Consider the following 72,089-nt stretch of genomic DNA (forward strand, 5'->3'; position numbering starts at 1 on the left):
CTGTTTTAATCCACCTAGTGGTACAATGGTGGCTTTCTAGTATTACTCTTTACTGTCATAAATATTACTGTGAAATTGAGAAAAAAACATGAAATAGAAACAGGAAAGTTTGTTCAGGCGCAAACTAGCATAATCTTTAAATAAAAATGCTCTGTAGCTCCGGCACCGGAGGTCGGATCCGTAACATACTCAGGAATTTTATGTGGAGCCGTAAGACTTTTCATTTGAATCTAAGTTAGTGATTATCGGTTTAGCCATCTTGGAGAAAAGTGAGTGGATTCAGTTTTGCAGTTCTTGACCACTATTTCTTAGGGAACCGGATTTCTTGAACCGTATTTCAGAAGTCGGTTAGTAAGGTCAGTAACAAATATGGTTTTCAAATTGAAACAGTTTTGAGTCCAACAAAGAATTCATCCCTCTTTTGCATCGTCGCTCTTAACAAAGGCTTGAAAATTTGCACACCCTGCACCCTGTAATTCCGGAACTGGAACTCGGATCCGGATGAAATTCAGGAGTTTCGTGTGGTCGATTTGAAGTATCGGTGATGCAAAACAATCATGGTGTTCGAATGGGAAAGAAAAACAATTGACGCATGAAGTTTCTAGTTGGTAATAATTTCGCTTGTTTGCACGTTTATTTCAAATTTTGCTTTATTTATTTTCAGCATTTCAAGTCTCATGGAAGTTACACGGAGAAAATATTTAAAAAAACTCTATATATAAAATAAATATACATTTGGAAAACATACTGCAGTGTTGGTAGTGTGCTGTGCTGCAATATGCTGTGCGTCGACATTTCTGCTTCGATTATTTCGGTCTCCGATGACGCGCTTGCTTGACTTAAGAATAAGGGTAGCGTTTAGTCCATCAAGCGTGTAGATTTAATTTGTAGTGCATTGCTTGTACCATGGGAAGTTGCTTGGTTTGGACTATTTCGGGTAATACGAAAGCTTGGCAATGAATTTTACTTAGTTTTATGGTGATTTCTATTCGAGGAGACGTTCTCATCCTTAGTAATACTTCTTCTTCTCTGTGTGAAATTACAGGCGAATTCCTGGATTTGTGGCCGCCACGTAATTCAGTAGTTCTTCAGAATCCTCACACACGACTGGTTTCTCGTGATAACACGCAACATCATGCCATCCGATACCATCGTTGTACACGTTATTCAGGACCGACAGGCATGATTCGGTCGTCTGGTTGATGTCAAACTCGGCGTTGTCCGGTTGGGGTATCTTCTTGTGTCCCGATTTACTCCATGGGTTATAGCCCCAGCCGTTGGGGATTTTGTTGGTAGCTTGGATCTTTTCGCGGTTGTTGGACCAGAACCATCCGTAAATGTTCTTCGGTTCCAGATCCGGACGGTTTTCGCAGCCCTTGAAATCACACAATCGACCGGCCGTCCAGATGTACGGAATGTCGTTTTGCTGAATCAAACGGAAGATTAGATTGTTTTCTTCCTGGGTTTCCAGCGAAACCAGATCCATGCAATACTCGCGACAGATATTGCGACCGTCCAGCCAGTCAACTCGCTTATCGGCCAGGGCGGGTACGTGCCCACTGTAGAAGTAGTTGTGACCGCGATAATTGAATGCCTTGGGACCTGCAATGAAAAATAAGGAAAGTTATTTTAAACGAAGGTTTTTCATGTTCGAGGATGTTCCCTTTAGGTTTACATGAGGATTGTTGTTTGTAAGTAATAATTTACATGGTGATCGCTTTGGTCGTTATTGAGGTTATTTGAAAAATATTTTCACCGAATTTGAACACTGTCGAAGAAAAATGGCAATCGGCAAATTAACTTTCTTTGTAATCGCATCATTTCTGACTAGATGGACGTAGTTGTTTTTGTTTCAGTCTTTATATTAACCGGTTTTTTTCAACAATCAATAAACCGGTTTTTTTTTCAACAAACAATAGGGAAAATTTTTCGGGAAAAAGGAAAAAATTTAAAACGCTGATTCACGTGGCATCGAAACTAGGATTGAAATTTATCTTTAGCAATCATATAAAAAACAGTTTTTTTTCAATTCCATTCGATTTTAGTGGAAATAACAAAAAAATCTCGCTACTTTCATACGCAAAAGCATCTGAGTATATTCTGAGACTACGAAAATCCGTAAAAGATGTTCCAAGATCCAAAACCTACTTGGAATATTGTCCTTAGAGACTACACTGTGCCACAGCAAGAACTATAACGAATAATATCTAATTGTTGTTTGCTGTCTATTTTTAGAGCAAGTAAGCAATGACTTGTCTGTTTATAGCTGGTCCAGGTTTGTTCTCAGTAGTCCAAGAACTTCAGTGAAAACAGGTCTTAAGGTATTTACGAGCAAGCAATACGAGCTTATGAAAAACTTTTGAATGCTGTTCATAGTCGTGGAGCTACATACTGACTACTTATCTATTTTGACCTGATCCAGAAACGATCCCAGCAATCCAAGAACTTAAGTGAAAACAGATCTAAGGATCTACACGAGCAATCAGCAGCCTATGCATATTTTTTCAATGCTTCTTATAGTCATGGAGCTACATATTGCTAACTTGTCTATTCTGATCTGTTTCAGGAATATTTTCGGTTATCCAAGTTTTTTAATGCATTTTGTTATTTTGGTACATCTTACGGTCTGAACTGCAGGTAGTTTTTGGATGGCCTAGTTCATTCACAATAGGCCTATTAATGGCACGTGGTATCACGGAGTATGGGCCGATGACAAAAAGTTCATTAACGCCGTTCCTTGTGCTGGTAGATCTGAAAGCCTGAGCTACAGGTAGTTTTTTGGTGACCCAGAGCATCCTCAATAAATCTCTTAAGGGCTGAGGCTAGTGTGTTATAGGACGTTTTAGAGGGCTATTTTCACGCTTCTAATCTGATTTTCTCAGAAACGGTGACGAATATAAAAAACCCTACTGAATCTCTTAGAAAATTAATTTAGATTATTCTGTGAAAATTTCAGAATGATTCATTTACTTTAGCGGTAGGGAGAATCTTTTTTTCTGCAGGAAGAATTGCATAGCTGAAAACGGCAACTTTCAACTTGTTCATTGAATATCTCGCCTTCAAAAGCATGGATCAAAAATCTATCCTGACAATGTCTAGATAATTGATTTACATGCGATTAGTGCATAAAAACATAGTTGTTGTCGCGATAAAAATGAACTGATTGTTATTTTTGTGAAGATAAGTCGATTTCTATAACGGCGCAATTTTTTTCTGCTCCAGTCTCCTGGTAACGTATCGAAAAATGAGAGAGAGAGATAAAATCACAAAAATAACATTCACAGTAAGGTAAGTCGATTTCTATGGCGGCGCCATTTTTTTCTGAGAGAGAAATGAAATCGGCTCAGAAAGAATGCCAAACAAGCGGTAGCTTTATTGGATTTTAAGTGATGTTGTCAAACTTGTAACCGAAAATATCAAAACTTTCTTGGCCACCCGGCGAGAGAGCATGGAGAGAAATGTAATACGCACAGCAAGCCACGAAGGTTTTGGATGGACATGGACTTCCACTGACATTGCCATAGTATGTCAATTTACGGAATATAGTACTACGAGAACATACTGTACTCAAAAGTTATGCCACCAGTCACACGTTCATATACTGATTTCTACTTTCCAGAGAATTCTTGGATGCCCGATCATAACTAAATTCTATGAAACCAAATAATTTCGTATTGTAAAAGTCTTGGCATTACATTCCTTTCGTGGAATTTGGCCTTTCTGTTTCAACAGACTTCGCAGCTGATTCTTAATGTACAGAATCATTGCATGGCTAATACTATGGCTCCTACTGACACTACGAATCCTTCCAGGTCGGGGCTTGAACATACGACAACTGGCTTGTAAGACCAGCGTCCTATGCAGGCGCCGTTTCAAAATTCATCCTGTACAAGAATGGGTAGAACTTAATCACGAATATTTCTTGTTGTATTTAGGGCAGCGACATAATTTTTCTCCATTTCGTCGAACATTTGCAACATTTATCGATTCGACTCAACGAACTGAGCAAATGTCCGTGTGTGTGTCTGTATGTATGTTGGCAACAAAGTGGTCGAGATCTCAGAGATGGCTGGACCGATTTTTATCAAACTAGTCGCAAATGAAAGGTCTCCCCGCTATTGAATGGTTTCGAGATCAAATGTTCACTTTTTGAGTTATACGCAGTTTTATGTCCAAATTTTCAGTTTTTTTACAATAGCTGTCACAATTGACCTTGAAAACATTATTATTATTTTAGACTTAGACTCCGCACGGTAGTAGCTATCCAACAAGCCATGGATTGTTATAATCAGTCCATTTTTAACGGAGATATCGATATTATTGTGTAAGCGACTTTTCGCCTTATTCTAGTAGTAAGAGGTTTTTTTTATACAATTGATTCTAAGTACCAAAAAGACTGTGTACAGCATACTTTTTCATGAAATTTTGCCTCGGACCGATTCTAGCACGGTTCGTTTTCGACAACATAATCGTTCGAATATGGCATATGTAAACTAGATGATGGCAGCATTTTCGAGTTGAAAGATCAGCAAATGCGTGTATGACAAATAATTTCACTCAATTTTTTTCGGAGATGATTCAACTGTTTTCTACAAACTCAGATTCATATGAAAAGTCGTATGCTCCCAAACAAGGTTCCTGAATAATGTTTTGTTCCGATCTCTGGTTCCGGAACTACAGGATGATATGTGAAACGGAATTAAAATTGTGTAACTCATTTTTTTCGTAGATGGCTGAACTGATCTAAGATTCATGTGAAATCTAAGAATCATCTAAGATTCAAATGAAAAGTTTCAAGATTCTATAAAACATCTTGCTTTTTAGCCAGATCCAACTTACGGCTTAGGTGTTAAAGGGTGATTAGTATGTCGTTTTCTCAAAAAAAGCCACTTGAGAAACAAAAATTCAAATTAAAATATATTTATAGTCTCATTCAAAATAAATTAATTTTATCCAATTCTGACTTCCGATTCTGGAATTACAGGATGATGAATTTTTTAAATTCAAACTGATATAGAAGATGAGAATCCCAAAAAGCTTTAAAGTTGGACTCAAAACTATTGCAATTTATTCGTCATATTGCCATACGAATCGGTTAGGGTTATGATGGTTCCTGAATACCGGCTCTGGAAGTACCTTAAATAACCGTAAACTCTAAAGTGGAACTTTCTTCGACATCTCATGGAAAGTTCAATCGATTGTCACAATTTTAGATTCAAATTTGATCCGATTTGCAGTTTCGACATTACAGAGTAATGAGTGATTAATATCTCAAATTGCCGCTTAAAACGACGGTCATTAAAATAATGTCATGAAAACTGAAACAAAGAAGAATATTCATGCAAAAACATATCGGATTGATAAAAAAAAGGTATCACTGCTAGGTGTATTCAGCGCGTTTAAACATGTTATACGACGGTCGTCATTTCTCTTATAGTATCATGAAAAATGCAATTATTTCCAATTTTTTGTAAGATTCAACATTCGGCTATTATTTTTGTTTACCTTTTTATAATAAATAGGAATAGAATTCGTACAAAATAAAGAAAAATGTCAGTTTTATTCGTGTTTACGTCTTCCAGTTAATACTCTGACATTACCTACCTGTATTTTATTTTCGTTTAAAAGACACCGGAAGAAATATCAGTTTGGATAAGGAAATGTTTTTGTTATAAAAGCTTGTATCACACGGTTGATAGGGAACATAATTGCCTATTTCGGAGAGAAAATTTTTTTCAATCCAGAAATAGTGTTATTTAGTAAATCGCCCAGTTTTTTAAATAGATATTTTTCAGTGTGGGACTCAATCAGGAATTGTTTGAATATTTTTATTGAAAAATTTGACTAATTTTGTTAGCATCACACTATTTTGTAGGATTCGTAATTTTCCGACTAGAGTTTTTCAGTCCATCAAGTTCATCAAGAAAGTTTCTTTAAAATCTAAGCGTTAAGAGTGATTTTCACCCTGGACAGGAAGAATTAACTTTGGAGCTTTATCAGAGCACAATGTAGCAAAACAGATTTAGAAATGGATGTGAAATTTTCAGGTTTGCCACCATCAAGGAAAAAGTTTAAGTTGGGTAGCTAAATCATAACTTGCGCGAGCTCCACTGAGCATCGGAGCCCAGAAGAATGATCGTGAGCGATTAGGAGAGTGATTAATGAGAAACATACTAACATTGCAATAACCACCGGAGTGGCGCGGCAAATGAACTAAAAGGGTTATAAATGTGGGAACGGACGGCGTGCTGAAAAGAATATACTGTAAGTATACAGTTGTGCAATTGCTTTGAACAGAATACTACCCGAGCAGCACAACTTGTGATGGATTAACAATAAAGATTGTTCGTTTGCCGTTTGCTTGTGAAGTTGAGCGAAATACGATCTGTGAGACAGATTGTATTGCGTCGGTTTCTGTGACGGTTTTTTTTTGCCGGCAAGCAGTTTGAGTAATTTTTTGATGTTTTCGGAGGGGCTAGAATATATATTTTTTTAGATTGTATCACGACTTATGTTGTCGAGCTGCTTGTAATAAGTCATTACTTATCACCTTTATTTTGTGTGATTCGACGCATTGATGATGACAGACAATGACAAATGTTCTTTTTGATATTACTCCAATTTAACAGCGTCTTACTAATGAAGAAAAGTTATGCAATTACTCTGGAAATCGACTTTTGAACTGAAATCGTCGAGTGTTATATATAGTTCAACTCAGTTCATTGAGATTGCAAAATATCTGTATGTGTAAATGACAAAAATATGCACTAATTTTTTTTTCGAAGATTGAAATGTTGATGAGAAAGGCATCATTACACCACAAGGTGGATTAATACAGATTTTTAAATAGAGACATCACATTAACAAGATATTCAGCTCTCACATTTCCCGAATAAATCATTGGGAACATCCTTTTTTGTGAGCGTGGCGCCCTCAGGCAAGGTCGCATCGAATCTCGTACATAGAAGTAGGGGAGAGAAATGTTAAATTCATGTACGCCAAAATAGCAGCACTGCGTACCCATACATTTGACATGATATGTTGAATGTGATGCCGTGCGATGGCGTTGCTGAACTGAAGATTGGTTTCGCCCTAAGCTCTGCATTAAGGCAACTGTTCTGTCGAGCCAGAAAAATTTTCAGAACTTATGTGATTGAGATTAGAACCCAAAAAGGCTGCGTGAATCACGTTACACTCGTCTCAAACACAATATTATATTTATATGCAACTTAAATTAAATTATTATTTATACGTAACTTAAATTAAAAAATGTGTATCTAGACGTGAATCCATGTTGAAATTCACTTGAAGAGTTTATTTGACAAAATTTTGCATTTTGATAAGTGGAAAAAGAGGATCAAACTATTTTTAAGATTTACCATATAGTCAGATTACTTTTCACAAGAAAGGATCATAGCTAGTTTTGAAATTACTCTAGAGTATGCTTTGAAATATTTTTCAGGCTACATCTCCATTTAGTGAGTCTCACTTGGTTGTTGCTTTTGTTATAAAGATCTGCTTCCACTTCTGGATAGGTAACATCATAAATCAAATAAATATTTTCTTTATGGTAACATGTAGTCTAGAACAATTCTCAATTTTATCCTGAATAAGTTGAAGACGGAATGCAAATAAAAAAATTATATTTTTGAACCTATCCAATTAACCAAAAATTCGGATAATAGGGACTGATTTGGCTTAAGAAGAATCTAAAGTTTATCAATAGCATTTTAAGCAGCCAATTTTTAAAGTAATTTTCCACACTTGATAGCTCGCGCGACGCAACCGAACGAACTTCTAAGGTGCTTCTAGAATCTTCTATGCAGCGAGAAAGTTCACACGGAACTTGTTATGTACTTTCAAGTTGCCAAAAGTACCACGCGTACTCTTAAGCAGCGAGAAAGTTCACCCGGAATTTGTTTTGTACTTCGAAATGTCAAAAATTGCCACGTGCTTTCTTAAGCTTAAAAGTTCTCAAAAGTTCCAAAAGTAAATAAACAAATAAATTAAATTATAAAGCTTATAAAGGGTGTTTTTTATTACTGGTATCTGGTTATTACTGGTAATCTTGCACATGGGCCATCTATTGCGAAGCATCGGTAAACATTTGCATTAAATCATCTTCAAACATTAAATTATATTAATCGTTCTATCGATTCCAATCAAGATTTCATCAATTTTCTCAATTTTTTTGTTTTTTTAAGTCACTAAAACTTTATTATTACCGTTTTACTATAAAACTAACGGTACAACACGAATTGGTTTGTTATTGAATTCTATTGTGCTATAATTGTACATGAACATTATCCAATCGAAATTTTAGAAGAGTTTTGTTAATAGTTGGAGCTGCATTGGTGTCAAATAAGATATACTTGATGTCATCACATCGTTAATAAAATAAACTTGTAATATCGAAATCGTTATACACGGTAGACAATATACATTTTTTCGGTGTATAGAAATTGTAAACTAAGGAAGTGAGGAAATATATTCCATCAGGTATGTTGAGAGAACGTTGATTTAGCATATCCGTGGTGTCGGGAATCGGGGCTCGGTATTTTTTATCACCATCTTGTCTCAACAAAATGTATATATGGTTACAAAATCGCAACAATTAAGCTGAAGTTATTTTTATTGTAATACTATAATTGTGTACACTTTGAAAGTACTACAATTATTATTTATTAAAACAGCATACACGATAATTCTGGATCCATAATGTACATACAGACGACACCGTCAAAACAACTAGTGAAAGGTCGCCGCCTTTGGCTGTAGAGTTAAAAATAGCTCATTTTGATGCAACAACTATTCCACAGTAAGTGTCGGTAGCTGTTGATGCCACAAAAGAGCACTGATCTCATGACCTTTCAACTACTTAAATTTGTAGTGGAAGAAAAACCTCCAACTTAACTGTACAATGTGCACTCGGATTGCAATAGGCAATAGTGTAACCAGACTGAAGACTCCTTTCTGCTCACGTGTCGTGGCCATTGGATGACGCTGATTCGATCAGTTTCGCTCGGTGAATACCGGTTAGTTTGCTTTCGAGATCTTCGCAAAAATAGCAGCTGAGGAGCACAGGAGATCTACAACATTTGCGCGAACAAGAAATTAAAAGCACCATCCTTTCACCCTTGGCTCCAGTAACCCGTTATTGGCCCGATCTATCCAACTAGATTCGATTGTATCTTGCGGTCATCTGGGTCAGTTCAATTATGACCTCCAACGCCATAAAGATAGGGTGTGCACTGGGTCCCAGCCGTTGTAGATGCACTTGCTTCTTTTCTATTCCTATTCAATAGACTAAAAGGATTGAATAAGTTAAGTGACGAGCATTCTATACTGCAGCATTATACTTAACATGGAATAACCGTGTCGCTGTCACGTCAAGATCATTGACAATTGTATGATCTGCTGTGTATAATTCATCATTGTTCCATCGATAATGCCAATCTACTTCGATATAACTTTACTAAGTCGATTCGGTTAGTTTTAATTGAAATATTTTCTCATTCCAGTAACAGCATATATTTTGATAAACTTACTTGTGTGTTTAACAGTAAATTTAATTCTAAAAATTAGTTTCAAATGAACGAACTTTAGATAGAGTTAATAACTGTGGCACTTGAAATTAGAGGCAAGGCTGGGAAAATCAAGATAAAAAAAATCGTCAAATCGAGATCACTGCCGAAGAAAATCGCTTGTAATCTTTCTCAATAAAGATCACTACTGATCTGATCTTTTTAGGATCAGTTGATCAGTGATATTTAAATCACATTGATCAAAATCGGTGCTGATCTTCCGTCACACAAAATTGGTAGTGACTTTGAGCTAAAATGATTCTTGATTCATCAGATTTGATCATTGTGAAAGAAAATCATATGTGATCAACACAGATAAAAATATTTTGTGAATTTACATCTATTTTCATGCACATATTTGGAGCAGGTAATTAAACATAAAATTACTTTGCAATTCTGTACGTTTCAATATAATTTAATCGCAAAATAAGCGTTAATTGAAAGATACAGTTATACTGATTGAAAATTCAATGCAATTCAATTTAGTTTTGCATCGATGAAGGTTTTCAATCAAAATTTCGATTCAACCCATGTCTATTCCATGTTACTATTGATTTACATCTCGTGTAAATTTCATTATTTCTTTCTGTGAAGATCAGACATGAGTAGCGATTGATTTACGTCTAAAATCGTTGATACCCTGATGAGGGCTAGTGAAATAAGTGACAACAGTAATCCTACAAGAATTCAAAAAGGATAACGCGTGAAAGTCAATAAGACTGGAATATTGTCAATTTTGTATCTTTGTGGAATGATATTCTAACACTCCTTATGACCATACTTGGGAAAAATACCGGTTTCGGTACGATACGGTTTACGTAGTTTCAACATATGTTTTCGTTTGATGCATCCCGTGTTCGATTTCGCAACCGGTTGTTTGATTCGCAATAAAATTAATACTACACTCTTAGAAAAAATGAAATTTACGCTTGACGTATATTCAAGCATGCCGTAATTTCTTCGGTGATGGTATAATATTAACAGTTCGGCTGAAAAGTTCGTATCGTTTAATAGAAACACACATTTTTTGCCAAAATTCGTTTTTATTATTCAACATAATTGCCATCAGAGGCGATACAGCGATTATAGCGATCTTCCAACTTTTCGATACCATTTTTGTAGTACGATTTGTCCTTTGCCTCAAAATAGGCCTCAGTTTCAGCGATTACCTCTTCATTGCTTCTAAATTTTTTCGTGAATACGACTTACTTTACTATGGGGTGCCTTTTCAAAATTTAGCCTCTGAGAGAGTGATAAGTTTTTGATCGTGAATATCTCTTGTTGTATCTAACGAATCAACATAATGTTTGCTACATGTCATCGGAAATATGATCACAATTTTATGATAAAATGTTCAGTTGTGTGACATAATCTCAAATAGTTCAAAATTAAACTTTTCTGAAATGTTTGGTATAAACGAGTGTCAAAGTGAATAATTCATAAGGCGCATTTGCCTTTCTCGTATTTTGAAAGCTCATAGCTCAGTGATCTGTAGAAGGATTTATATAATCTAACTACCAATAAAATCGAAATTTTTCAATTTAAGCGTGTATAGAAAAAGCATTGAAGTATTTCAATAGTACACTATTGAAAAACCTGTCTCATTTGACCCATGTTAACACCAGCCAATCAGAACGCGTTCTGAGGAAGAGAACAAAATATCTGCTGCTGTACAACAAATCGTTCGAGAAAATGTTCCGAAAAGTGTTTTATATCGTAGTGAGTTCCACAATTTGGTCCTTCTGAAAGGCAGTAATGAATCCAGTACAGCATCCGGATAGTTTCTTTCAATGAAATGCAAATCCGAAATGAAATAATTGAAATTAAAATTCTATACGCTGCTATTTTTATAGCCGTTAGGACCGCCCATTAGTGAAAAAGCTACAAACGAAATCAGGTAAAAACAAACCTCTCAACAAAAATTGGATCAGTTTGGATTCTATCGCCACTGCGAGAAGATGTATTTTGTGTCGTTTGCAAAGCTAGTTTCGTTTCCGACAAGAGCGATTACGTCACAGCTGCCAATCATTTGCATTGGTGAAAAAGCAATAGTGGAGAGCATTACACAAAATCAGCCTGGCTCAAAAGTTTTCCAAAGAACTATTAGGATTTGTTGTTCGTAAATCGAAGGTAAATATCCTCAGTTTAGTGCAAATCTAGAACAGCTTGGTTAGATTTGTGCATTTTTCGCTGTGTGAAATTTACAGTAATCGAGATCAAGTGAAGCCTTCTTTGTTTTTGCGAAAAATGTTCCAGAGTTTAATTTCGTAGAGAATTACGCAATTTGACCTTTCTGAAGCGTATTGATAGTTTCGTTCAATAAATTAGGCCCATTGTATCATTGATCAACCCAGCGAATTAATGTTTTCTTTATTGGAAGATTATAATCGATTTTAAACGCTACACCTACACCAACCATATCATTATCGCACCCACGTACAACAGTTCAGTCTGGAATTAGATGACGAAAGTCAGCGGTATAAATCGGAATTCGAATTCAACTTATCACTCCAAAACACAAACGCTTTCATAAAAGGTTCTTTTCAGAGCCACCATTATTTTATTATAAAGAACTATACTGGTTATTTCATAATGTTAAATACATACAATTTCATACAATTGATCAACTAATTGATATGCCAGTAGTTTTCGTATTCACGACATCCAGTTATGTCTCTGACATTACCCACCCGCCTTTTTTACCAGCGAGCATTCTCTTGAGGTCTGAGAACAGGAAAAAGTCACTGGGGGCCAAATCTGGAGAATACGGTGGATGAGGGAGCAATTCGAAGCCAAATTCGTTCAATTTCAGCAGGGTTTTCATCGACTTGTGACACGGTGCATTGTCTTGATGAAACAATACTTTTTTCTTCTTCTTATAATGAGGCCGTTTTTTTGAAATTTCGTCCTTCAAACGCTCTAATAACGTTATATAATAGTCACTGTCGATGGTTTTTCCCTTTTCAAGGTAGTCGATGAAAATTATACCATGCGAATCCCAAAATACAGACGCCATAACCTTACCGGCCGATTGTTAAGTCTTTCCACGCTTTGGGTTCGGTTCATAGCGTGCAGTCCACTCAGCTGACTGTCGATTGGACTCCGGAGTGAAATGATGGAGCCATGTTTCGTCCATTGTTATATATCGACGAAAAAAATCGGTTTTATTTCGATATAACAGCTCCAAACACTGCTCAGAATCATCAATTCGTTGTTGTTTTTGATCGATTGTGAGCTCACGCGGCACCCATTTTGCACAAAGCTTTCTCATATCCAAATATTCGTGAATAATATGTCCAACACGTTCCTTTGATATCTTTAGGGTGTCAGCTATCTCGATCAACTTCACTTTACGGTCATTGAAAATCATTTTGTGGATTTTTTTCACGTTTTCATCGGTAACAGCCTCTTTTGGACGTCCACTGCGTCCATCGTCTTCGGTGCTCATATGACCAGTACGAAATTTTGCAAACCACTTACGAATTGTTGCTTCGCCCGGTGCAGAGTCTGGATAACACTCATCAAGCCATTTTTTGGTATCGGCGGCACTTTTTTTCATCAAAAAGTAGTGTTTCATCAACACACGAAATTCCTTTTTTTCCATTTTTTCACAATAACAAAAGTAGCTTCACTCAAAATACAATATCTCACAAACTAATAATCAGACACCTGTCAAATTTATACACGTATCTTTTGAAGGTTGGTACTAACTGAAAATGGTATGGATTTAATTCTAGTGGCGCCCTCTCATAGAAACGATACGAACTTTTCAGCCGATCTGTTACATCTAATAACATGTAAAATTAAATTTTGCGTCTTTATTGATGTAAGCTTAAGCTAAAGTAACTGTGAAGTTAATGATATGACTTATCTTTACATGCTTTGAATTGTGAATGTACGTAAATCGCGACGCTCCTTTTATGTGCATCTATTAATTCTAACTGTGTAGATTGAGAGAAATTAATGTTAGATGAAGGATTTAGGAAAATAGTAAGTTTGGGTTGGGTTCACTACGCAATAGCAAAATGCAATGCAAAATTAGTAAAAAATATTTCACACCACATAGTGATTATAGGGACAAAAGGCTTTGTTTTATTTCCAGCTGGTTGATGCTAATGATGATGTTCATCCACTATTTTGGTTAAACTTAATAAAACGCAGTTTGATATGAATTTGATTTTTAGAAGTAACAGGAGCGCAGAATTTGTCAGTTTCAAGCACACAGCAGGCGCAGCATTTTATTGGCGCATCTGAATTGACGTAGCAATACCCTGTACTCCTCTTATTTCTGTTTATGATATTCAAGCTAAATAGGGTAAATTAATCAGTTGCATAGCATGCTTTGTGATTTAACATGTTTTTCTTATCATTAAAATTATTATTGATCACGTTATCGCTGAATTAATTTCAAATACATCACGAAGCAAGGAATTCTGGTGCGGTGAAATTCTTTCATTCTTTCTGCCATACTACTAGTAAAGTGGCTATGATTTTTCTCAATCGCTGTATGGAGTGCAATCAAAACCAAACACTGATAACAGACTTTCGTACCGGCACCATGATTCTGGTTTTTTCAACATCCATATCAGATATCAGATAAAATTTGTATTACCAGTGCTAAATTTCTACTTGTCTGCGATGAAATTCGTTTCATATTATTTTTATCCAATTATGTTACGACACCGAGCCGATAGCCAATACCAACGGATTTTCGTTAGAAAACGCTTTTCTCAATTTCTTCTTCTTCGTTCCCTTTATAGAGCTTCCGAAACTTTAACAGAGAGCTTAAAGTTCTCTGTACAGTACGAAGATTGAAGTAGCTTGTTCAAGAGTCTCATTTTGACTAGCTAAGAAAAACCAAGTGGCTAAGTACCCCATTAATAATCAATGAGATTTCCATCGTATGGTTGTGTAGCATGTTTCCACCATCAGTCACATAAATGAGATTCATTTAAAATGGCGCAAAAAACATAAACAAACAAAAGATTCGAAATAAAATAGCACCTTGCGGTCAGCCAGCAGATAATATCGGTGACGCAATGATGCGTGTAGCCAGCTATTTCTTAACTCAGCGTGCGTGAATCCCCTCGGTCATAATTTATGCACCGGTGCAACTTACGACGTCCATAACTGAACCATCGTTTAGCATCGATCATTGAGTTGGCAACGGATGGTGTAGGACATTGCCCTGCCTCATCATTGCGGTTCGAGACTCGAATGCGCCCGTTGCCCTTGCCACCAATTTTCGAAGGTTCATAATGCAGTAAACTGAGAGTTTTCATCAATTCGATTAGGTTATAGATGAGCGGGTGAAGAAAAGAGACAAGATTCGGTGGAAGTCACTGAAAAAACACATGATTTCTGCTTCTTTTTTCGAGTGGTGATGTACGGTGTCTGAAAATCTTTTCCTGCGGACTGCGAGTACTCATTTCAAAGTTCTCAACTGAATTCGTAAAAAGCCATATTCATATGTAACAATAGGAAAAAAAAATACTTTGGTGGCATTTGGAGTCACGCACTCAATTCGGTAGTGGTGTAGCATGATTGCTACTCGTGGGATATAAATGATCAGTTGAAAGAAAGGCCAAACTTGCTCACTTTATTCAGTAGGATCATGAAAGCATTGCACGACTTATTGTGCTTGAGCTTTTATGAAACTGAAAAATAAAGATGTGTAAAGATTGTGCTTATGTTTGGCAAAATTAATTCGTTATGCAATAGTTATTTGCATCATGGGTCATTTCATATGGATGTTAGTCGAGGAAAACGATTACTTATTCAGATTGACGACTATTGCTCCGAACTGCCTGAAGTGGGGTGGACTTTAAAGTTTCATTCAATTAACAGGTAGTTGAATTAGTTGCTCCGCTTGCCACCAGGACTTTGTTTCCGATCGAGAGTTAACCGATCCCGAAAGTGTTTTTAAACACTATTTATTATCGAGCGAAGAGTTTCGAAAAATTGTCATGACGTGACGTGAACGGGTTTTTCACACCTTTTTAAAAAAATTGCCACGCACTTGTTGTCCTTTCGCCTCTATTTTTAAAACAATGGTTTTGTGTCAGCAAACCGTATAAAGTGAAGGTTACATTTTTATATTGACAAATAAAAAATATGTGGCTTATAAACCATAGACTTGGTAAAGTTTAAATAGTCAGAAACTCACATCGACAGCAAATGGAGTAAAATATCGATGAATTTTTCGAATTCGGTGCACAGAGGTTGGTTGATTTATTTGAAAAATTAAAGATTTTTTCAAGTGTTTGTTGCTCTCAATCCATCCCTGGTTGGCGGTTCAATGCATGGGGCACTGCTCTCAATGAAGTCTAAAGTTTTCATGGTTTGTAGACTGAGACCGCTAAATATGTTTATATTTATTCTAAAATTTGAAACAACAACAGATATAAAAAACGATGCGTTATTTTTCGTTTTTTGAGTTATAACCTTTTGCATAATTTCAAGTCATGCATTTATCGACCATGTCCATTAAAAACTTGATTCGTTGAATCGATTTCTTCATTTTTTTGGTATATTATACAGAAAGCTCCGTACTCCCAGAAAATATCTGAAAATACATAATGATGTCTCATGTACCAATCAACTCAGTAAGTGATTATTCACTATCAGAGGAACGCCTCCAGGTTTTTACTAGTTTAACATGGCAAAACATCATTGAGCTTCGTGATATGCTGGTGTCAATGAGAAAGATTTAGTCGTATTTTTATTCAAATTGCGAACGAGAAGTTCTAATAAGGTAATATCATCAATCCTTGGATTGGAACGAGAGCAACAAGTATCAGAATATAGTAGCTTTGGAATAGAAGCTTTCGAAAAGGATTTTTTTTCAAGCAATTTTGGATTTAAAGCTTTATCACGAGATGACCTAATTAAGACACACAGAGCATAAAAAACTATTCGGGTCCGTAATAAGTTGTATCTCGTTTTTCAAAGCATACAAGTGTTAATCCAGCGCCGTTGCTGTGAGTGCGCTGTTGGCAATAGAATTGTTGATTACTGTTCACACGTGGCCGCCATTATTTACTACCTTTCCTTATGCTCAGTTTTCATCCAGAGAGGTGAGACCTCCGGAAATATATTTAAGAATGCTTAAATCAGAACAGCTAGCAACGACTATCAACAAAAGAAGTGACGATGATAAGTATAGAGAATAAACGAAAATAATCAGAAAGAAAATGTGTGCTTTTTTCAAATAGCAATGTATTTTTAAAACATTTTTTATCCCATTTCCTATTTAAATGAAGTATACAGTCAATAATTCTAAGAAGTCGATTCCAACCTTCTTCAATGGTCACTTCTGTTTGACACTAATATAAAAAAGAAAAATTCAATTCGCTGTTGTTTCAACTCGCTATGTATTTAGTGAAATGTACAGAGCTGGCAAAAAGGAAACCGCGTTGTACGAGACCCCACAGTGCAAATTTGACCATTTCATGAAACACTATCGAATTATCGAATTATATACAGTCACTTTTGAAACTGTAACGAAAAAATCTTTCTTTCATTATTCTTTCATTACGTCCATCAGCAACACGTAAAAAACTGACACCCGCTCTAGTTCTTGACTGCCGTAACCGAATTCCATATGTGTGATACTCGCGACGTTCATATATTACTACCATTCATATATGAACCACATACCAGTAATTTCTTGCTTCTTAGCTTTCTAGGTTGTACCCGAAGTATGATCGTGTATGTATTATGCAAAAGTTGAAACTCATTTCCTCCTTTTCGTTACTTTGATTTCTAAGCCCTGCGCTTGAGTTGCATAAACTACTAGAACAAAGCACCATGCCTTTTCTTTCTAACAGAACTTGATGGGAACGCATGATTGACTACTACTAGAAACTGCTAGAACAAAGCACCATGCGTTTCCTTTTCTTAGAATTGGATGGGGACGCATGGTTGACTGTTATTTATTGTTTTTTAAATCAAATATTTTGAACATTTAGAGGGTTTTTTGTTTCGTGCAAAAAAGCACATATTTTGTTTCAACTTTCTTTGCGTTTCGCCTTCGGCTCGTCAGTGCTTAAAGCAGTTCAAAGAGAACTGCCATCTCCGCCTAGCAGTCCAACTTGAACCGTTAAGCAGACGCAAAGTCCACACTACTTATGTGACCCTTTAAGGATATAACACTAGGCGCCATATCCTATCTGACGTCTCGGGCGTGAACGGTGCAGGAATTGGAAGAGGGCAAAAATATGTTTCAAAACATTCGGAGGAGCGGTTTCTTCAAAAATCAAATAAAATAAAAATCATTAGAACCACCCTAGCTCCGTCAATATGGCTGTTAAAGGGTTGAAACTGTGACAAAATTGTTTTCAATCTATGACCTTTCGAATGTGGTATAACAATATGAATTCCCTTTGGAAGCAGATTTTACATGTTTATCCTGCTATAGCCTTTAGCTACGACCTTAGGTTGCTGATCATTTATTCCCTTTTATAGTTTCGACTCCCTTTGGTAAATATAAAATAAACTGCTTTCAATAAATATGATTTCATGCAGTCCGACTTGAACAGAATATGCCTAACGAATAAAACAATACTTTCAAATAAATATACTGTTTATAATAATGTTTGAATATATGTTTATGATAATCAATTTTGCTATCATCAGTCGGTGTTGAACAGTCGTTCGCACCGCACGCGTATAGCTCTTGGCTCCTGGAATTTTTTTTTCTGGCTACCTAGAGTTTCATTGATTCAAGGCTTCAGTCTTTTTCAAGGCTACCTGAATCACTAACTAAGTGATACAAAGAGTGATATTAGAGTGACTAAGTGATACAAAGAGTGATATTAGAGTGACTAAGAAATTAATCAGCCTTTTTTAAGGCTAGCTAGGAGTCTAATCGAAGACTAATTTAGCCTAGTTAATTTAATTTAAAATTTCATTAATTTCAAAAATGCCTGCGTCCAACCGGAAAGGCAACAAGCCTAAGGCTAAAAATAATTCAATACGGAATAAATCACAATCCGTTATTCAACATTTTTCTAATAACATTCACGATCTTATAGAATCTGAATGTAAAAATAAAAGACAACGGACGGATTTCCCTTCCGTTGATCCTATGCCGTCTAACAATATTTACGAGATTCTTCCTGAATCCGATTGTAGCGACATAGAAGAAAATTCTTCAAAAATTCCCAAAATGGACGCTTGTCGTTCTGGGAAGAAACATCAATCTATGCCACCAGTGACGGTGATGATTTCCGACTTCAAAGCATTCCGTACTGAGCTTTCTACTTTTCTCCCGGAAGTAAAAGTCTCATTTCAAATCGGACGAAGAGGAGAATGTCGAGTCTTGGTGGATGGATTGGAAGATTACGAACGTCTTATTCGATATTTGTCCGAGAAACTTCATAAATTTTATTCATATGATATAAAATCAGACAGACCCTTCAAGGCTGTCTTGAAAGGATTATCAAATGATCAAAGTATTGATGAAATTAAAAATGAACTAAAAGAATTGCTTGGTTTTGCCCCTTCCCAAGTAATACTTATGAAAAAAAGAGCGAATGCACGGAGAACCCTTCGATCATAAAATTGCGATATCGCAGTTTTTGATTTTTGCGATAGTTGATTTAACTAATTTCTTTTTGATTCAACCAATATGGTTTTTGATTTGCATATATTCAAGTAGTTGAAAAATATGTTGTTTTGAATGCTGTCAAATGCCGGAGACAGTTGAAAGCAAAACAATAATCGCAATGCAAAATCAACAACTTTTTTAGTTGAAATCTGTTCGCGTCGCTTCAAAATGTCAATGAAAACAACATAGATGGTTAAAGCGTTTGGTGAAATTGTGTTTATTCGATTTGAGAAGTTTATGATAACAAGTGTTTATTTAACAGCGGTGTTTGTGATAAAGTTAACTTTGTTTTAGATGAAAAAGATTTGGTGACAAATTAGAAAATGTTAATGAATGATCATCTCGTAATCTTTCAGGTATGCGCAAAAATTTTATGCTTTAAATTCGATCATTGATTTACTTCCAGCTGTCTGATACTGACGATGATGTTCATGCATTAGCATGACATGAATTTAATTCATAAAAGTAACAGGAGCGAATGGTTTCAAACACACAGAACGCGCTGCGATTGAATGGCGCGTTTGAATTGCCGTCGCAAAATTCCAATTCCCAGCGGTTGATGCACCCAAGCTCATATAAATTGACTAAAATTATCAGTGCATAACTTTAGTTCAACTGTTTGAATTCATCATCTTTCTATACCCATTTTAGGTAAATTTAATAATTTCGCTAATTTACTCGCCCCTCCGATCAGTTCAGATCAGATCAGTTCTGATTTCGTAATGATAATTTATTCCTTGGTTAAGATCACTTGAAATCAGCAGTGATCGGTGGTTCACCCAGCCCTAATGGTATTACATGTCAATATAAAATACTATTTATATTTTAACAACGATATTTATTTCATGAATCTCAACATACCGAACTTATTTCAAATAGATCATGACGTGTATCAGTAAGTATATTTTGATTATTTTCGCAAATCAATAACATTGTTCGAGTTGATTCAACTATTTGCAATGTCTAAAACAAATAAAACCGATTTATTTTTCAACCAGCAGAATTTTGTTTCAATAACAACACCAGTTATTTCAACTAAAATATTTGTTGAAATTGAAAGGTATGTGTCCTCACTAATTGACAGCATTTTTTTTCAAACAGTTAAATTAGTTGTTTCAACCATCGTTTCTGCTAATCGAAAAACAAAAATGACAGTTTAGATAAAACAACAATCGATTAGTTGTACCAAATTTTAACCAATCGAATTCAGAAAATCAACTAATATTCTGGTTGAAAATGGATCGCGGGTGGTTCCGTGTGGTACTTCTAAACCACGCTCTGGAATTTCCCATGAACTTTACCTAATACACTTCAATCGAAGTGATGTAAACAATTTGAAAACTTTAGAAAAAGTACGTTTCATTTCCCACATTGAAATTCATTGGGAACATTATAAACGGCATAATCGTATTGCTAACTTAACGCAATGTCGTCGTTGCCAAGGCTTCGGTCATGGAACCAAAAAAACCATTGTGACAGAAACTTTTCTTAAACCAAATGTAAAATTGAAAAGTAATCCACATTATGTGGTTCATCGATTTGACAGGTTTACTGGAATTGGTGGTGGAGTTGCCATTTTTGTCCAACGGCAAATTAAACATCGAATTTTACCTTCTTTCAATACTAAAGTTATTGAAAGCTTGGGAATCGAAGTTGAAACCATTCATGGAATTTATTTCATCGCTGGAGCATATTTGCCATTCCAATGCACCGGCGAACAATTAAATTTCTTTAAAGGCGATTTGCAAAAACTTACAAGATATCGATCGAAATTTTTCGTAATAGGGGACTTAAATGCTCAGCATGTCCAGTGGAATTGTAGGCAAAATAACAGTAATGGTAAAATACTTCATAATCAACTCTCAGCTGGTTACTTTACAGTTCTTCATCCCAGTAATCCTACTTGTTTCTCTTCCGTGAAAAACCCGTCTACAATTGATCTGGTTCTAACAGATCAAAGTCACATTTGTAGTGAACCGATTACTCATGCTGATTTTGACTCAGATCATCTTCCTGTAACATTCAGACTTTCCAACGAAGCTATAATTAATCCAATTAGTTCTATTTTCAACTATCATAGAGCTAATTGGGTGGATTACAGATCTCACATTGAAAATCATGTGGATCATGAAACTATTTTAGAAAATTCTGCGGACATCGACACAGCAATTGATAATTTGAATCATTATATTATCGAAGCTAGAAATCTTTCAGTTCCCAAAGCTCAAACTAAATTAAATTCTCCTATCATCGATGACAATCTTCAACTGCTCATTCGGTTGAAGAATGTTCGTCGACGACAATATCAACGTTCTCGTGATCCTGCTATGAAAAACATAGTTAAGGATTTACAAAAAGAAATTAAACATAGATTTACTCTTTTGCGAAATGAAAATTTCGCTAAAGAAGTTGAACAAATTAAACCATATTCTAAACCTTTCTGGAAACTTTCTAAGGTTCTTAAGAAACCTCAGAAACCAATTCCTGCTCTCAAGAAAGGAAATCAAATACTTCTTACAAATGGTGAAAAAGCTCAAAAGCTAGCTCAGCAGTTCGAGAGTGTCCACAATTTTAATTTAAACGTTGTGAGTCCTATTGAAAATGAAGTCTCACTGAAGTATGATCATATTTCAACCCAAGTGTTATCACACGATGACATTATTGAGACGAATTTTGATGAAATTAAATCAATTATTAGGAAACTCAAAAACATGAAGGCTCCTGGTAATGATGGAATTTTTAATATTCTTATTAAAAATCTTCCCGATGTTGCCTTGAGACTCCTGGTTAAAATTTTCAACAAGTGTTTTTCATTAGCTTACTTCCCAAAAAGATGGAAAAACGCTAAAGTAATTCCTATCCTAAAACCTGATAAAAACCCAGCAGAAACATCAAGTTATCGCCCAATTAGCTTACTTTCTTCTATCAGTAAACTTTTTGAAAAAATTATCTTGTTAAGAATGATGACTCATATAAATGAGAATTCAATTTTTTTACCAGAGCAGTTTGGATTTCGTCATGAACATTCAACTACTCATCAACTTGTCAGAGTAACGAACATGATAAAAGCAAATAAATCTTCTGGGTTATCCACTGGAGTTGCTCTTCTAGACATAGAAAAAGCATTCGACAGTGTTTGGCACAAAGGTTTAATAGCAAAAATGTCTGATTTCCAGTTTCCTATTTATTTGATCAAAATGATTCAAAATTATTTAACTGATCGTACTCTTCAGGTTAGCTATCAGAATTGTAAATCTGAATTGCTACCCGTACGAGCCGGTGTTCCGCAGGGTTCGAGTGTAGCTCCAATCTTGTATAATATTTTCACTTCTGATCTTCCAAATCTACCCGTTGGTTGTCAGAAATCGCTATTCTGTGACGACACAAGTCTGTTAGCCACAGGTAGAAATCTAAGAGTGATCTACAGTCGCCTACAAAGAAGTTTAAATATTTTCAGTGATTATCTGTCAAAATGGAAAATTAAACCAAATGCAGCAAAAACGCAATTAATTATCTTTCCTCACAAGCCAAGAGCTTCTTTTCTAAAACCAAACAATAATCACATTCTCAAATTGAATGGCTTGGAATTGACATGGTCGGATCAAGCTAAATACTTAGGTTTAACGTATGACAAAAAACTCACTTTCAAGGATCACATTGAAGGAATCCAGGCAAAGTGTAATAAATATATTAAATGTTTATATCCTCTTATAAACAGAAATTCTAAGCTCTGTCTAAAAAACAAATTGTTAATTTATAAACAAATTTTCAGACCAGCCATGCTTTATGCGGTACCAATTTGGTCAAGCTGTTGTTCCACCAGGAAGAAAACGCTTCAAAGGATTCAGAATAAAATTCTGAAAATGATTCTGAAGCGTCCTCCCTGGTTTAGTACAAATGAGTTACACAGACTCACAAATATAGAACCATTAGATGTAATGTCACATAATATTATAAGCAAATTCCGACAAAAATCGATGCAATCTTCAATTGAATCGATTCGCTCTCTGTATTAATTAGTAAGTTAGTATATAAGTTCCTTTTCCCCATTACACAATACAAGTAGGTTTTGAATTTTCCCTACACAAAAATCTCAGAATTGCGGAAGCAAATGATGTCTTCATGGTAATAACCAAATCATATATATATATATATATATATATATATATATATATATATATATATATATATATATATATATATATATATATATATATATATATATATATATATATATATATATATATATATATATATATATATATATATATATATATATAACAGGGCTGAAAAGTCACCACTTGTGGCTGAACACCCAATTTAAATCTTAATAATTTAATTTTAACTCATATTCCAATAAATAGTTATTTAAAAAAAAAAAAAAAAAAAAAAATTTTGCTGTCAATATTCACCCTAAAATAAAAAGAAACGTTTTCGAAAATTTGAAGTCGATAGTTATATAGCATTCGACCATTTCTTATCAAGTTTAGTCGTTTACGAGCTCGATTGTTTTGGTTTCATAATGCCAAAACTTCTCGATAATCGAGTACTTCTTCGGGTGAACGATAATCGAGTTCGAATCGCGAATCATAATGCGGAACACGGTCGATTCGGTAAAATTTTAGTCGAATCGAGGTAAGGGAGAGTGTTCGGTTACCGGCACCCTTTTATTTTAAGCTCATAACTTCTGACTTAGTGCACATTATGCGGACATCTATACATCAATGGAAAGCTAAAGTCCCTAGCTAACAACTGATTAAGAAACTAAGCTGATTCATTTGATAAATTTTAAAGCGATAAATTTTGGCAATTTGAAAAAAGGTGTTCGGTTACCGGCACCACAAGAAATTTCAGTAAAAATGGAAAAAATATAAGTAAAGACTGCAGGTATTCAAATAAAAAACAGAATTTTTCTTTTTAGAAGCGTTTTGGACAAAAGTCTTCATTGTCCGATGGTGACTTCGCCTTGGCTTGGTCGATGATTTGGTGTTGATTTGGCCGGTCTCCCACGTTTTTTCTTAGCCGGTCCATTTGCTGTATGAGCGGCTAGGTGTTTGGCCAAATCTGTCTGCTTTCTGTCAAAGTTACGGTAAGGTGCCGGTAACCGAACACTGCCGGCAACCGAACATCTTCCCCTACATAATACCTCCCCTAGTCTTTAAAAACCAATATTATTTTGTCGGTAGCTCGACTTTCAATCCACGAATTATGATTAAATTGGACACAATATCTTTGCTTCGGCTCTAGGAAACAATACCGCAGAAAAAAAGTTCGAGATTGTTCAATACCGAGTTTAATCTATCGAACAGAGATATCTGATATCACTTTAATTAATTGTTTTCGTTAGTGTGAGTTGAGAATTAAAGGCCGTTTTTCAATTACAGCATCATTAACGTGCACAGCACGTTAATGATGCTGGGAGACCCGATGACGAGAAAGAAGCATTCTACGTGCAGCTGGAACAAGCCTATGACGGCTGCCCACGCAGAGACGTGAAAATTGTCATCGGTGACATGAATGCCCAGGTAGGAAGGGAGGCAATGTACCGACTGGTAATCGGACCGAACAGCCTGCATGCCGCATCGAATAACAACGGCCAACGATGTGTCAACTTTGCGGCCTCCCGAGGAATGGTAGTCGGAAGCACCTTCTTTCCCCGCAAGGATATCCACAAAGCTACCTGGAGATCACCTGACCAACAGACCGAAAACCAAATCGACCACGTTTTGATCGACGGAAAATTTTTCTCGGACATCAACAATGTTCGCACCTACCGCAGTGCGAATGTAGATTCGGATCACTACTTGGTTGGTGTATACATGCGCTCAGAACTTTCGACGGTGACTACCAAACGTCGAAACTGAACGTCGCGGTTTAACATCGCGCGGCTCCGGGAAACTGGAGTAGCTAAAGATTACGCGCAGCAGTTGGCAGCTTGGTGCAGCTACTCTTGAAGATGGCTGGAGAGACATCCGTTCTGCCATAGGTAGCACTGCATCAGCAACGCTAGGTACGGCGGCTCCGAACGTAAGGAACGACTGGTTCGACGACGAATCTGAACAGTTAGTGGAAAGAATGCAGCTTGGGCGAGCAAGCTGCAACACCGGACGAGAGCAAACGAAGAGCGATACAGACAGGCGCGGAACAGACTAAACTCGGTATCCCGTAGAAAAAAGCGCCAACAGGAAGACCGAGATCGCGAAGCGATGGAACAGCTGTTTCGTGCTAATGAAACAAGGAAGTTCTACGAGAAGGTGAACCGTTCGCGCATGGGCCATGTGCCACAGGCCGATATGTGCAAGGACACCAACGGGGATCTTCTCACGAACGACTGTGAGGTGATCGAGAGGTGGCGGCAGTATTTCGACGAGCACCGAAAGTGGCGGCGCGGTAACAAACTTAAGAACGCGTGCGGAGGACGATAGACTACCGGTGCCACACCTCCAAGAAGTCAAGCGGAGGTAAGCCGGTTGAAAATAAGGCCGCTGGTGTTGACCAATTACCAAGCGAGCTACTAAAACACGGTGGTAATGCACTAGTGAAAGCACTGCACTGGGTCGTTACCAAGATCTGGGAGGACGAGATTTTACCGGAGGAATGGATGGAAGGAATCGTGTGTCTCATCTACAAAAAGGGCGATAAGCTGGATTGCTTCAATTACCGCGCGATAACTCTGCTGAACGCCGCCTACAAGGTACTCTCCCAAATCTTATGCCGTCGACTTTCACCGATTGCAAACGAATTCGTGGAACAATATCGGGCAGGATTTATGGGCGAACGCGCTACCACGGACCAAGTGTTCGCCATCCGCCAGGTGTTGCAAAAATGTCGCGAATACAATGTGCCCACACATCACTTATTCATCGATTTCAAATCAGCCTACGACACAATCGATCGAGAACAGCTATGGAAAAGCATGCACGACTACGGATTCCCGGACAAACTGATATGATTGGTCAAGGCTACAATGGATCGAGTGATGTGCGTTGTTCGAGTATCAAGGATAAACTCGAGTCCCTTCGAAACCCGCAGAGGGCTACGGCAATGTGATGGCCTTTCATGTCTGCTTTGGAGGGTGTGATAAAAAGAGCGAGGATAGACACGAGCGGCACGATTTTCAGAAAGTCCGTCCAGCTACTTGGTTTTGCTGATGATATTGACATTATAGCACGCAACTTTGAGAGGATGGAAGATACGTACATCGTACTAAAAGCTGAGGCCAAGCGGATCGGATTTGACATCAATGTGTCAAAGACAAAGTACATGAAAGGCAGGGGCTCAGAGAAGATAATGTCAGCCACCCATTACGAGTTCTGATTGGCGTTGACGAAATCGAAATGGTCGACGAGTTCGTGTACTTGGGCTCACTGGTGACTGCCGATAATGACACCAGCAGAGAAATTCAGAGACGTATATTGTCAGGAAATCGTGCTTACTTTGGACTGCGCAGGACGCTTCGATCGAGCAAAATTCGCCGTCGTACGAAGTTAACTATCAACAAAACGCTGATTAGACCGATTATCCTCTACGGGCACGAGTCCTGGACAATGCTTGCGGAGGATCAACGCGCACTAGGTGTTTTTGAACGAAAGGTGTTGCGAACCATCTTCGGCGGAGTGCGGATGGAAGACGGTACGTGGAGAAGGCGAATGAACCATGAACTGCACCAGTTGCTGGGAGGACTAACCCTCGTCCAGACGGCCAAGGTCGGGCGGTTACGGTGAGCCAGGCATGTTGTTAGAATGTCGGAGAACAACCCGGTTAAAATGATCCGACCGGTATAAGAAGAAGAGGCGCGCAGCGGGCAAGATGTATCGATCAAATTGAGGACGACCTGCGGACCCTTCGCAGCTACCGAGGCTGGCGGCGATCAGCCATGAACCGAGTTGAATGGAGACGCCTCCTGTATACAGCAGAGACCCGCGTGGTCTACGACTGAAAGAGTAAGTGTGGGTAAGTTTTTAATGATTAGAGATGTCTGGAGACGTTACACTAACTTTATATATTTGAAAAAAAAATCATCATGAAACTGATTTTAGATTTACACACTCTATGTAATTACAATTTCATTCCGAATTCAAATAAAAACCAGCCCAAAAATGTACAAAATCGGAACTTTTTTCAATCAGTTTTGACAGATTTCTTAATTAATCGGTTAGAGGCATAAATTTATTCGGCATCGGTTGTTTTTGTTTTGGAACGTTATCGTGATGATTTTTATTTACATTCAAAATGAAATTTCCTTGTATAGAATGTGTAAATCTATAACTTTAAGTTTCAGGGATACTTAGAACTAGTTAATGTTCTTCTTCGAATTCCAACCCAAGTAACAATTTTTGTTACGCCAGCTTATTTCTAACTAGTTTGCAACCAGAAATTTAAGTTATTGTTACTAATATCTAACCACTTGCGTGACACAAAAAGCGCAGTTTCTACTAGTTGTTAAGTCGGCTAAAAATAAGTTGTCGTTACGTTGTAATACCATACTGAAATAACTTATCATTCCATAACTTGAAAATAACTTGTGTTCAAGTAAACTAGTTGAAACTTAGTCACCATCGACATTATAAACAATGAATGGATCCAGAGAACTTTTCTATCAGCAATAAATAGTTAGTAGAGTACTTGAAATCACAAACTTGATACAAGGTACAAATTTCACAACGATTTTAAAACTGTCGAGCGGAATTCAATTTCAATTAACTGTTTTTTATGCGCCTTCAATCTAAATTTGTTTATGATTTTTTTTTCCATAAATACGTTTATTTCTTAAGGCAGTTTACATAAGTTTTTCTTCGCCGTAGCATCACTTTTACATAATATTCTTATCCTAATTTAATTCTAACATAGTCACAACGTTTTGAATTTATTAAAACATATTCTCTTATAGCTTAAATATCATCTAAGGTAACTCGTCATTAATTATGAAATCTACTCGGAAATATTATTTGAACCAAACGATTAACTTCTATAAATTATAAAATAAGCTGTTATTTTCAGACATTTTGTTGATAATTTCATAAACTGTTTCGAGTTTGTTTGTATCATTACATAATTTTTATTCTAATTTAGCTATTGGTTGAACTCATGGACGCAGCTGGGATCAGAACTAAGTCTTAAAAGGGGCCTTTATTAAATTGAAACTCCAATTTTCTTTATGAAATGATAAATAAGTTTCATGTATGAAAGGTCACGACAAGCAAGAATGTCTCGAACTGGGATATTGGATAGTCTACCTTGGGTACGCAAAGAATTTATTAGTTGAGATCTGACATCACGATACTCCACGCATGTCCAAACGACATGATCAATATCCCGATAACCTTCTCCGCAAGCACAATGATTAGTCTCGGAGAGCCCAATTCGAAGGAGATGTGCATCTAACGTGTAGTGATTGGACATGAGTCTGGAAATCACACGAATGAAATCCCTACTCACATCCAGTCCCCTGAACCATGCCTTTGTCGATATTTTCGGAATAATTGAGTGCATCCACCGACCCAGATCATCTCTATCCCAAGATGCTTGCCAGCTGGCAAGTGTTCTTTGGCGAGACGAGCTATAGAATTCGTTGAAAGCAATCGGTCGCTCATAAATTTCACCCTCAATAGCACCACGTTTGGCTAAAATATCGGCTCTTTCATTGCCAGGAATGGAGCAATGAGCCGGGACCCAGACTATAGTGATTAGATAATTATTGTTCAATATGTCGTTCAGGCACTGTTTTATTTTGCCCAGGAAAAACGGTTCATTTTTGCCAGCAGCGTTTGAGCGAATGGCTTCAATTGCACTCAGACTATCTGTGAAGAGGAAATAATGGTTTGGAGATAATGTGACGATTACACTCAAACTATAATGAACTGCTGCTAGCTCTGCTATATAAACAGATGCAGGTTCTTGAAGCCTAAATGAGGCCGAAACATTATTGTTGAACATACCAAACCCTGTCGCTTCTTCAATTCGCGATCCGTCCGTATAAAACATTTTCTCAGAGTCAATATGCCTGAACTTACTTGAAAATATTTTTGGGATTTCCGTCGAGCGTAGATGATCCGGGATTCCACGCACTTCACGCTGCATGGATGTATCGAAAAATAAAGTTGAGTCAGGGGCACTTAGGATGCTGACACGGATAGGAATATATCTTGAAGGGTTGATTTCCTGTGACATATGGTTAAAATATACTGTCATAAATTTTGTTTGAGATCGAAGCTCGACTAGTCGTTCGAAATTATTAATTACCATGGGATTCAGCACCTCACATCTTATTAGCAGGCGTGATGAAAGCTCCCAAAATCGATCTTTTAATGGAAGAACTAAATTTGTTTATGATGGTATGAACAATAAACAACTAAAAAGCTCTTTGTTCAGAATGCTCAAAATTAATCCAAGTAGAGTGATTTCTCATTATTTTAAATTCATATATTGTAATATAACAATCGATGTTTAATCCATATATTGTTTTCTTCGTGTTTATGATAGTGCATAGAACAAAAATGACTATTCTGCCTTTTATTATTTTCCCCAAAAAGTAGTTTTGATAAAGGTAATATCCTGGTTTTATTTATGTTTTATACACTTCCTGCGACTCCATAGTGTGATCCCCATGTTCAAGCCAACAAAAGTTTTTTGGTTGTGTTTCCGTTATCATTACGTTGGGAAAACCTATCGATAGCTATCTGAATCTTACGTATTTATAATAGTTTCGCAACCTTTTTTCAACTAGTAGCTAAAACCATAGTTGTGATAAATGATATGTTAGAATCAGGTAACGATAACTTACAAATGATAGTTAGTTCAATGTTTATGTCATAAAGAAATACTATCGTCACCTTGTTTTAACCAGTATAACATAAAAAACATGTTGAGTCAAATGAACTTATTTTCAACTAGTAGCTAGAGGCATAGTTGTTGTTAAAGATATGTTTGGATTAGGTAACGATAGCTTATAATTCATAATTAATTCAATACGACAAAAAGATGTGGTGATTTGAAACCTAAATAACTATTTCGTAACTAGTTATGTTATGAAGAAACACTGTTGTCATCGTGTTTTGACCAATATAACTTAAAAACATATTCGTGCTCTTGCTACAACATAGTTTGGACTTAGTCGTATCAGAACTAGTTGCACATTGCTACTTGGGAACACAAGCTGTTGAAGTTTGCTGAAATCCAACATTAGCCTATCTTGGAGAGCACCGTCCATTCATCTAGCTGCAGTGTAATAAAATAGCGATACTTGTCTGACTTTTGCTCTAACACAGTAGGTCCACGTCTTTAATGGCGTTTTCACCCGAACCTAAACCTAACTCAGCTTCGACCCTCTGGATTTGACAGAATTGGTTCAGTTTTGGCTTTAAAAAAATGCCAGATCGTCAAATGGGTGAAAAGACTAAGTGCTCACAAATTCCTACCTTATGCTTCCACGTGTGTCTATGATGACATTTGGTCAATATAACGGTGTCAACTGGGTGCTATCGCCTTCTGCGTTAGTAACAGAATGAGAGGGTGCAAATGGGTTTGTATGGGGTAACTTTTTTGAAATTCGAAAAATTATTAAAAATCCTTCAATTAGTTCAAATACTTCGGCTTAAATTTTTCATACACACTATCTGTAATGTAGAACAACATTGAAGGAAAATATTTATACAGCAAAAATGATGAACAGAAGCGACCTAACATACTGATAATGGTAAAATAATAAACTCTGCAGAAAAGCATTCCAGGTAAATGATGTAACTAAAATTACATACATTATATTATTATATATTTCGCAAAATAATGGAAGCCGAGCTGCTATATGTCACTATCAACTAGCACGATTATTATATATTTCGCAAAATAATGGAAGCCGAGCTGCTATATGTCACTATTGGAAAGCTTATGTCACTGGACTGCTGCCAACCAGGTTCCACAAATCACCATATATTGAATGTCTGGGAGCCGATGTGATTGAATATTAATCAAACAGTATAAAACTTGAAATATATTCATTTACACCAATAAACTCCCAAGTCCGATGACTTTGTGTAAAGAACAATGAACTGTTATGTTTATGTTAGTATTCTCATTGATTTTTTTACTACAACAGGGAATAGAAGAAAGAGAGAGAAAATAAAAAAGTCTTTGACTGAGTATACTTCTACTTGGTCATAAAACTATCGAGCATCTCATTTGATAGTCACTTTCACAGTTACCAATTACGATGATTTTAGTCAGTCTGTCAAGGTCATTCGACGTGACAGACAAGTTGCAACTCTGAATGGGAGTAGGAGGGAGCCCAACAGAGGAACCTGAAGGAAACGATTTGGACAAGAAGGGTAGAGTCGCTTACTCATTGTTGCTAACATCTCGTGAAGTTTGGGCGGGCTTTTTTTACACCTATTAGTATTACCCACGATGAGTGACTTGTGTGATCATGTCATTAGAAGGAATACACATATCTCTAGTGTAAACGTAAACGATTCAGGGTTAGTCGGAAGTGCTTGAGCAAAGTGTGGAGGGAGGACGATCCAGTGCTATAAGTTTCAATATATGGAAGCCCTACATATCAGCATCATCATAAAAAATGACATAAGAGAGTCAAACCAAAATCTATGACATTTATAATGTCACTGCAATTAGGGTTGAGTGAGCACTCAAAATCGTATAATCGAGAGCTCATTACTCAGTATTGCTGGGAGAACAAACATCCAAAAAATTCAATTCCACGTCACGACCCATTTTCAGCTGGTTTCTTAACTTGTTTCTTAGCTTTTTTTCTAGATAAACGTTCAAATTCTGATCATGTTTTACCTCCCAACGTCTGGCTGACAACCTTGTGCTTCTATCGAAAACTAGTGACGATTATGTGTTTTACTGAATATTATAACAAGGTTTCTAATTAGCATCGAGCAAAAAGAAAACCGCATATCATGGAAATTAAATGATAGCTATACTGACATAAAACTGGCAGATTCAAAACGAGATGTTTTATTTATTTTCACGAAATCTTAACGAGTATTTGTATTCAAGCCTTCACCAGTTGTATAATTTCAATGGAACTGTTGAAAAACTAATGGCATCTGTTATTGTATGCATAACTGGTGGATCTAAACAAACAATTGTATAAAAACAAGTTTCTTTAGAAAAAAAATAGTTCGGCTGATCCTCCAATGTACATTTTCCATACAATATCCGTTTGTAATAAATCAGTTTTATGAAGTATTGATGAGCTCAGCAGTCACTCCACGAAAACGGATCTAACCGTACTTATCGGCAGTGGCATTCAACCTGTGTTAGCTAATAAGCCGACTGGTTTGCTTAAAGCACATCGTCATGCACGTGATTTTCCATACGGATCTCGTACATCCGGGATGGCCTTTGGAAGCATTCAATTTGTACCTCTCTTGAAAACGGGAAATTTCAAAGGTAATTCTTGCCATTTCACGGTAGCAATTTGAATTGCTGAAAAGATGGTGAATACCATGCAGAGGCAAGCTAAAGCTAATGGTACCAAGAGGTCTTCAGGACAAAGTGCTTGCAGTGATGACTATGGTTTAGTTTGAACGTGCATGGTTTGATGGCCTCAAAAATAAAAATGAACGCGGTTTGTTAGAATAACACATTTTCAGCAAACAATAGAGAATATCAATTACTAGCGATCATAATTCTTCTGCCCGGACTCAGGAGTTTAATATTTGTTTTGATCTATTCCATCTAACCGATATGTAACTGCCAAATCGTAAATGCTAATGAGTTTGCATGTGAACTTGAGCGCAGAAAAGTTAGCGAGTATCTCACAACGAAGATGGAGGTTCTCGGGTATCTTTTCGTATCGAATTAAAATTCAAGGTCTCCCGTAGTACTAGTTTATACACGGCATCGTAAAGATTTATATTTTAGACATCTCTGTATGTTTTCAGCCACGCTCCCTTCCCTGTCTGATCTTGTTGCACTGTTCGTGCGTTTCAACTGCAGCGTGACGAACGACGAGGCTGCTGGGAATCTGTTCATTGTGCGCGCAGAGTATGTTTTTTTCCCAACGACTTAACGGGCCCCAACGACTAAATAGACACAAAATGCGTCTAAAATTCAACGACGCGCATTGTAAATGGTTGGTAATATTCTTGGTAGTCAGTTTTCTACGGAGATCTAGGACGGATCCACTATAGTCACCTACTGGTGTAGTAACCAAGAAATGCTAGTGCCGCTTTCCAGCACCTTCTGTCGGCGATCTGGTCTCTTACGTGATTGTGGTTAATTTCGAAATCGGTGACCTACAGTAACCGGTACCGACTGATAGCGGAGCAAAAAGCTGGGTACAGTGACCGGGTATAGCCGAGACCCAGGGCGGCAGTGACGGAGTAAAGTAAAGCAATGGTAGGTATGTACTTACGTGACGCGCATTTATCCGGCACCGGCAGTGATAGGAATCGACCCGGCTTCTGCTGTGGCTGATTCGATTTGACTTCGTTGATGGCAGGCTTTGGTTCGGCTAGGCAGATGGCGATCAGTGACGCCAGCACTAATGCTAGTAACTTCATCTGGTGAAGAAATAAAGGGAAATGTTAAACATATCAAAAGAATTCTGATATACAAGGGACTTGATAGTTGCTTAGCTTGGAGAATTCGCAATTGTTCAAATCTTTTAGTTGATTCAAGTTTTTTCCAAACTTTTCTGAGAAGCATAACATGTTGGTATGAAATAATTTGGTCATCGGCTACAGATAGTTTCATACACTTGATCGGAAAATTTAGATCGTTGAGATAAAGTAATAATATAAAAGGTCTAAGGTGACTATCTTGAGGAACTCCAGAAGGAAACAGCGAATGGTAAGGTTATACAGTCTTCTATTTTCACTATCATTTCGCGAACAATGAGATATGAGTGAAGCTAATTCAGAAATGACCCGTTAAATCCTAGTTTATTTAACTTTGAGATTATTATGTGATGACTGATCTTGTCTAACGCAGTGGAGAAATCGGTGTAGATAGAATCTACATGTGATTGTCGTGATTGTAGCGAACGTATGATAAAGGAAATATAGAATACTTTGTTTGTAGACATCGAACGGTCAGGCATGAAACCATGTTGAGTCTCAGATATATAGTTAGAGCGATTATGTGTTATAAAATCCAGAACTATAATTTCAAACAGTTTCGAATACTGTACACTTGTTCCCTTTTTACCTTTTTTTATATATATAAAAAATAGGTATAGAATGCGCTCAAACTTTCGAAATTTTTTCCGAGGCCCGGAGGGCCGAATGACATATACCAATCGATTCAGCCCGACGAACTGAGCAAATGTCTGTGTGTGTGTGTGTATGTGTGTGTGTCTGTATGTGTGTTGTCAACTAAGAGGTCGAGATCTCAGAGATGGCTGGACCGATTTTGATCAAACTAGTCGCAAATGAAAGGTCTCCCCGTCACCCAAAACGCTATTGAATGGTTTTGAGATCGGATGTTTACTTTTTGAGTTATTCGAAGTTTTATGTCAAAATTTTCAGTTTTTTGACAGTATCTGTCACAATTGACCTTGAAAACAGAATATGTTTTCAGACTTAGATTTCGCACGATAATACCTATTTAACAAGCCATAGATTGTTAAAATCCGTCCATTTTTAACGGAGATATCGAAATTTTTGTGTAAACGACTTTTCCCCCTATTCCAGCAGTAGGAGTTTTGAGCGCTGTATGACAAAGCAATGCTTGGGAGCAACGGAAAACACGATTTTTTATTCTGTTACATACAATTGTTTCTAAGTACCAAAAAGACTGTGTACAGCATCCTTTTTCATGACAATTTGCCTCGGACCGATTTTAGCACGGCTCGTTTTTGGCAACATAATCGTTCGAATATGACATATATAAACCAGATGATGGCAAATTTTTTTTTAATTACATTGTTTTAAACTACTTACAGCAATAAATGCTGGAAGAACATAACATCCATATACAATTCGAATCAGTTCGTCGAGATCAGCAAATGCGTGTGGACAAATAATTTCACTCAATTTTCTCTGAAAATTTCTTTTCTACAAATTCAGATTCATACGAAAATTCGTATGCTCCCAAACAAGGTTCCTGAATTATGTTTGGTTCCGACCTCTGGTTCCGGAACTACAGGATGATATATGAAACGAAATCAAAATTGTGTAACTCATTCTTCTCGTAGATGGCTGAACCGATCTAAGATTCAAATGAAATCTAAGAATCATCTAAGATTCAAATGAAAAGTTTTAAGATTCTATAAAACATCTTGTTTTTTTAGAGTCAGATCCAACTTCCGGTTTCGGGGATACAGGATGATTAGTATAAAAATGTCTATTCCACATAAATTAATCAGGTTTATCGGGTTAGCAGATTTGGATAGTCGATAAAAAAAATTAACTTTTTTCAGTTTTATTGGTATTCAGTTCTCGATTCAGAAGGCACCTAAAAATTTAATTCGTGCTATGATTTCTTAAAGATGTCTTCACTGATCTTAAAATATTTTGAAACAAATGTAAACTATACAGCTATTCAGGTGAATTTATCTGACTTCGGCCATACCGATTTTAGAATTCCGGTTCCAGTTTAAAATCGTTTCTCAAAGCTCAATCGTTTTCTCAAAAAAGCCTAATCAAATTTCAGAAACAAAAATTCAAATTGAATTAAACTTATATACAAAATCAATTAGTTTTATACATACATACAAAAATTAATGAATTTTATCCAATTAAGCTTCGAAGTTGTACTCAAAACTGTAATTTATTCGTCATATGGCCATACGAATCGGTTTGGGTTATGCTGGTTCCTGAATACCGGCTCTAGAAGTACCTTAAATTACCGTAAACTCTAAAGTGGAACTTACATATCATGGCATGTTTAATCGATTATCACATTTCTAGATTTAAATTCGATTGTATTTGCTGTTTCGACATTACAGAGTAATGAGTGATTACAATCTCAAATTGTCGCTTAAAACGACGGTCATTAAAATAATGTAATGAAAACTTAAACACCGAAGAATATTCATGCAAAAAACACATGCGGATTGATAAAAAAGGTATCATCTCACTGCTAGGTGGATTAATCACGTTTTTATAAACTGGAAACACAGGATTTCTTCCATATTTCAGGAAAAGTTCCTGAACTTAAAAAGAGCGGTTGAATATTTCGGATAGTGAACCAATGGACTGTTAGAGCAGTTTTTTATTACCACTGATGGAGTTTCATCATGTCCAGCACTAGATGAACGTTTTAACTTGGCACATACTGAGCTCACAGTAGCAGTCGAGATAATAGGATGACATCCAATTGCAGAATGGAGACGGACATTATTAGCTGCCAGAGATATTTCTCGATCAGTTAGGTGCTCTTCACAGAAAGCACTTCTAAAATGTTTGCGAATGTTCATGTCGTCAAGTCTCATTGAGGTCGGTAATCCTGATTCTTTCCTCTGTTCCTGTTTCCTGTTGAATATCGCTTTTTCACTCGACCCGAATACAAAAAAATATTTTTTGTATAAATACCTGAAACCCAGACATATAGACTAAAATTTTACGTTTTTTTTGTAGTACACATGTTCCAGAGTAGCGTAGATGGTGGAGCATCTCCCTGGTAAGAAAAAGGGTGAGGGTTCGGGTGATACTTTTCCGCAAAATTTTCATTTTTTACTGTACCATTCATTTTCATCATCTCTCTCCGTCTGATGCTTTGCCCAAAAAGTGTCTTATTCTACAATGCGGGTTTGGTTTTCAATCCCATTAGGTTATCGTCACAGCAAATCTCATTTCTTGACAAGGACTGTTATAAAACAAAATCTTTGTAAGCTTCTTATTAATAACTATTTTTCACTATTTTCACTTTTTCTTATTAATTGTTTTACTACTAGCATCACTTTTTGGCAATTCAGCATATAATTAATATGCCTGAAATGCAACTTGGTTCTTCATAAGACAGGCAAAGCTTATAAAGACAGGATTAATGAGTTTTAGCGGATTAATCCGAGATCGTGAGATTGTGACCTCACGTTTAAATAAACCCAATGAAACAGTCAAGGATTAATCCAAATTCGTCTGTGACGTCACGATGGAAAACTTAATATATACTACTTACGATAGATATTGCTGTCATAATTTCGAACATATGTGACATGATGATGTAAAGCTATATATTATTTATATAACGATCGTACTCGAAAAAGATGCTACACTTTCTTTTGTACGTAACCTATTACAGCAAGAAAAAAATTGATAATATTTTGAATAAAACTAGTTTACAGTATAATGTATATGTGCAAAATTTCGTCACAATCTGTCAAGTAACCACATAACATCGGGATGGCTTCCAAACAAGAAGTGCTTCGAAAAGAAATTATGGGCGCAGTAGTGGAAAATCCAGGTCAGTCGCACAGGTGGATCGTGAAACAGTTGACCGTGCCTCGTGTGATAAATTGTTAGATTATCGCAACTAGAATTTACACCAATATGATATAACCTTACAAAATGAACAAATGAACGTCGTTTAACAGCTGTCAGTGGTTTGTTTAAATGTTCCTTTGCGATTTAAAACGTGAACTAGCTATCGATAGCTGTCAGACATGAACTTTTTCCGTCATATGCATATTCCACTAGGCCCGTGAATAAATTCAATTGATTCTGCAACATTTACTTCGGCAATTTCTGAATTGAAACGGTTCTCTTTATTCATGACAAATATATTCAACCGCACACAAAAGGCATCACATAACAAATATACAGACTCGAATAAAATTTTAAAAACCTGTGAAAATTTTAAATTTGCTATATTTTGGAAATAAGGAGGTCATTACTGTCACCTCTGAATGTTCACCTCGATCTTTCAAAGCGTCTCACTTCGTTCCGGAACGATAACAAAGTTTGCTTACCTCTGACCGAATTTTCCTAACTACAACGTTCGGAAAACTACTAATACGATTTCCACAAGTGTAAAACTCGCCTTCTAATCTATTGTGAAACAAAAATTTAGCGTGATACGAATGCAGCACCTAATATACGATCGATCACAGTGACATCTGCAAGTGTTCGCCAGGTTGCTCATTCACAATTTTATACACAGTTGTTATTAGAGTCTGTATAGTTTTTATCCGCGATAAGGCGGAACAAACGAGAGCGAAAAATTGCCCGACTACGGCCATTGCTACCCATTTTTGTACTGCGTAAATTTTGATAAAAACGTCCCATAGTGAAGTAATTGACGTTAAAAAAGTAGATAACTTGAACAATGAACATTGAATAAATCATAAGACAGTCTTAAAATTATTTCCGCAAATTCCTGTAATTTTCTATAAATCCTACAGTGCATATCGGAAGTTGATGGTTTTTGTTATTATCCTAAGTGAATAGCTAGAGAGAAGGATTACTGATTGTACCGTAATAATCGAAATGGGAAGTTAACAAAATCCAATTTGGTTCATCGTGATGTACACACTAAGATTTAATTCCTTTGGTAATATTTTTGACGAGAACTTTCGGTAATCAATAGAAATAACCGATATTTCGGTACATGAGTTTTATTTTACAATAGTTATGCAAATTTTTACCGGACGATCAGTTTTACGAAACTCTGTAAATAGATATACAATTCATACGGTAAATCTAAATAGTCGCCGAGTACGGTAAAAACCATACTGTCCGTATGGTAAAATTATCTTCCAATAACTGAACTTCTGTGAAATATGATTGTCGTGGAACTAACTGTCAAACAATTATAAAAATTTTCAGTAAGTGTCTTTTTATTAACCAAACGAAAAAACAAAAATTGTTCGAGGGTAATTTCTTGTGAACTGTGTTTTGAAAGTTTTTAATTTTTTCGTGGAATAGAACCATAGCTATAACAGGTTGGAATTTTCTTCATTCGTTTCTGTGAATAAAAAATTCGAATCCGAATAACCTAATCGTAAGTTGAAAATTTGTGTTGTTTTTTGACAACCAAAAATCTAGAATATTAACAAAAAAATACTGAACAATCCGTTAGATCTATTTGGTTTACAGTTTACGGTAGTTGTTTGACAGTTCAGCAATTACTGAACTGATTACCGAACGTTCAGCTGTTGAAAATGCGGTAAAAAATGACTGAATCCTGCAAATATTTTCTATGTGTGTAACAAATGAACTATCATTCATTCTTGATAGTTAAGCAATACTATTCTCATGGATTTTGCTTCATGTTATGCCGAGTTGTCGAAAGCCAAAGTGAGGTGCGTACCTTAAGGTAAAGTGTTATAATATGCCCCCCTTAACATTGAGATATTCCTAAATGTACTGCTATATTCTCTTCGAGGATGTAGGTATTTCTTTGCAATACACCTGAGATTTCAAAACGAACACATTCTCAGGTTTTTTGCTTTCCAGAGGCATCATGCTCCAGCAATCGTATAATATGCCTCACAACAAGAGACATTACGCCCCTCAACAATGATTCAATATGCCCCTTGAAATGTCGATATAGAAGAGAAGTAGATAAAAAAGATATTCTTCGCATTAGAAATTAATTGCATAATCAATTAATTACAATTGAAAACCTGCCACGGCGGTCGCTATCATCATTTTTTTTATTTCAATGAATTTCATGTCATGTAATTTTAGACACAATATTAAACGTTCTTGCACGTAAATTTGCGTGAATTGCGACGCTCCATTTATGTGCATCTAATAAGATATGAAATAACAGAGTTTTTTTTAAGTGTGTAATTAGGTTATACAAAATGACATCACAATTGAACAAAATTCATGTTTGACATGTAACGGTGGCTTGTTTACATTTTTAATTAGGTTTTCCACGGTAACGACACAAATGAACTGTCGATGAATCAAATTCATCTTTGACAGCTATCGGTGGCTTGTTTTCACTGGAATGACAAGGAACACAATGGAATGATATTAGGTTTTACACGAACAACCTCGCAAAATGAACAGAATGAAAATTTTTGAACTGCCGCCGGTAGTTTGTTTATTGTTTAAAAGTTCATCAGAGGTTTATCGTTCGAATTTAAAAATTACAAGTTCAGTGTGAGGCGACTTGCAATTTTTAAATTCAAATGATGAACCTCTGATGAACTTTTAAACTGCAAACAAATACACGGTGACTGTCAAAAAAAGTCCATTCTGTTCATTTTTGGTTATCAGGTTTTGCACGATGGCCACTCGAATGAACCACCAATGAACTGTCGATGAGTCAAGTTCATCTCTTGATAGATATCAGTGGTTTGTTTACATATCTATTAACACGTATTCAAATTAGAATGAACGCAATGAACACATAAACAAACTACTGATAGCTGTCAAAGTTGATTCATTTTGTTCATTTTTGTGAGGTTATGTTATGTTCGTGCAAAACCTAATTAGGTTTTACACGATGACTACTCGAATGAACTACCAATGAACAGATGAATCAAGTTCACCCTATTTGACAGCTATCAGTGGTTGTGTTATGTTCGTCCAAAACCTAATAACACGTATTCAAATTTAATGAACATGCAAACAAACCACCATCAGCTGTCAAATGATATAGTTATTATGCACTGACGAGTCTAAGGCGAAACGTAAAGATTAAGACCGATTAAGACCGATTTAGGTTATATGTCCCAAGCACAAAATAGGCGAACGGTCGTATACAACCTAATATTTATCACGAGTTCATGACGTCATATTGGGAAACATTGTTGTCAGTATAACCACAATTGTAACAGCAACTAGTTTCATTACAGATTTTAACCTGATCGATCATTCGCCGGCGAGGAGCACAACTACTACAATAGATTGATAGAATTAATACGAATGGGTTCGAGTAAGTACACCAACTAATAATAAATATCTTCATTAACTGTCTTGAACTATCATCTGTGAACTTTTCGTGTTATCAGTAGCTGTAGTTGGAGGCCTTGAAATTATCACTTGTTGGAAGAAAAAAGAAACCGTCATCATATATTAAGAAAGTCGTTGGCCTCGACACGTTGCCAAACTGGTTGCGATTTGGTCTTTCTGAGACACCTCTCGTATTTCAATCGATAAATTTGCATAATCACTTACACCAAATCCTGTTCGGCGAGGAAGAATGATAGCTCATCTCATGACATTTTTAATTCGCATATAACGTGGTTGTCGAGCGATAAACAGGTTCCTGCTGGCGGGTGGAAATGCAAACTCCGAAGCTTCTTAGCTCTACTGCCGTGAAATGTTTATAAGCTTTATTTTTTTGCATCGGTGGCTTGGGGGGTCTCATTAAAATCCCCAAGACACGAATAGACTACCGTTTCTATTTACAGAGGTGTAGTCCGTCCACCGTTGGAACTCTAATAACCACAAGAATGATGTTACAAGAATGACAGTTTTGATGAGTGCAAAATAAATTACAGAATAGTATTTTTTCCTTAGCCGTAGTGGGAAGTAATTATCACATTGGCTGTGCTGACAGACATCTTGCTCAAATTATATCCTCTAACCGGCTCACCACGTCACCGATACTTAAATAGCAACAATCATTAACTTAAGCTTCGTTGAACGCCGGCAACGACGACGACGACGACGACGGTGACGGGGACGGTGACGGCAGAACAATGACGGCGATGATGATCTAGTGTTCTGAAGTAAGCTTGTCCAGCACCATTCAGAATGCTGTAGGCACCTTCAGATGTTCAGATGTTCACTTGTCTGTGGACGATCTTTGACATGATCTTAGCTGGTGAAGATCACCGATTCTCGCGAGGGCGGCATCGGTATCGGGAACAATGCTGGCTCTGGTGTACGACGATGATCGATAAACGAGGTTTTGTGCATCTTCGTTACCGGTTCCAGTCAGCAGTTCTCGCTTGGAGAGGTAAAAAAAAATTGCTGCATTATAGCGAGCTTGATGCGGTGGCGGATCTCGATGAAGCGCTAGTGTAATTGAAAAATACTTTGATTGCTGATTGGATGGAACGAAGACTAGATGAGGAGGCTGATTCGAGCCGCTTACCGGGTAGTATCCAAACATGATCGTACTATGATCGAAGGTGAATTGAAAATTGACTGATGATTTAACATCTGTATTTTCGTATCTGATGACATTGCCATTGCCATTTCGAATAGCTCTTTTAATCAGTGAAATACTAAAAGCGGTGGGATTATTATTTCCAAAGCATAAAGATACATTTTACAGTGATATATATAAAATAGATGTTTGCTTGAATTCTGAGATGCAATTTTACTTTTACTTTTCATTTGAGATCTTTAGTTTATTTTTTCATTATTATAATCTATAAGCTGAAGTGAGGATTGAAGCCTTGGTTCATAGCAATGTTTTTATTACTTACTGACACTCGGTTCTTAAAGGTACAATCTTCGTACTCTTGTTCCATTCGATCAGTAGTAGTCTGACAGATTTCTCCGATTGCCCATTTTCTAAATCGAACTATCATCCTGCTGGCAATTTTGTGACGACTGAAAGACATACATCCAGCGTTAAAACTGACCAAGTATCAGAAAGTGTACGGTCCATTTCTTCACCGTAGTTTATCTAAGTTACGTGAAATGAACATTTCTCCTTCATACACAAAGTTACCCGTACAAACTAGCGTATGTTCATGTTGGCGCAAAACTGCAACAATCACGTTGAGTTGCTCACCTTTTCAAAGCACTCATCACGGGCGAGAAGCTTTTACCGGTGCCGGAATGCAGTGCATTGGAGAAGATATATTTTTAATACGTTTCATCAGATTGCGTGATTTGATACTTAAAAGTGACGCCGAAGGAAAACAAAAGAGCGGCTTAAAAGTATGACTTTTTTTTTCTTCTAAAGTGGAGACGTGATTTAGAAGCAGCTGATGGTTTTTGGTCCCCACTCTGGCAAACAACGGTTCAGGCATTGAACCATCAATGCTCTTCGATTACTCCATGCTCGGTGTTAGCCACATTTGTTATTTCATGGAACATTAGTGATCCTTACCACCGAATGTACAGACAGGCGAAGATTGATGGTTCACTTTCGATTTGGAAAGTGACAGTAGTCATCAAATTAATAGATTTGATAAAATTGAATCCGAAATATTGCACGACGTTGAGTGCTTCTTTGTTTATAGACTGTAGCTTAGTCGTGTCATTTGATTTTTTTCAATTCACCGAATACCTACACTAATATAATGGAAACTTTCCTGCACATGTCTCTTGAATCTTAGGATTATGATTGGTAAATGGAGCTTCTACTTCTCCTGTTTCAGAACAAATTGACTCAAGTGACACGTGTTATTCTGATAGTAAGCATTAATACCCAAATGCCAAATTTGGCGCAATAGTGTCGCAAAATAAAATATATTTCTTATCGATCTGATGAAATTGACGCTTCTCTTTTGTTGTTACTGTATTATTGATGAGTCTTTCAATTGTAGTCACGGATTCCTTAGTCTGACCAAAACTTCACAGGGATAAATGGTAGAATATATTTTATCAGGATCTTTTCCTTGTAGAGCTTCGAGTTTATAGACTCATGTATTTGTAAAAGGCCTTTCTTATCTGCAGCTGCAATTCGCTCAACAAATCCCAAATTATACATAAGAGATGAGTTTAAAATGTCTAATTGTCATATGGGTGACTAGTCTTGAAATATTCAAATTTGATAAGGAAATCGCATGCCAGTTCTTAAATGAACGACAGTTAGAAAAGGAAATATTACACAGTTAGTTCGACAAAATAGATTTTCGGATTCCATCTGTCACACCTTTCTTGTGGGTTCCCGATCAGATGTGATTATCGAGATTGTATCAAATTCTGATATTATATATAACACAAAACCTATCTGAATTTGATATAAATTCACTATGGATGGTTGTTGAAATATCAAGATTTTATATCAAACATTTGTATAGATTGTATCTGAGTATATCTAAAATTATTTTTTATGTAAAGTATTATTGTTGCATTTTAATTGATTTAAAATGGTATCTCGTAAATTGCGATTCGTTTGCTTTTACTTTCAGTATGATAATATGATATGATCAGAATACGATAATTTCACTATAATACTCAAGAAACCAAATTTTTTTTATCTTAAACCGTTTTAGAAAAAAAATGAAAGTGCTATTAAATTCTACTATGAAGACTTCATATCTTCATAGTAAAATTTAGCGGGAACTTTCATTTTTTTCAAAAACGGTATAGTTTTATTCCACTAAACGCTCAAACCACAAACATTTTTTGATTATATATAAAATAAATAACACAAATCAAATGTTGGTTCAATTTAAATAGAATTATCTATGGGCTGGAAAGCTGTACATCTTTCTTAGTATGAATATCAAAACGAGCTACAATTTTAATTTAATTTTGTTATGGTTTTCAGATCGAGTTCCGTTTGCCACAACTTACTGAAATTAATCAAAATTCGAAGAAACATTCACATTGAAAGGTAAGTTTCTCAAACAGTCGGCTGTCAAATGTACAATACACGTGTTGTTCAAAACAGGCGTGCCGCTGCGGTCTTGGTGGTAGAAATATTATACGACTATTGTGAAAAAATACGACTAATGTGAGATGAGCAAACATAAAAACAAATCGATCCGACATGCCGGTTGCACGACCGAAGGCAATTGTTATTGAATTCGGAAAGAACTGTAATGGGCCTTCGGTAAACGAAATTAAAGCATTGCTGATGGAAAATATGCACTCCAATGTACAAGAGCTGCAACTAAATAAAACTGGTAAGGCAATATACAAACAGTTTCTTCAGGAACACGAAGCGAGAGTAGAAAAATTCGCGGCGAAAAAACTCAAAGCATTGTGCACAACAATTTCATGTTCAACATAACCATGTCAGTGGATGAAATTCCATTGTTGCGCGCTTATTAAAAATCACGATAAGAAAGAGCCTTGACAGGAAAGGGCGGACGAAATGATATTCTAGTATTACGTTTGTGCTTTGAAAAGGATTATTCGTCCTTAGTTAGTTTTCGGTGACGAAGAAATCCAATTCAAAACGCTGATCACATACGAGAGTCATTAAGCCTCATACAAGTGGTGTCAAAAACCACCCTTAGCACTTGCGATACAAAACTTGACAAAAACTACTACGGCTAACACTGATATCTACACTTCATAAAATAATGAGGACAAAAATACTGCTTCCAACAACAACGACGAAAACACCAACAGCGATGACGATCAATAGACGAAACTGCGATTAGTGAGCCAATCGTCTCCCAAGCCGCGCGGGATGATAAAGAGACTGCCTCTCCTCCAAGCAGAGATGTCTATCTCCTCTGTGTGACGAAGAGCAAGCAAAATTTCTCCCCTCGCACTGACAACTTCAACGAGAGCTCTTCTCTTTCACATTTATACACCACTGTTGTGTAAAATAAAAGACATCATATTAACAAGATATCCAGCTCTCACATTTCCCGAACAAATCATTGGCAACATCCTGTTTTGCGAGCATGTCGCCCCCAGGCGAGCCCGCATCGAATCTTATACATAGAAGTAGGGGAGAAAAATGTCAAATTCGTGCGCGCCAAAATAGCAGGGTTGCGCACCCATACAATTGACATGATATGTTGAATGTGATGCCGTGCGATGGCGTTGCTGAACTGAAGATTGACTTCGCTCCAAGCTGACAGGGTCTGGTAAAGTGTACACGCATCATGAGTGCGTTTGTTTATTTCCTTTTACCTCTTCCAATGAATCGCACCAAAGTGCTAGAGCATTAGCTAATAAATTCTCTGAAGTAGATGCAGATACTTTCACAGAGGTGTACACGCCGGTGAGCACTCTGCTGTATGGTTTTCGTAGATGAAGCGTGGACACGCAAAATCAGCAAAATAAAACAATTTATGGTCAAATTTTCGGTTTTCCTTGCAAATTTTTCATAGCAAGGCCAGATCTACTCTCTATTAATTGAAGTTCACAGAAGTGTTCGCTCACCATCACGCGCCAGTGGTCACTTGGGTGTATTTAGACAAGAGCGCGTGTGAGCGATTCATGCGAAGAGAATGTGTTTCACTCGCGCCAGCTGCTTTAACCACAAGCACACACTCAAATGCTGTCTATTCGACACTGAGAAGAAGTGCGCTTTCCTCTTTGTGCGGTGCTTCGTTTTTTGCATCCTCGGTGTGGCAAAAATCTGACTCTAGCGTGTATAACTCTGGTGAAATGCCATCTCTGCCTCCAAGGAAAAAGGTATCAAAGAGACCCAGCACAAAATTAACAGTGACTTCATTTATATATTGAATTTATCAAATAAACCGGCACTATTCTGCAAAGCAAAGTCTTGGCATAGCATTCCTTTTGTGGAATATGTCCTTTCTGTTACAACAGACTTCGCAACTAATTCTTAGCGTACTGAATCATTGCATATTTAGTATTACGTTCCTACTGACACTATGAATCCTTCCATGTCGGAGCTCGAACATATGACAACTGGCTTGTAAGACTAGCGCCCATTGCATTCAACCGCCAACCCAGGCTAAGATTCTAAAATTCTGAGTCATGTAAAATAAATGAATTTAAATAACTCTTCTAGAACCGTTGGCTAGGAGCGTTATATAAAATTGTAGTGATTCAACAAAAAGGCATGTGGCTACCCAGTTTGGAATAAGGTCGTTTGGCATAAAACCATTTGGCATAATGGTTATTTGGAAAATGGCTATTTGGCATAATGGTCATTTGGCATAACAGTCATTTGACATAAATTTACAAATCTTTGGTACTGTGATGGTCGTTCGGTATAACAGCTTAAAACAATTTGTTCTAATTTATTGAGATTTTGAAAGGTCTAATGCGGCTACGCGCATTGTTTTTGACGACCTGCTGTCCAACCTCACTACCGCTCGTTAGGACTTAACTGAGGGATAGCCCCTAGCTTTGAGTAATCCGTGCAAACGCCCGTAACTAGATAGAGGCGATTTCTGCGAAAGCGCTTCCGACTCGACCTGAATCATCTATGACGAAATAAATATTTTGCGAGCACTGAGTGAGTTGTGAAATAATGCTTTTTCACCTAATATTGAAATATTTGAAACGATATAAATTTCACATATTTCATTTGAGTTTTTCTTGCAAAACATTACTCGATCGAAGCACAAACGAAATTTCACATTAGATCAAAATATTGCGAGTCCAATAATTATCATGACAAATGACATTATGTCAAATGATCATTATGCCAAATGACCATTATGCCAAATGACAATTATGCCAAATGACTGTATGCCAAAAGGCATTATGCCAAATGGTATTATGCCAAACGGTATTATGTCAAATGACCTTATACAAAAAGGGTTCATCCCAGTTGTAAATTACTGATCGGACGTGAAACTGAACTTAGCTCGAAATATAGTTCTTTGAAACAAAGATTGTGTTTGATTTCCACTACAACAATTATATATATATATATATATATATATATATATATATATATATATATATATATATATATATATATATATATATATATATATATATATATATATATATATATATATATATATATATATATATATATATATATAATTGTAAGTAGCCCATGATCACCAGGACTTGCTCTTTGCTGCTAATTTGGGATGTGAATTCATTAAAATGTATAAGTTCTTCACAGTTTCCATACTTTTCATACATCTACTTATTTTCTTATGGTTTTGTGTTTATAATTTTTTCAAAAATATTCCCTCATCCTCAATTCGTTTCCAATTTTTATTTCATTTTTCCATTCATATTTCTCATGTAAGACGATCATTCTCAAATATGGGTTGCATGGAAACAGTGTAATTTTGTTTTGATCTCAGCTTTTCTACTACAGGGTGATTTTTTAAGAGCTTGAGAACTTTTTTAAACAATAAAACGCATAAAATTTGCAAAATCTCATCGGTTCTTTATTTTAAACGTTAGATTGGTACATGACATTTACTTTTTGAAGATAATTTCATTTAAATGTTGACCGCGGCTGCGTCTTAGGTGGTCCATTCGGAAAGTCCGCTTTTTTATCGACAAATTTTGTTCAGCGATGAGGCTCATTTCTGGTTGAATGGCTACGTAAATAAGCAAAATTGCCGCATTTGGAGTGAAGAGCAACCAGAAGCCGTTCAACAACTGCCCATGCATCCCGAAAAATGCACTGTTTGGTGTGGTTTGTACGCTGGTGGAATCATTGGACCGTATTTTTTCAAAGATGCTGTTGGACGCAACGTTACAGTGAATGGCGATCGCTATCGTTCGATGCTAACAAACTTTTTGTTGCCAAAAATGGAAGAACTGAACTTGGTTGACATGTGGTTTCAACAAGATGGCGCTACATGCCACACAGCTCGCGATTCTATGGTCATTTTGAGGGAAAACTTCGGAGAACAATTCATCTCAAGAAATGGACCGGTAAGTTGGCCACCAAGATCATGCGATTTGACGCCTTTAGACTATTTTTTGTGGGGCTACGTCAAGTCTAAAGTCTACAGAAATAAGCCAGTAACTATTCCAGCTTTGGAAGACAACATTTCCGAAGAAATTCGGGCTATTCCGGCCGAAATGCTCGAAAAAGTTGCCCAAAATTGGACTTTCCGAATGGACCACCTAAGACGCAGCCGCGGTCAACATTTAAATGAAATTATCTTCAAAAAGTAAATGTCATGTACCAATCTAACGTTTAAAATAAAGAACCGATGAGATTTTGCAAATTTTATGCGTTTTATTGTTTAAAAAATTTCTCAAGCTCTTAAAAAATCACCCTGTATTAGTTTATTTGTTTGTAATCTCATAAAATCGCCATAAACTTAGTTTTAGTTTTTTCGAGACTCATTGAAACTAACAGAATGAAAAATAAATAATCGATGGAATAAAACTGAAATGAAAACATTATCTCAGAGACTGGACTCGAACTCGAAACCTTTCTTCTTTTTTTGGATGTGATGGTACACAAATAAGAAAGCAGCCCGATTGAACCGAATTTCGCAGGTTACACATCTCGAACATTCTAGAAGGTATTGTTTTCAGACATGGATATCAGTTCTTTGAAAAGGAATATTAAGTGATCCTAATCTGGATGCTACGGAAAAATTAAAAAACCTAATAATTATAGATTGGTTAGTGTTTTCCTATCGAACATTCATTAAAATTTGACATAGTGATGCTGTCTTATAATTTGATCATTTCTGTTTAAATTAAACGCTATGTTTCCATTCTACAAGTAAGCTTTTGTAGATATAACTCAAACTTACTCCTGCCACTATTGCACCCGAAAAAGAAACTAACTAACATACCTTCTGAGTTCTGTGAATATGAATTTCAATCACGTGACAAACGCCTTAAGTCCTTGAAATTCCATTCTCTAGTAACGTGGCAAGATGGACATCGCATGTGGGACTGCTTCTCGGAAAGTACACCAATCGAAGCGCCCATCAAACCGACCGTAAGCTTTACCTACGCAGCGATTGTCCCTCGAGCGTTTGTCTGTCGACGATGCGACGAATTTCGAATTCATGTCGACGCGTCGCGATCCCAGAGAACGGGGATCACCGCTGTCTTCGCAGTGAGTGACCGACTGGTTTGGAACGGACGGGCCCCACACCTTGAAATAAACCAGCTTCATGTTCGGTGTTTGATTTTCTATACCTGAACAGATCTTGACCGGACAGGTCAGTGCTCGAGACATAAGTTAAGAAGATAGGATTTACTCATTCGAGGGCTTAAATCGAATATTATAATGAGAAATAAATTTGTGTGTGGATACCGCGGGTAACGCAATTCAACCGTTTTTTTTTATTATTACACTAGATATCGAGCCATATGGTATTGATAATTTTAACTGATTTCGGTGTTTAGTAGTTGCATTGCTTTTTAGAATTCGGAATAAAATTATAGAAAATTAGTGTACAAGGTAAACGTGCAGGCATTATGTTGTGAAGTTTTGATCTTTGTAGTAATTCCATAAGCCTCATGAAACGTTATGATTTCATAACAGTCAGTAATAGATTAATAATGGAATCTACCCAAAGAATCCCCCCGCTTACCATTACGGGATAAATGAAAATCGTACTCAACGATTTTGCTTACCCAAGGAAGACTATCCAATGTCCCAGTTTTTGATATTTTTGCTTGTCGTGATCATTTCATCAATTTACTTTAATGACTACCCTTCTCAGTTTGAGACCTATCATTTTTCATAAGATCAGCCAACAGTTAGCGAATTGAATTTCCAATGATAGAGGTAAAAAGCAAACAAACCTGGACTCATTTCTGAGATAGTCAATAAGCTTGTTCGCGACAGAATCTGAACACCGCTAAATATGTAACATATATCCCGTCATCAACGCGTGAAATGTTCCACATACTGACGAACGTATGTCTGTTCATTGTGCAAAGCCATTTTTCGGAGATACAATAAGGTTTTTGCTCGAAGATGGTGTGCAAAAAGTAATTAGGTTTTGCCCGAACATGACATAACCTCACAAAATTCACTAAATTAACATCATTTGACATTTGCCTGCTAACGGTAGTTTGTTTATGTACTGATTCTAATTCTAGTTATTGCAAATGTAAATAAACCACCGGTACATGTCAAGCATGAACTTTATTCATTAATAATTCATGTGTGATGTCATCTTGAAAAACCTAATTAGTTTTTTTACCGTCACTGCTAACCTCAATCGGATGAACACATTTTGACAGTTCAGCGGTACTGTTTGTAAACAAACTTTTCTCTTGTTTGTTTGATGACCAACGGATCAGACCGTTTACAGTCCATATCGCCACAAAACATTCGTTAACGATTCGATACGATCCGTTTCAGGGATTTATTAAATAAAAATGGCTAGTTGTGAAGTGTAAAGATGATTGTTTGGGATGTGTTCCTTGTTTTTTTTTAAAGCTTATTTGTAAACAATACCGCTGAACTATCAAGAATGAATGCTTATTTATTTGTAACGTCACGATAAAAATATAATTAGATTTACATGAACATGACATAGCCTCACAAAATTCACTAAATGAACACACAGTTCACAGTGGTTTGTTCACGGGTTCATTCTAATTTGAATTAGGTTTTACACGATGACGACACAAATGAACTGCCGATGAATCAAGTTCATCTTTGACAGGTGCCGTGTGTTTCTTTTGTTTTCCCACTGCAAATTAAAAATTGAAAAATGACGAAAATTTTATGAAGTCGTTGAAGGTGATAGCTGTACCGAACCGTAATGATAAACAGAGTGATAATGGACGATGAAACTAATGCGCTGGTAGTCTTTGAGTAGCATCCCGGAATGTCTTTTCATACTGCCATGCAACGGAACGGCGTAGAAGAGCATTTCAGGACGAAGAAAAGTACAAGTGTCTTAAAAACTATTTAGTTTGGCAGGAAATATGCAGCTATGGTCGAGCAAGCCAAAGTTTCACCACTACCAGAACGAAAGACAAGAAAGTTCATCATGAAGAATGCCTACAAAGCGGCGATTATTACCATTCCTCCGCAACCATGACGCTTCCTTACTATTCTGAGTTGATTTGGCATCTTGTCACTAGGCCAAAGATACTGGAATAATATAAAGCAAATGGAGTTCACATTGTACCGAAAGAGATGAATCCACTTAACTGTCCGGATTTGCAAGCTATCGAGCGAAAAACGTATAGCGAAAGACTTTTCAAAACTTGAACTTTTTCTGTATTGAACAAAGTCACAAAAATTTTGGGAGGTCACTAGTATATTGATATTATACCAAATGAATTTAACCCCTTACACTTCAGCATTTTATTGAAATTTTAAAAATTTACAGTCTCACAGCAAAAATTTAAACCATTTACAGTTTGTTATGCTTTACAAACCCAATCTTTCAAACAGGTACGTGAGATTACATATCTAAACGTTGAAAATCATATCAGAATGCTTGATTCAAGTAATAAATCAACTGTAACAATATGTCATTTGTAACGCTCCAAAATGCCGGTCACAGAAGTTGTGAGTTCAGGTTTTTTTTATCTCAAGTGTGTTGTTACAGACTAATTACGTGGTAATCACGTTTCAAGTAAACCAATAGTTTTGGTACTGTGGCATTATCCTTTTGCGTTAATGATTTTATCTGTCTAAACATTGAACCTAGCGGCAAACATGGTCGTCCGAAGGTGAGATAACTCGTGTGTCTTTGATGACATTTTGTCAATAGAATGGCGTCGACTGAGTGCTATCGTCTTGTATGTAACTACTTGCCATTTGAAATACAAAAGTTATTAAAAATCCTTCCTTAAAATTCCTTCATTCTTCCTTTTTAAACTTGTTTGTATCAAAAATGTTTGTAACATTCCTCGCAATATGTATGGATTGCCATTTTTTTATCATACTTGAAGATTTCGACATATAAAACTAAATACGGCCTATGAGTAAAATAATTGTTTGGGTATAAATAATCTTTCTCTTCTTATTATTAGTGAAGGATAGTCTATAGGAAGCATGTTCAGATGTGTGCAATATCTAAAATGTTCGAATCAATTTGATGCAAACATTGCATTAAGGCGGGGCTGGTGTGTGGAATGATAACTTCGGAGCACGATTTGCTCTGTATACGAAATAGGTCATCACAATTCGATTGATTTAACACCTGCCTTAGTCCTGGGCGAAATTCTTTTGCATATATAAACAAATCACATGGAACCATATTTTTCTGTAAACCGCCGCTAGACATTGAGGCTTGGAATAAGCTAAACACACACATTCACAACGCTAAACATGTTGAAAAACGATAATTGAAAAAAAAATAGTGGAAACAAATTTCTTCAGAGATAGACTTACGTATATAAACTTTATCCTATCCATGGCACTATTTTCTGAATATCTTGGCCTTAGTGGCCTTGAGCGCTAGTTAGCATTTACATACTTTGTCGAATCATCGTCACATTTTCTGCTCTATCGTTCGCCTGGTAGCGATATTATGATACATATTTTTATCAGATCAATTCGTGAATTTCACAAGCAGTTTTTCTGATTGAAGAAAATTCCTGTCCCTGGGGCAAAATTCAAATCATATCTCGTTTTCTATTTGTTTCCTATTAATTCTTAGTATTTTAAAAAAATTCAGAAAAAGTTGTAAAAATTCAGAAAAAGATGTATGAGTAAGGACAGTCTAGAAGTTCCTAAAATTACAGAGTTTAACCATAAAGGCTTTGTTTGAAAAGCAGTAAACTAAGCAGCTGATGGTAGTAATTTTCATAATTTTAGTCTACATAACCAACATTACGACCGAAAAAAAACAAACTATCGCAAAGGTTAACAAGTGAAAACGAAAGGTAAATTCCAGTTTCGATGAAACACGGTATAACATAACATCCCGGGGAAGTTCTCGCATTTCTCACTTTCAACATCGGTATCATTCCGCTTAATCTTATGTCTGCTCATTTCAGTTGCTAATGACTCGCTCAAATCACCTCAAACAGCTTAGGTTCACTATCATTAGCACATTCAAGCCTGACACTTAGCACACAGCCGCACAACCAATCAAATATCGATTCCAACGGTGTTACATCATGGCAAATCCTGTTTTGATCTGTAGATCTATTCTAAACCTGAACTGGCCCTGAGTTGGCCAGAGAATGATGAAACTATTCAATTATGTCCAATTTACAAAAAAAAAATCCTTTTCATTGTTTCACATTCTGTTCGCAGAAAAAAAATCACGATTAACTGGAATCCCATGCGCTCCGTAAGTGTCGTGCTGAATAATGCTTGTTGTTCAGTTTCAGTTTTCTGCAACCCGACTAGCGCTCCTTTCCCGTTAACAACCCATGTGGATCAATTGGGTGATTTGTTGAATAATCCACAACTGGGTCGCATGTTGCATAATAATGATCGCTTTCGGGCGAATTGGGCATTGATTTTTGTTGTTTTGTTTGTCGCAAAAATATATTTAGTATGCCAGATGTTTACCGTATGCGTTTAGCAGTATGACAAAAGATTCAATCACCCATCACAAAAAAACACTATCCGTAAAAAAAGTCCATTTCACACATAGTCCAGAAAAATATTCTCACTTCAATTAATAACACTTCGTATTTCATTTCTGAATAAATAAGTTTGCTTTGCCAACGATCGTTGGCTTCGTTAGCAATCACGAATCCTTCGCCGAAATTTTATCCTGCACCTGGCCATGGTGTTGTTTTGTCCTTACCTTGTGGGCTCACTTCTTTCGGTACTGTAACACAAAGAGTTGAACCACGAAAAATGCAACTTTACTTCAGAGCTCCGGAGACGCTCTTTTCCTTATCTAGATAGGCAGACACTCGAATGAAAACAAAAGTGAACTCATTGGGGTGTTGGGATTTTATAGCGAAGTGCCGAGCTTTGCATACACCTACCGGGCAATACATGCAAAGCCCGGTTGCCGTGGCTATTCGCGGGACAGAGACAGAGGTATTCGTTGTGGTTCTACCGGTCTCGTCTTGATCACGTAGATCACTATGACTAAGACGACGCCGACGACTAAGACCACAACGAGGCGACTATAGCTACCTTCACTAGTACCGGCAGCCGTGCAAGACTACCAACTGCTGAAGCAAGATAGTGGGGAATGAATCTCCAGCAGCACACACGCATGAACAGCGCACATCTGCTGTTGGGAATTCAAGTGACTTGGGGTGACCAAGTTCGTCACTTGTTCTGTTCTATACGATATTTAAGCGAGGATATTCAAAATATGAAAACCACTGTTTTTAACTTGGATTCACGGACATACACAAAAGTGACAGAAAAACAAACCCAGTATCGATTGTAATCATTGATTTTTGCGAAAAAATTGCAGGTGCATACTTTTTCAAATTAAATGATCATATCCAAGTACTTCTGGAGCACATTCGATTGTAGCAGAGTAATAGTCATCACGATGGTCACCAGATCATGTTGTGAATTATTTGGCCTCCTACAATCAACGGACAGCGAGTAGATCGGGGCCAATATCTTCGCTTCGTATCTAGACAACAGCTTCACAATAAAATTAGTATAACAATGTGCAATAGTCAATAGTGCAATTTCAAAACGAGCGTACTCATATTCGTGTTAGTTTTAGAAAAGAAATCTTTAGAAAAGCGATAGCAATATATATGATAAATCATTCTTTCTACTGGTAAAAAACTAAGAAACCTATGTCAATCGTCAATTTTTGCAGTTAGCTTGAATATAAATGTGAAGTAGAGAGAAATGGCGATGAACATATTAAAAAAACTTTACAATCCTACAAGGTTAAAAAAATCCGTTCAAGATCTTGTTGAGAAAATATTGGGTAAAAAAAAAATAGACGGCAATAGAGACTCAACAAAATCTCACATAAATTCCCTTCCGGATAGTAAAGATCTAATTAAGGAGTGTATCGAAAATAAGCTATCCACATACATTTGTGTTGTACGCATGTATTTGTGATGGTTTTTTAAGCTCAGATCACAGCATGCTGTGCGTTTGGCTGCCAGCTTTCGTTTGTTTACTTGTTTGTGCGGTTGCAATTCTGCGTTTTCAAATGTCACGTATGGAAAACGAAGTTAAAATTAAGGTTCTAGACACATGGCTAAGTGAGAGAGGTATTACTATGCGAAAATTTTCGTAGCAGTTTGGAATTCATCATGCCAGTGTTAAAACCATCATTAATAAGTTTGGGGAACACTATTCTTTGGATGAGCTACCAGGAAGAGGCAGAAAACTCGGTTCTTCCAACCCGAAACTGGACCAGAAAATGGTATCTCTAACCATAAAGAACAAATCAATGTCAATACGAGTTTGGCCAAAAAAGCAGGAACGAGTGTCGGAATGATACAGCGTATCAAGAGGCGAAATCACCTGAAGTCCTACAAGAAGCAGAAAATCTCGAAATAAAGTGTAGAACAGAAAAAGCGTGCAGCAACAAGGGCCTGGAGATTGTATTCGCGTCTTTTGCAGTGTCCGGATGCATGCGTTTTGCGTTTTGGACGATAAGACTTATGTAAAGGAGGACTCAAAAACCCTTCCAGGTCCACAATACTTCACTGTCGTCGTTGGCGAGGAAGTGAGCGATGCGGACAGGTCGATTCAAGTGGAGAAATTCGGTCGAAAGGTATTGGTATGGCAAGCAATATGTTCCCGTGGTTTGAAGTCAATCATTTTTTACACAACCGGAACTATAAATGCAGAAATCTATCGATCTGGGTAACTCCAGAAAAGATTGCGGGCATATATAAAGGCATAAGAAGCATAGTACACCTCCACTGTTTTGGCCGGATTTAGCGTTGGATCACTATGCCAAAATCGCTCTCAATTGGCTTGCGGAAAAGGGTATAAATTTCGTTGAGATATATATCAATCCACCAAATTGCCCTCAGTTTCGATCCATCGAACGTTACTGGGCAATTGTGAAGAGTGTCTTCAAGAAGACTGGTAAGGCAGCTGAGAACATGCAGGAGTTAAAAAAAATTTGGGCTCCAGCGTCCAAAAAATGCGATGCAACACTTGTCGGGAACTTGATGAAGAGCATTCGATCAAAAGTTCGAAAATTCGTGAAGGAATAACTTAAATTTCATTCGGTTTTCATTATGCTCAAGTTTAACCTGGTACAATAAAGGATCAATTTTTAGTTTATTTTAGTTTTTTATCGTAATTTGAAAGAAAAATTTGTGGATAGCTTATTTTCGATACACTCCTTAGTACGAAAAAGGCTTGATAAATGTTTACGTGCGGTATTAGATTACATAGGTGAGACTAAAACAGTAAAGCTATGTCCATTTAGAATCCGGAATAATAAAATCCTCTATCTTTTGGTAACGAATTGACGTACAAATAAGGTTAACACATCAAAGCAAAGGTAATTCATTACACTTTAAGGAAAAAAATATCAATACAAATCATTTCTCTTCGTTTCTAACGAAAATTCGCACTTTCCTCTTTCATCAAACGCTGCGCATCTTTGGCGTCAACTTCCTTGGCACATTTTGGTCATCTAAGTCGGGTCCCGAGCCGTTTTTCATCTTTTATTAATTATTTTTACGTTTCGTCTTTGACTCATCAGTGCAGAGTAGTTCAAATTGAACTGCTTAGTGCTGAACTCGGCAGTTCAATTTGAACCGCTAAGCAGACGTAAAGTTTCTGCTACTTACAGAACACTTTTTGTTTTGCAACGGAGTGCAATGTCTTTTCTGACGTGCCGAACGAAAACGTGTTTTCGACTATTTCTGGCCGACGCAGGTTTAGCACTAAGCAGTTCAAGCTCTGCACTGATGAGTCAAAGACGAAACGTAAAAATAATAAAAACGGTTATTTGCCCTAGCACAAATTTTGGCTAACCCCTAAATAACTTTTCTTAACTTTTCTTAAGCTTTCGCATCACTATTGCCCAAAATCTCTCGATGGGCCAAAAATGCGGGTGGATTTATGGTTTTATCGATAATTATAATCGCGGTACCAGTAGATGACTTCCTGGCTGTAGTGGCAACTCGCCAACTCTAGAAAAAAATTACGGGACCTTTATGGGCTTTAATAAAAGGTAGTACGCGGTTTTGAGGCATTCTTCCTTGTTCAGATTCGATTCCATCGTCTTCTTCTCCACGAACACTTGGTCTTAGCTCCGCAGCTGCAAATCCCTTGCCAAATCATCAGTTTTTTGGCAAATTTGTCCATAAAGGCAAGCTTAAACTTTACAGGAACATATCCCTATACCGTCGTCGTATAGAATTTTTGGCCAGGAAGCTGCCCGAAATCCATTTTGACGTCGGTTTCATCATCGATGAGCAGGCATTCTTGGTACTTCGTCAAAACTTGCTGGTACAATTTCCGAGCTCGAGTTTTGGTGACGAAATATTGCTTCAACGTTCTGTTGGGTTTCTTGCAGGCTCGATAAGTACAGCGATTTTTGTGCGATTTCATTATCTGATAATCCACGGTTTGCTCTGATGGTTCTCAACTCCTTCTGGTTCAGCTTGCGGTTATATGTCCCATTACGACGCTTATCTTGAGGCACTCGATCCACGCTCTTTCGCTCCCTGAAAGGTTTGAGCACATCATACACGATTGATTGGGCGATTTTCAAAGTTCTTGCGATTTTTATTGCGGATCACGTTGGATTATCAAAGTGGGTGCAGAATTTTTTCTCTTCTCTCGGCTTCCATCTGAAATAACTTTTGACTCACTGTACGAAACACCGTGAAATTTATGCCACAAAACGTTGGCTCCTATGTGCACAAACTGCTGTAAAAGAATTCTTCCGTGCCGCTGCAACACAATAAGTGATTCCGGATTGTAACTGGACAGAACTTTAAACAGTCAGATCATATATTTGGTTTTTTCTACTGTCTTCTGAGTTCTGTTTAATCACATCTACAGTGGTTCAGTCGGTAGAACGAATTTCTCGTAATGGAGAGGTTTCTTACTTCGTTATTTTCATATAATGGAAAGTTATTTTCATTTTATTCTCAAAAGAAAATTCTACTTTGGGAATGTTTTCTTGTGGTATATGTGGACAAAACTTTGTATTTTACTCAGGTGCTTTCTGAAAAGTTTTTTTTAAACAGGACTGAGACAGAAACGACTGACAGTTTCATACAACTAATTAGTTTTCGAAACATATTCCACATTTATTGAATCAAAGAAAAAAAAATAATAATAATAGCAGCTAACCGCCAGTAACTTAGAATTGAAAATTGTTTCATTTGCAAACATTGGATAACTATGACATTGTAATTTATTTGCGAAGATTTTTATTTAACATTTAGGTATCTCCACCTATAATTTTGCAAAGCTCACTGCACTTCAAAACATAATAAATTGCGTGGTGTTTACTTAAACAAACAATAATTGATAGACACTAAAAATACATACAATGACAAACACACGTTTAAATATTTATGTGGCTCAAGCTATGTGATTTTCAAATCACATAATTTTACATGTTCTTGAATATAAATTTGAGTGAAATACGACGCTCCATTTATGTGCATGTTATAAGATGTAAAATCACTAAATTTTTTCGAACTGTGTGGACCTCGTTTTTTAGACGACAATGTAAATTTATGGGTTCAAGATTTTTTATCAATGAATTGACAGAATTTCAGTTTTGCAGAGAATAATGAAATTATGTATCAGAGAACATGATTTAATGAATTTCATTACAATTCGAATGTTTTCAAAAATGTTTCCTACGTAAAGATCTTAGAATGTAAAATGCCTAGGGCTACAGAACATTAGGCAGCCTTGGGTCACTGCTCATTATCGAAAATACGAGGAAGCATTATCAAAGGTCCATAAATTTACGGTTTCGGACAAAAAAAAGTAAAAAGTAAACGACAAAAAACGTAAAAAGTAAACGATAAGTGATTGTGTGGCGTTAAATGTAAAAATCAATTTCGTTTCAAATAAATATATTTTTTAAATTTTTACCTGCATACATAAGAATTTACGAAGTAACTTTTAGTAAAAATATGAATTTGTATCTGTGTGTGTATGTGTCAAATAATCTCACTAGGTTTTCTCGGAGATGGCTGAACCGATTTTGACAAACTTAGATTCAAATGAAAGGTCTCGTGGTCCCATAAGGAATTCCTGAATTTCATCCGGATCCGACTTCCGGTTTCGGAGTTATAGGGTAAAGTGTATTCAATATTGTACACCGTCACTTAAAATATTTTCGGATGCAATAATTTAGAGTGCGTACTAGAAGAGTTTGTGTATCATGTTAGTTGGTGGCCGTACGAACCGACTTTGATTATACCGGTTCTCGGATTCCGGTCCGGAAGTGCATATAATAGTGAACCCATTTCGTTTTCTTAAGGATGACTTACGCAATCAAAGCACTGTTTTATTCTGTATGTTATGCATAAACAAACTCTTGGTGTCTTTCAATCGAAGAGAAAAATTTGAATAGAATATCTCAATATTATATGTACATGAGAAAGGCATCATTACATCACTAGGTGGATTAAAACAGGTTTGATTTTGATACTCGCTTCTCGGTTGTGGAAATGGCATTTATGTAAGAAAATTTTGCTTATGCATCGCGAAAATCCATACTACTCGTTCGCAAACTAGTTAAAATTGATGAATCTAACCAAATTATTTGTTACAAATGTATTCGGAGATCGTTTAACGACAGTCAGTAAGTGAAGATCGAGAGGAAAACGAAAGCCGGTTGTCGCAAACCCATATTTTCTATCCATAAAGGGTTGTCCACAAAGGGCATTGTATTAAAAATCGAGCAGGTCTGTCGACTTACAAAAATGTGTTGACTCGAAATCGTACAATAAGCAAATCAAGTCGGCTCAGTTTATGGAGTTTTTTCATTGAAAAACACTGGTGGCGTGGATTGCTCTGGTTTTTCACTTTCGAGCAGAAATCGCAATGAAACACCGTCAGAATCCACGCCACCAGCGTTTTTTTTTCAATTTAAAACGGCATTAGATAAAATTTTAGTATCGGGTGATGAAATCTACATCAAGAATTTTATATTTTAAAATGTTTCCTGAACAGGAACATGTTACGGTTACTGAAAAAGAGATTTGAGGTGTCGAAGTTTGCAAAAAACTATCTTGAAATGCGACATTTAAATCGAGATTGAAATCTCCATTTTTTAAAGCAGTACAAGTGTTTACTCTTTAAGTTATTTCTGCTAATTTGTTATTCACATCATATGACCAACTAATGGATTGCATTGATCCTGGATTGTCATAAATACGTCTGTTTTGGACTATTCGCAGATAAATTTTTAGGTGTTTCAATCTGCTGGTGCTACAATTGCAAGCCAAAATATCTGCAACTCATTTTACTTTTTGCCTGACAATAGTTCTCACAGTACTGGAAATATGTTTTAGTAAATTAATTTATGAAGTTATTTGGTGTATACAAAAGAACATGTTCTGCGAAATACAGAAAACAGACTATCTACAATAACACACATAAAAATAATAATTAATGTTGTAATGTTTCCCAGTTCTCAGTTTAACCTTCTTTGTGTAGTAAGATTTTCGTAAGCGTTAAGCGCTTCTTTCAAAATAACTCTGAACTGCTTCCTAGACATGACATTTTATCTCGGAGAGACAAGCTCTATAATCTCTCAACTTAATTAGTCGATTTCAAGAGATATCATCATGTGTGCACCTCAAATCAATCACTATTATCTTTTGTTTGCACTAATCTTAGCGTGAGACTCACTGTAGGGTAGAATAGTAAAAAAAAACTATTATAACCGTCAGTCTTTACTGATAGGTTGTGAACGAGTTGAATGAGATAATAATTTAAAGTGATTGATGTGTTTCGAGTTACGGTAATAGTATCAATGTTCCTCTCTGCTCATTCGCATGTATGTAAAATCTCTACTGGTTAGAAAAAAATCAGTGTTGATTTAAGCGATTGTATGAAAATGTGTCTCTTAAATCGATTTTTTCAGTATTGATAAATGAATTGTTATTTGAATCTTCGTGTCTAACTGAAGACATTTAAATGGTAAATGAGTTGAACATTAAAATATATTCTACATCAGTATTAAGTGCAAAAGCAGTTGAAATCTAAGTACTTTCATTAGTTTATATTAATTCGTCTGACATTTACGTTGTAAGTGTCAAAATCATCTGAATGTCTAGTATTAAATGAGATTTAAAATGAATTTGAAATGATTTACACTTGAAATGAATGTGTCGAAATTAAATGTAAAACACTTCTGTACAACACGTCGATTTTTATCACTGTACACTGAAATGAAAATCTTACTTATATTCATCAGATTTGTCATATGAATCGTATGCAGAATATAATTTATAGAGGTTATATGAAAATCTTTATTTAAAGTGTACGTTAAATCTAAATAGACGTTACCATAATGAAAGTTATAAGAATATTCCATATAATGTATATTGAAATCCGATGAAACCTAACTCGTTACATAATTTATATTCATTGGATGTGTCTTATGAATCGTACGCAGATGGTATTTCACAAAAGACATATGACAACTTATGACCTTTAATGGAACTCTACATAAAATCTAAATGATGTTCAATAAATTTATATCTTCATAATCTTTATCATATTGATCAAAATACCATATACAAGTTATGCGAAAAGTCGATGAAACTTAAACCAATATAATTTTAATATTCATTACATTTTTCTATTAATCGCATGCTGATTATGTTTAATAAAAGTCATGTGAAAACTTCTAATTTTCATTGGAAGCGTACATCAAATCTGCAACAAGGAAGAAAACAAGACATCTGAAGATAATAACAAGAAATAATATTTTCACTTAGACATATAATGGAGTTTGTTTTTACAAAAGAATAGTGGTGAATCGTACTGCTTGAAGCTGAAGAAAGAGTTGTGTCCTCGATATTCATCGACTGCTCCAGACAGTTTTTAGGAAGTTCTGTTATTTGAAATCGCATTTCAAAGACAGCTCATTCAACTTCGTTCAAGGATATGCCCCTGAAATAAATATCCGGTACGTTTCATTACTCTGTCTGTCTAGTATGAGGATTTAAATTTTTCATTTATAGTTTCTGGATTCTACGTCTCCTCCGCAAATATCAGGAGGTGCTCCCTTACGGAACTGATGACTAGTATAGCTTGAATCCTCGAAAAAAGGAGTAGTTTCCGATTATCAGCTTTTCGGAGTGCATCTGATTCATCTGGAAACAGTAAATATCCAATGAAATCAGCCAGTCCCAAAGAAGTAATTGTAGTTGAAATATTAAAATAATATTTTATTATGAAACTCTTTATATACGAAAAATATGTATAACAATAAGTTTTCAGTCGGTGTTGAACAGTCGTTCGCACCGCACGCGTATAGCTCTTGGCTCCTGGAATTTTTTTTCTGGCTACCTAGAGTTTCATTGATTCAAGGCTTCAGTCTTTTTCAAGGCTACCTGAATCACTAACTAAGTGATACAAAGAGTGATATTAGAGTGACTAAGTGATACAAAGAGTGATATTAGAGTGACTAAGAAATTAATCAGCCTTTTTTAAGGCTAGCTAGGAGTCTAATCGAAGACTAATTTAGCCTAGTTAATTTAATTTAAAATTTCATTAATTTCAAAAATGCCTGCGTCCAACCGGAAAGGCAACAAGCCTAAGGCTAAAAATAATTCAATACGGAATAAATCACAATCCGTTATTCAACATTTTTCTAATAACATTCACGATCTTATAGAATCTGAATGTAAAAATAAAAGACAACGGACGGATTTCCCTTCCGTTGATTCTATGCCGTCTAACAATATTTACGAGATTCTTCCTGAATCCGATTGTAGCGACATAGAAGAAAATTCTTCAAAAATTCCCAAAATGGACGCTTGTCGTTCTGGGAAGAAACATCAATCTATGCCACCAGTGACGGTGATGATTTCCGACTTCAAAGCATTCCGTACTGAGCTTTCTACTTTTCTCCCGGAAGTAAAAGTCTCATTTCAAATCGGACGAAGAGGAGAATGTCGAGTCTTGGTGGATGGATTGGAAGATTACGAACGTCTTATTCGATATTTGTCCGAGAAACTTCATAAATTTTATTCATATGATATAAAATCAGACAGACCCTTCAAGGCTGTCTTGAAAGGATTATCAAATGATCAAAGTATTGATGAAATTAAAAATGAACTAAAAGAATTGCTTGGTTTTGCCCCTTCCCAAGTAATACTTATGAAAAAAAGAGCGAATGGTACTTCTAAACCACGCTCTGGAATTTCCCATGAACTTTACCTAATACACTTCAATCGAAGTGATGTAAACAATTTGAAAACTTTAGAAAAAGTACGTTTCATTTCCCACATTAAAATTCATTGGGAACATTATAAACGGCATAATCGTATTGCAAACTTAACGCAATGTCGTCGTTGCCAAGGCTTCGGTCATGGAACCAAAAATTGTCATATGGATATACGGTGTTTGAATTGTGGTAAATCGCATTCGAAAGACGATTGTCCAACGAATGAAACCACTGATAAATTTTCATGTTCAAATTGCAATGGAAATCATAAATCCAATTATTTGAAATGTCCTGTCAGGGAAAAAATTTTAAACGCTCGTTCGCTTCGACAACAAGTCAAATCAACGACCTTAAATTTACAGAACATACCTGAAAATCAGAAAACCGTTACAAATGCCACGCCTAATTCGGCACTGATTTCTTCGAAACAAAAAACAGGTACGCCTGCCAATTCGTCTTCTAACGAAAACAATTTATTGACAGGTAGATCGACCTCGTCATCATCTTCTTCTAATGTCAGTTATGCTGGTATATTAGGTAGAAATCTATCACCTATTTCTTCTAATGTAAATAATCAAAACACAGGACCGCCTTGCAGTTCTTCTTCTAACGAAAACAATTTATTAATAGGTAGACCGGCCAAATCATCTTCTTCTAATGGCAGTCTACCTACAAATATTCCTTCAATGCCATTCGCTTCTTTAAATGAAGTCGATTTAGGCGATATAACTGAAAATAAAATGATCTACCTACAAGATCAACTTTTTCAAATGATCATCCAAATGAATTCAACTTCATCACTTTTTGAAGCATTTCAAATCGGATGGAAATTTGCAAATAATATTATAATGAATTTAAAATTTAACAGTGATGTTAAATAATTATTTGAATATTTTAAATTGGAATGCTCGATCTTTGAAATCGAGTGAAGATGAATTTTATAATTTTCTCAAAGTTCACAAAATTCATATTGCCATTGTGACAGAAACTTTTCTTAAACCAAATGTAAAATTGAAAAGTAATCCACATTATGTGGTTCATCGATTTGACAGGTTTACTGAATGGGTGGTGGAGTTGCCATTTTTGTCCAACGGCAAATTAAACATCGAATTTTACCTTCTTTCAATACTAAAGTTATTGAAAGCTTGGGAATCGAAGTTGAAACCATTCATGGAATTCATTTCATCGCTGGAGCATATTTGCCATTCCAATGCACCGGCGAACAATTAAATTTCTTTAAAGGCGATTTGCAAAAACTTACAAGATATCGATCGAAATTTTTCGTAATAGGGGACTTAAATGCTAAGCATGTCCAGTGGAATTGTAGGCAAAATAACAGTAATGGTAAAATACTTCATAATCAACTCTCAGCTGGTTACTTCACAGTTCTTCATCCCAGTAATCCTACTTGTTTCTCTTCCGTGAAAAACCCGTCTACAATTGATCTGGTTCTAACAGATCAAAGTCACATTTGTAGTGAACCGATTACTCATGCTGACTTTGACTCAGATCATCTTCCAGTAACATTCAGACTTTCCAACGAAGCTATAATTAATCCAATTAGTTCTATTTTCAACTATCATAGAGCTAATTGGTTGGATTACAGATCTCACATTGAAAATCATGTGGATCATGAAACTATTTTAGAAAATTCTGCGGACATCGACACAGCAATTGACAATTTGAATCATTATATTATCGAAGCTAGAAATCTTTCAGTTCCCAAAGCTCAAACTAAATTAAATTCTCCTATCATCGATGACAATCTTCAACTGCTCATTCGGTTGAAGAATGTTCGTCGACGACAATATCAACGTTCTCGTGATCCTGCTATGAAAAACATAGTTAAGGATTTACAAAAAGAAATTAAACATAGATTTACTCTTTTACGAAATGAAAATTTCGCTAAAGAAGTTGAACAAATTAAACCATATTCTAAACCTTTCTGGAAACTTTATAAGGTTCTTAAGAAACCTCAGAAACCAATTCCTGCTCTCAAGGAAGGAAATCAAATACTTCTTACAAATGGTGAAAAAGCTCAAAAACTTGCTCAGCAGTTCGAGAGTGTTCACAATTTTAATTTAAACGTTGTGAGTCCTATTGAAAATGAAGTCTCACTGAAATATGATCATATTTCAACCCAAGTGTTATCACACGATGACATTATTGAGACGAATTTTGATGAAATTAAATCAATTATTAGGAAACTCAAAAACATGAAGGCTCCTGGTAATGATGGAATTTTTAATATTCTTATTAAAAATCTTCCCGATGTTGCCTTGAGACTCCTGGTTAAAATTTTCAACAAGTGTTTTTCATTAGCTTACTTCCCAAAAAGATGGAAAAACGCTAAAGTAATTCCTATCCTAAAACCTGATAAAAACCCAGCAGAAACATCAAGTTATCGCCCAATTAGCTTACTTTCTTCTATCAGTAAACTTTTTGAAAAAATTATCTTGTTGAGAATGATGACTCATATAAATGAGAATTCAATTTTTTTTACCAGAGCAGTTTGGATTTCGTCATGAACATTCAACTACTCATCAACTTGTCAGAGTAACGAACATGCTAAAATCAAATAAATCTTCTGGGTTATCCACTGGAGTTGCTCTTCTAGACATAGAAAAAGCATTCGACAGTGTTTGGCACAAAGGTTTAATAGCAAAAATGTCCGATTTCCAGTTTCCTATTTATTTGATCAAAATGATTCAAAATTATTTAACTGATCGTACTCTTCAGGTTAGCTATCAGAATTGTAAATCTGAATTGCTACCCGTACGAGCCGGTGTTCCGCAGGGTTCGAGCGTAGCTCCAATCTTGTATAATATTTTCACTTCTGATCTTCCAAATCTACCCGTTGGTTGTCAGAAATCGCTATTCTGTGACGACACAAGTCTGTTAGCCACAGGTAGAAATTTAAGAGTGATCTGCAGTCGCCTACAAAGAAGTTTAAATATTTTCAGTGATTATCTGTCAAAATGGAAAATTAAACCAAATGCAGCAAAAACGCAATTAATTATCTTTCCTCACAAGCCAAGAGCTTCTTTTCTTAAACCAAACAATAATCACATTCTTAAATTGAATGGCTTGGAATTGACATGGTCTGATCAAGCTAAATACTTAGGTTTAACGTATGACAAAAAACTGACTTTCAAGGATCACATTGAAGGAATCCAGGCAAAGTGTAATAAATATATTAAATGTTTATATCCTCTTATAAACAGAAATTCTAAGCTCTGTCTAAAAAACAAACTGTTAATTTATAAACAAATTTTCAGACCAGCCATGCTTTATGCGGTACCAATTTGGTCAAGTTGTTGTTCCACCAGGAAGAAAACGCTTCAAAGGATTCAGAATAAAATTCTGAAAATGATTTTGAAGCGTCCTCCCTGGTTTAGCACAAATGAGTTACACAGACTCACAAATATAGAACCATTAGATGTAATGTCACATAATATTATAAGCAAATTCCGACAAAAATCGATGCAATCTTCAATTGAATCGATTCGCTCTCTGTATTAGTTAGTAAGTTAGTATATAAGTTCCTTTTCCCCATTACACAATACAAGTAGGTTTAGAATTTTCCCTACACAAAAATCTCAGAATTGCGGAAGCAAATAATGTCTTCATGGTAATAACCAAATCATATATATATATATATATATATATATATATATATATATATATATATATATATATATATATATATATATATATATATATATATATATATATATATATATATATATATATATATATAACAGGGCTGAAAAGTCACCACTTGTGGCTGAACACCCAATTTAAATCTTAATAATTTAATTTTAACTCATATTCCAATGAATAGTTATTTAAAAAAAAAAAAAAAAAAAAAAAAAATAACAATAAGTTTTTGATAAGACAATTATTTTTATCGTTGTTTTCGATTCCCTTAAGCACCATAATCTCAGTTTTTTTATAATTTGAATCTTATATGTATCACTTATTCAATCAAATGGCAATTCATGGTTCAATACAGTTTGCACAGTGTGAAACAATGTGTTATTCCCAAACATGTTACTTCAAAAAATCATTTTGCAATCTCAATTGGTCCAGATCAATAACGGAGTAGCAACACACGGGCGGTCTCTAATGCTAATGCTAATGCTAATGAATCTTATATGTATCACTTATTCAATCAAATGGCAATCATTTGATCTATATACAACTGCTATATAGAACTGGGATGACCTCCATTAAAAGTTATATATAAATTTTATAAAACTAGTCATATGGTATAAACCTATCTATATTAATCCGAAATGAATATAATATGCGCTTCATAAATTGTTTCAATGTATGTTGTGTGGATATCTAATAATGGTTATAGGGCGTGCCAATAAATTTGACTCTGACTGAAAATTTCATTCGTTATATGAAAATTTTGTAAAAATTACGTTACGAAGAGTTTTATGTTTCATAAGATTATCTTATATTTTTGACATGATATTGAATACACTTTGTAGCTATTATTGGAAATGCTAATAGTGAAAAATCATTAGAATATCATATAATGTGAAAATGAAAATTTAGCTCAGTGTACACTGATGGAACGTATGAATTTATATGCAAAACACTTGATTTTTTTTAATGATATAAGTTTAAAGGCACATTGCGTAAGCTCTATGATTGTCCCGGGTTGGCGGTTCAGTGCATAGGACGCTGGTCTCACAAGTCAGTTGTCGTATGTTCGAGCCCCGATCTGGAAGAATTTTTAGTGTCAGTAGGGTCGTAGTACTAGTCATGCAATGATACTGTACGCTAAGAAACCGCTGCGAAGTCTGTTGAAAGAGAAAGGCCAAATTCCACAAAAGGAATGTAATGCCTAGACTTTGCTTTTTAAGTTCTAAGATGCCGAGGACATTTTATAATCTTAAATAATTATTTCCTTAATACACGGTGATCTACTCTGGGGAATCCTACACAGAAAGAAATAATGAAATTTACACGACATGTAAATCAATAGTAACATGGAATAGATATGGGTTGAATCAAAACTTTGATTGAAATCCTTCATCGATGCAAAACTAAATTGGATTGCATTGAATTTTCAATGAATATAACTGTATCTTTCAATTAACGATTAGTTTTGTGATAAATTTACATTGAAACCTACAGAATTGTAATGTACTTTTTTAACATAAATGGTTGAATTGGCTTCTGCAATTTGCAGCTATATGGCGCACTGTCACCGAAAAAACGATAACACCGTAATGACTACTAGCCACTAGATGGCACACTACTACCCAAAATAATTTTTCAGTCGCGGTTGTCTTTTCTATGTTGGCAGGTATAAATACGAAGTTGTATTGGAAAAAAAGACATAAACAAAATATAAACTTCTTTTTGAAAATTTTTCTCCTAAATCGCTGTTTTCTTCATTCGACTTCGCGAAATCGACACTTTCACTGAAAACTTTGAGCTCTCGGAAAATAAAAACCGAATACAAGTAGTACACCGGACGGCGTAGCCCGGAAGGTTGGAAGATACAAAAAAAAACATCATTTCACATATACAATTAGAGTGCAACATTCGAAACTCACTTCACTGTTCCGCGTAAAAACATTATTACGCACAATCGCTTCAAATGAGCACAAATTCTGAATGAATACACATTTCACTTACGTCAACGTTGGCTAATAAACTTGTTAATTAAACCAATTTCATTTTTGTTTTTTTTTGTGCTGTCCTTCAGCAATGATGGTGATAGATAAATAGAAACATGTTTTTTGATAACAAAATTAGTTGTCAATGAGAATTTCGTGGTGGATTGAAATATTTCTGCTTTGTGTCCAGGATATTCGCCAACTAAACACATTCTCTAAAAATAAGAACTTTTTCCATCAAAGTAAATTCTCAATTTTAACTAATTTCAAAGTTATTTTGAAAATTTTGTTGTTAAAATCAACTAATTCAAAAACAGTAATACAAATTAGGGGCAGAGCTAATTTCGGTCGTTCCGTGTAGTCAAAGTTTATATGTTTTGTACATCATGTCAACGAGTCAATTTTTATCAGTGTACACTGATAAAAATAGACAGGTTAAACCGGAATGTTTTACACATAATTTTGCCGCATATGAATTGTGAATTATTACACACTTACGAAAAGTGTGAATTACTTCAAATACGGTTTAAATGAAATAATATTAAAACCTATGAATATTACATTGAAATTCCATCAATCCAAAGCACAGTGGAGAAAAAATGATCAAAAACGCAACTAATTTTATAAAAACCTAAGCAAATATTTTAAAAGTTAGTATTTCTTATGCAAAATTTACCGTAGTATCAATTGATGATAGTTAAAAGATCCGAAAAATTCCCTTTTTGCTCCAATTTCTCTTTTTTACGAAAACGGACTGTGAAACTCTAGAAAAATGAATTCGACTAATCGGAAGATACTCCTGACATGTTCATAAGTTCGATAAATGGATTGTTCCTAATAAGATTGGCCGCAAATAACTGCATTCTGTTTTACCCAAGTCATCTTCTTCCGTGAATTTACAGAAATAAAAATTCTACTGATCGGTGTTTGGATCAATTATGGTTAAACAAGGCAGTTCTATGTTTCACAAATTACCCCAACAAATAGTTATCGAATAGTTTCCATGATTGCATGACCTCATCGTTTTATCCCTATCTATGGGTAAACTTTCTTTCGCATTCCGGTAGGAGGCTAATTGCGGTTGATTAAAATCGATCGATATCACGAAGAAAGACCTAAAAATAAGATTACAAATAGATTCAGTGACCGCACGAGTATTGTTATACCGTTTTACCCCAATTTATTTCATAAGTCCTGTTTCTGGTTAAACTTACCGTTAATTTGAATCGATTGTTATTACGAAGAAAGCTCTAAAAATGAGTACAAACAGGTTCAATGACCGGACGAATCTTATTATACTGTTTTACTCCAATTTAGTTCATAAGTCGTACTTCTGATTCAAAAAACCCAAAGAAAGATCATCAGCGATAGAGTTTATAAGATAAAGGGTTAAAAAGGGTTAAACGGGCTAGTACTGTCATTCCTATTATGTGTATTTGGATCACTGAAGTTTTCTACCTAATATGGACCATTGGGGTAAAACGGTACAACAAAATTCATTGAACCTATTTGTACTGTACTTTTTAGGGCTTTCTCCGTAATATCAATCGATATTAATTAATTGCAATCAGCCTCCTTTCGGTATGTGAAAAATAGTTTAACCAGAAATTCGACTTATGAAATAAATTTGGGTTAAAACGCTATAACAAGATTCGTGCGATCATTGAATCTATTTGTAATCTTACTTTGAGGTCTTTCTTTATACTATCAATCGATTTCCATCCGCAATCAGCCGCTTTTCTGATTGCGAATGAAAATTATACCAATGATACGACTTATGAAATAAACTGGGGTAAAACAGGTTAACCGGGCTAGTATTGTCACTCCCATTGAATTTAATTGGATCATAGATGTTTTGTACGTAATATGAATCAATATTGATAGATCGTGTTGGATTTGCTTTTGGGTAGTAGATCATATTTCAACGGAATATTACAACTAGAAAAGCAATGGGGTAAAACGGTACAACTAGTTTGCTGCTGTCATTAAGATTATGTGCAATCGATTTGTTAGACTTTTTTACATCAGAAACACTCTATTTGCTCTTCTGCAAATATTTCGGTTTTATGTTATATAGTTAGGCTTGAATACAATACAGTACAAAAAAGGATCCTGGGGTAAAATGAACATGATAGCGTTACGTGGAATCGATTTCACTGATCGTTTTATATCAAAAAAGTGCTTTGTGGCAGGTGTATCATACCTCCAAAAAATCGTTGCGTTTTTGGTCCATTTTTCCCCACTGTGCAACGGTAGATATATTCCAAATGTATCTCACTTATCATTCAATTGGTTTGACACTTGCAATTCAATTGTCAACAAAATACATTTAGTCTAATGAAAATGCTTAGATTATATATTAAAATCGAAATAACATGATAAATACGATTTATTCAGCGAAAATCATTAACTGAGATTTAGTTTCGTTTTCGAGGACTGACAAAAAATTCCTGTAGTGCATGAACACTATGATGCTTTTTTTGACGATTTTCCACATTTTCACAACAGTTCTTGATGAATTTCACAAAAGGTTGCATCAGCAAACAAGTTCATAGTTCATAGTCAGATTGAAACAGTAGCAATCAGATATGAAGATACGTGCAGCC

General features: G+C 35.9%; 1 protein-coding gene across 1 annotated transcript; it reads right to left on the minus strand.

The window, feature by feature from the left end:
- Nucleotides 1-598: 598 nt before the first annotated feature.
- On the minus strand, nucleotides 599-54,454 carry LOC131427736 (uncharacterized). The gene is made up of 3 exons (XM_058591188.1): nucleotides 54,308-54,454; nucleotides 33,575-33,722; nucleotides 599-1,602 (listed from the first exon to the last, which is right to left on the minus strand). The coding sequence occupies exons 2-3, from the start codon at nucleotides 33,720-33,722 to the stop codon at nucleotides 1,040-1,042; spliced, it is 711 nt and encodes a 236-aa protein (XP_058447171.1). The 5' UTR covers nucleotides 54,308-54,454; the 3' UTR covers nucleotides 599-1,039.
- Nucleotides 54,455-72,089: the final 17,635 nt, after the last annotated feature.

Source organism: Malaya genurostris, chromosome 2, assembly GCF_030247185.1.
Source record: "Malaya genurostris strain Urasoe2022 chromosome 2, Malgen_1.1, whole genome shotgun sequence".
NCBI lineage: Eukaryota > Metazoa > Arthropoda > Insecta > Diptera > Culicidae > Malaya > Malaya genurostris.

Bases quoted from the DNA above. Each gene is read 5' to 3' on its own strand.
- LOC131427736 (XM_058591188.1), bottom strand. From the start codon at position 33,722: ATGAAGTTACTAGCATTAGTGCTGGCGTCACTGATCGCCATCTGCCTA. The intron at 1,603-33,574 runs GTAAGTACATAC...TTTTCATTGCAG, and splicing joins GCCGGATAAATGCGCGTCAC to GTCCCAAGGCATTCAATTAT.